Genomic DNA, 72,089 nt, shown 5'->3' with positions numbered 1-72,089 from the left:
AGTTAGGTTCAATTAGTTCTACGTCTAGGGGACTGATCACCTCAGATGTTAAGTCCCATAGTGCTTAGAGCCATTTTTTGCATCATGTTTGGTATAAACTTAGATCCTGTTCGTAATAACGGAATGAGACTGGCAACTGGAGCCAGTTACAAAGGTCCCACTGATAGACTTGTGGCGCAGTGGGTCAGAGGGTCAGAAACTTTTATTTAATTGTGTGATAATGATTACGCAGTTGCCTGTCGATCAATGCCATCTCACTCTGCCAGTCAGGAGTCTAGACTTTACACGAACCATCCTAGGAGTAGCAGACCAGCTGACATGATGCCAGTAGTGTTAAGGAATTATCTTTAGCCACCTCCACTCAGCTGCATGCACAGATCCCCCGCTTGGACTCTTCTTCAGCTCGTAGCTCACCCTCTGATACCCCTGGACCTGCTCTGTGGACCTGAAGGGAACACAGACCTTGATGTCTAAAGATAACTCTTTATGGTAGTTCTTCATGAGTGTTTCAATGAGGAAACCATCTATACAGGGGGCTATAGAAGTAATAGTAGGATTGACTATGTATTGGTGTATACTAGAACTACAAACTCTGGTCTCTGCTGTCAACGTGCTGCTTCATTTGGTACAGCCAACAATAAAAAATTGAAACTAAATAAAATGCAAAGGTCCTGTCATATTGCGACTCACTGGGCTTTCTTGAAGCTGTTAGCGAGCTCTACGGAAAGAACGCGTTTGTTGAACTCCAGCAGGTTGGGTCTACCGTGATATTGATGTGGCCACCGTGACATTTCGGAATACCGGGAACGAGCTCGCGGACCAACTTGCTGAAGAAGCAGCTACGAGTAAGTTACTAGACATTTGGATACCCGCTACTGACCTAAGATGCAACTAAATCACGTAATCTTGAAAGCGTGATATATCGCTGGGTAAGCTCTGTGTACCCCCCACTCCAATCCTCGAAGTGTGCTTCCGCCGTTACGGAACATAAAATCCAAGCTCTTCTGACTGTCTCTCGTATTTTGAAACCTAGAAAAAGCACGATCTTTTATATTGTATCTCAAAGATATCGACTCGTGCCACTACTGTGGCCAGACCATCGGCAGTATCTCGATTATCTACTTTCTTCGGTGGACTGAGGTCCTCGCACGTTGCTGGAGAAGTATTGTCGTCCTAAACGTAGGCTTCCGCCGTCATTGTCACATTCAATAAAAATTTTCTGGGTTTGTGACCGCATTGTCAATAAATATAAAACTACCGACGTTTCGGTCCCTGTTGCAAGCGACTTTCGTCAAGGTGTTTATGTTTATTGTAAACAAAAACGTCCTGAAGAAGGTGTCTTGCAACAGGGATCGAAACGTCGGTAGTTATATATATATATATATATATATATATATATATATATATATATATATATATATATATTGACAATGCGGTCACAAACACAGAGACATTTTAACGAAAGTATTGTCGTCCTCTATCATTTACCAGTGACTGGGCTCTCTTTAGGGAACCAGACTCCTCCAGTGACCTCATACTCCAGTAACCTCATAGGTGTCAGATTCCCCCAAGACTCAGAACCTAGTTTTTGGACGAAACAGTGTCGAAAAAGGAGTTAACAGCAATTATAAACCTCCGATTCTTTACGGAATCGAACCCCATGTTTCTAACTTATTTGCAAAGCAATGGGGAAATCTGGAGTTTGATGCTGTTTTAATGTGTTGAATATCTTACGTTAAGTATGTAAGCAACAAAAAAATTATGAAAGCTCCATCGTGACCAATTTGCTTGTCGTGAGCTATGCTTCCTGAAGGCATATACAGTACACAGTTAGGTCAAAGATTTAACACAGTAAAATAATATTATAAGGGTATTCCGAAATTTCCGTTATGAAATTCTAGGGTTTTTAGAGAAGAGTGAGTATTTAATATTCTGAATAAGAAACCATGTCAGGAAACATACCGTTTCCCTGGTACGACGGTTTCAATTCAGTTGTGTAACGCGTCTACGTCTGCTGAGGAAAAGAGAAAAGTCTCAGAGCTGCTTGTCTAGGTATGCAATAGGGTAGACAGGATGACGTGTACTTCTTCTTGTGATGTAGTATGCAAATTTATGAGACTCCTTTAGAGACAGAGGAAGATCTACTGGCAAGAGTACCGGCGCTGCACTAGAAACTAAAGAGACACCAAGTGCGTTGGAGGGTGTGTACCAGAACATACTTCGGAGATACAATGTCTGTAACAACGTTTGCGGTCGCCACATCCAGCCGCTGTTGTAGTGCATCAGTACTGTTCTATACATACATTATACTGGGTTCTTTTCGTCTTGGAAAAATATAAAGACGTAATGTTCCAGATTTCATACAAATAAATTTTCTTAAGGGAGGTATGACGTCAAACGGGCCGACTTGGAGCAGGAGAGGACCATAGGACATTTCAATTTCTACTGTCTATACTGTTACAAATAAATTCATAACACTTTGTCAGCATGACCAGGAAGGATTCAGGATTCACACTCGTAGCAGCGGAAGTTCAAAAACATAACAAAATAATTTTTTTTACATGTGATATTTCATCATTTTTTCTCTTGCTATTGGCTGCATTTGTTGCTATATGTACACTTTTCTTCATAAGTAAGAGAGACTGTTCGATAAATTTTGCACAGCATACAAACCATACTTACAGGTGTCTGAAACTCTAGAATCTATTTAATTTATGAGAAAATGAATGAGCTGTTACGTTTTAAACTTTATGTTTAGAAAAAAATCCAATTTTGTAGTTCATTATCTCAATTTTTACCACAGTTTTTAATAGATTTGGAAAATCCTACAGTTTCATACACGTGTAAGTATGGTTTGTATGCTGTCCAAAATTCATCAAAGAATCTTTCTTACTTGTGAAGAAAAATGTACGTATAGCAACATATGCAGCCAACAGTAAGTGAAAAAAAGATGAAATTTCATATCTAAAAAAAATTTATTTTGTAATGTTTTTGCAGTTTCACTGCTATGAATGTGAATCCTGAATCCTTCATGATCATGCTGACAAAGTTTTATGAATTTATTTGTAAAAGTATAGACAGTAGAAAATAAAATGTCCTGTGGTGCCTCTCCTGCTCCAAGTCGGCCAGTTTGACGTCCTACCCCCCTTAAATGGATCTTTCGTTATGTTTCCTTTCGAACTGTTACCTAAAAATTGTATTGCATCACGCCTAATCCATTTCCTCAAAAACAATGGGATGAATTAAACATCTGCACTTAAACCGTCGTAGAACGGGAACGATACGTTTCCGGACATGGGTTGCTATGGAAAATATTGTGTACTCATTCCTCTGTACAAGTTCTAGAAGTTTGTAACGGGAATTTCCGAACATCCTGTTGACAGAAACTAAGATCATACTTCTTAATGAGGAGATTACGACAGGAATTTAATTACTGAATGAATTTTTAAGAAAATAATATTGAAAATGAAATTTTTGTTGCTCTGGAAGTCGTTAGATAGGCAACACTCAGCTGGTGCTGGGTGGCATGAACCGGGTTAGTAATATCGATGCAGTAGTTTTTGGGGAAAAATACCTTTTGTCCTGGATGCCTCAACATAACTGATTTATGCTAATGGTCAATCAGCAGTTGCGGATGTAGAGTACAAATTTGCCGTGTTTGACAAATGTTCTTTCACAATGCTGTTGTCATCTGCAAAGACAGTCAGCAACAACATGTTATAAAAAGTCTAACTGGTTTGCTGTTAACTCACTTTCTGCCAACCTAAGCAAGATAAATTTTATGCAGTTTAGAAAAAGTCGGCCGGCCGTTGTGACCGAGCGGTTCAAAGCACTTCAGTCTGGAACCGCGCGACCGATACGGTCGCAGGTTCGAATCCTGCCTCTGGCATGGATGTGTGTGATGTCCTTAGGTTAGTTAGGTTTGAGTAGTTCTCAGTTCTAGGGGACTGATGACCTAAGATGTTAAGTCCCATAGTGCTCAGAGCCATTTGAACCATTTAGAACAAGTCGCAAGAGTCAGAGGAATACTCAGTGATGCTCAATAACCAGCAGATAAAAGAGTTGACGGCATCAAGGTCCTCGACATTCGCTTAGAATGCAAACTACACTGGGAGCGTCCTGTTTCTTGAATCCAGTCCCACTTCCAGTCAAATTAGGCGATTGCAAGCTCGATTAGATCATTATGTTGGTAGGACAGAAGTCCTGGCAGGCGTGGCGAGTGACGATGTTCAGTAATTTCAGCGACAAATAGCGGAAATTAGGCACTTGCCAAGTAAAATGACAGGATCAAATCCGATAGTAAAGGAAATTATGACAGCAGAGACGTTAGGTTCTAGACAGATGGAGAGAAACAGTATGTTTACAAAGTTTGTAAATCCCTTGAAAGAGTATGTAGAAACGTGTGGTGTTACGTCGGGTGACTCGATGGAGGAGGTTGTTGAATTTTTACTGTCGTAGTGTACGTACAAGATGAGGTACAAGTGATGGGAATGCCAGAGGGAGACAGGTCGCGAGTTTTTTGCGGTTACAATATGGGGAACATCCGAGTTGATACTAGAGATATTTGAGCAGCAAAAACAATGCGCTGATCAAATGAGGGGTGTAATCTGCTATAATATGATACCACCGAGAGTATACGAAGAGCTAGTACACTTACGATATGGACGTGAACAAGGGTTGGAAAAAACGATTGGTACCTATGTAAATAGGACCCGGATAACTGCCAGAGTGCTGTGTTTGCAGTATGATGAACAGGAGGTGGTACGACATATATTAGAAGGGATAAAACCAGCCGGCCCGTGTGGCCGAGCGGTTCTAGGCGCTACAGTCTGGAACCGCGCGACCACTACGGCCGCAGGTTCTAATCCTGCCTCGGGCATGGATGTGTGTGATGTCCTTAGGTTAGTTAGGTTTAAGTAGTTCTAAGTTCTAGGGGACTGATGAACTCGGAAGTTAAGTCCCATAGTGCTCAGAGCCATTTGAACCTGCCTCGGGCATGGATGTGTGTGATGTCCTTAGGTTAGTTAGGTTTAATTAGTTGTAAGTTCTAGGGGACTGATGACCTCAGAAGTTAAGTCCCATAGTGCTCAAAGCCATTTGAGCCATTTTTGATAAAACCAGAAGGCATGCGCATGGCGGTGCTTGCTACGGTGCCACAAACCGTCAAAGAATTTAACTGTGGGGTGGGACCAAACAAGCAGTTGCTTACTTTGATGAAAGACGAGAAAAGAATGGTAGGAGTAAAAACTTTCGAAGGCAGGTGCGATGTTCTGGATGTGGGACCTTCTCTCACGCAACACGCTTCAGTACGAAACTACGTGGTAGTCTTGGCCGCCTCGTGATATCGCAACGATGTTTTCGTCGTTGTGTCGCCGAAGCAGCAGTGCTGTACGCAGCTGTTCATGTGACAGGAATGGCTCAAATGGTTCAAATAGCTCTGAGCACTAGGCGACTTAACTTCTGAGCTCATCAGTCGTCTAGAACTTAGAACTAATTAAACCTAACTAACCTAAGGACATCACACACATCCATGCCCGAGGCAGGATTTGAACCTGCGACCGTAGCGGTCGCTCGGTTCCACACTGTAGCGCCTAGAACCCCACGGCCACTCCGGCAGGCGACAGGAATGATGTCACGACATTATGAGCGAAGTAGTGGATTTGTGTATAGTTTAGTATTCTTCTTACTAGCTACGATCAACTAAGTGCGACCGCACGGAGTAGCCGCGCGGTCTAGGGCGCCTTGCCACAGTTCGCTCGGCTGATACCGTCGGAGGTTCGAGCTCTCCCTCGGGCATAGGTATATGTGTTCTCCTTAGCGTAAGTTAGTTTAAGTTAGATTAACTTGTGTGTAAGCCTAGGGACCGATGACCTCAGCAGTTTGGTCCCATAGGAACTTACCACAAATTTCTAATGTCCATCTAAGTGTGTGTTCAATTCTCTAGTCGTGCTTCTTGACTTCCGGTGTTTGAAGTGTCCGGTCGGACGTTTATTGTATATTATGCCCGCTGTCCTAAGATTTCTTGTAGCCAACAAAGTTATGCGTTGGCGGTAAGCACGCTGCTGAAAACGGAAGTGATTTTGAATTGTTCTGTCTGCTGTCAAATTATTTGTTGCCTTACTCTGAAATTTGGAAGTACTGTTAGCTTTGGTCAGCGTTTATCACCACCAGATCACACTTGTTGCCAGTGTCTGTTAAGTCGCATGCAACTGTCGGTGCGCTTTTGTAGAAACTGTAAAATGTTTGTGTATTCCTAGTATACTTTTTGTCGTGACTTCGAGAATCGAGTATAGCTCCATGGGGAGTCGTTCCGTTGTGACGTGCCAGCAGTGTTTAGTTTCACATACCGCGTGTGCCTTGGTAGTCCAACGGTTATAATTCTTCTTAAAGTCGGCACTCACAAGTTTTTGTCAGAGCCCGTATGTAGTGTCTGTCATTGGATTGGCTTGTGCATTCTCATTTCTTCGGATCGCACGTTCGGCACTTGGTTCCACTATAATGTGTGATGGATAATCAGGCAAACGTGTCATGTGTGTTTGCTACTTCACCCACGTTAAAGATAGTGCCGTACAATTTCGCTCTTTGCTGTGTGGGGTTATCTTGTGTTAAGGTCGTGTAGCTATTGTTGGAAATCTGGCTGATTCAGTGTCTTAGTGATAGGACACGAAAACAGTTTACTGATAAGCAAATAATTTGCACGTTCTTGAGAGGATAACTGGAAACAATTTGGTGACTGGTATTGTACTTAATACACACACGAGGTAGCGAGTTGAGGTACCACTGTTCGTTAGAAAAAAGTGGCTCTGAGCACTATGGGGCTTAACATCTGAGGTCAGCAGTCCCCCAGAACTTAGAACTACTTAAACCTAACTAACCTAAGGACATCACACACATTCATGCCCGAGGCAGGATTCGAACCTGCGACCGTAGGGGTCGCGTGATTCTGTTCGTTAGAAATCCACTTAGTGGCGTAATCTGTGAAAATGTTTGTGAGAGCTGTGTCTATCACAGTATTTTATTTATTTGGTTGGACTTTAGTTTCCCTTTGATATAGTTGTTCCTACTTGTAACTACGCCGTTGTTTTTCCTTGTATTGGTTTCGCGTGTTCCCGTTGTAGACTGAGGATGACTTGTTTGTGATTGACGTACGGTCTCAGAATTCTTGCTGTGCGTTTTAACTGCTTTTAAAAATGCGAGGTTCTTGTGGCTCCTTGTATGAACACTTTTAATGCTTGTCGATGTTTTTCTTTACGGGTGTCTCCAGTTATTTAGTTGACCTCGTGTACCAAAGAACAACGAATGAGTCTTTGCTGTTGTCGTTGTCTCGTCTCGCAGTGGCGGCCCTCATGTTTCTTTTGTGAAGCCGTACACCGTGAGAAAAGGACTGAATAAACAACGAAGCCGACCGGAGTGGCCGTGCGGTTCTAGGCGCTGCAGTCTGGAACCGAGCGACCGCTACGGTCGCAGGTTCGAATCCTGCCTCGAGCATGGATGTGTGTGATGTTCTTAGGTTAGTTAGGTTTAATTAGTTCTGAGTTCTAGGCGACTGATGACCTCAGAAGTTGAGTCGCATAGTGCTCAGAGCCATTTGAACCATTTTAAACAACGAAACGATAACGTTCTACGAGACGGAGAGAGGGATGACAGAAGTTTGAACTTGGTAGGGACGTAGAAAATCTGGAAGGGGAATTGCTAAGGTTCAATCCAGGTACAGTGAGGGTCAGTGAAGTGAAATGAAAAGAAGACCAGTATTTCTGGTCAGATGAGTACAGGTCAAAATCAACAGCAGTGGAAAATGTTATAACGGAAGTAGGATTCGTTACGAATAAGAAGGTAAGGCAGAGAGCTACTATGAACAGTTCACTGATAGGTTTGTTCTCAGCTGAATCGACAGCAAACCAAGAAGGACAAAAATAGTTCAGGTATACTTGCCGACGTCGTAAGCCGAAGACGAAGAGATAGGGAAAGTATATGTGGAAGTGGAACGGGTAATTCATTACGTGCGGGAAATGAAAACCTCATAGTCGTGGGGGACTGGAATGCATATGTAGGGGAAGGAATAGAAGGAACGATTACAGGAGAATATGGGATTGGTAGCAGAAATGAGAGAGGGAAGAGACTGAGCTCTGGAATAAGTTTCAGCTAGTAATAGCGAACACCCTGTTCAACAATCGCAAGAACAGGAGGAATCCGTGGAGAAGACCAGAAGGTACAGAAAATTTCCGTTAGATTATATCATAGTTGCCGGCCGGGGTGGCTGAGCGGTTCTAGGCGCTTCAGTCTGGAACCGTGCGACCGATACGGTCGCAGGTTCGAATCCTGCCTCGGGCATGAATGTGTGTGATGGCCTTAGGTTAGTTAGGTTTAAGTAGTTCTAAGTTCTAGGGGACTGATGACCTCAGATGTTATGTCCCATAGTGCTCAGACCATACCATAGTCAGGCAGAGATACGGAAATCAAATATTGGATTGTAAGGCTTACCCAGTGGGAGACATAGATTTACATCACAATTTAGTAATGATGAAGAGTATGCTGGAGTTTAAGACACTGCTCACGAAGAATTAGAGCGCAAAGAAGTGGGATGCTGAAGTACTAAGGAATGAAGAGGAATGGGCATCTCTAAAAAGGACAGTCACAGAAGCTGGAAAGAAAGACATAGGTACAAAGAAGGTAACTGCGAAGAAACCATGGTTAACAGAAATACTTCAGCTGTTCGATGACAGAAGTAAGCACAAAAATGTTCAGGGAAATTCAGGAATACAGAAACATAAGTCACTTAGCAATGAAATAAATAGTAAATGTAGGGAAGCTAAGGCGAAATGGCTACACGAAAAATGTGAAGAAATCGAAAAAAGGAGATTGTCATGTAGAAAAGTTGAAATAACCTGGTGAAATTAAAAGCAAGGGCGGTAACATTAAGAGTGCAATAGGAATTCCACTGTTAAATGCATAGGAGACCGTATAGGTGGAAAGAGTGCATTGAAGGCCTGATAGAAGAAGAAGCAGGAGAGGGCATAGAATTGATAGGGGGATCCAGTATGAGAATCAGAACTTAAAAGAGCTTTAGAAGACTGAAGTTCTAATAAGGTAGTAGGGATAGATAACATTTCATAATAATTTCTAAATCATTAGGGGAAGTGGCAACAAAATAACTATTCACGTTGGTATGTGCTGTAGAGTGTATGAGTCTGCCAATATACCATCAGACTTACAGAGAAACATCATTCACACAATTCCGAATATTACAAATTATCGCACAATCAGCTTAAAAGCTCATGCATCCAAATTGCTGAGAGCAACAACCTACAACAGAATGGAAAAGAAAATTGAGAATGTGTTTGACGAAACAGTTTTGCTTTAGGGAAGGTGTTGGCACGACAGAGGAAGTTCTGACGTTGCAATTGATAATGGAAGCAAGACTACAGTAAAATTAAGATACGTGTATAGGATTTGTCGACCTGGAAAATGCGTTCAACAATGTCAAATGGTGCAAGATACTCGAAATTCTGACATAAATAGAGGTAAACTATGGGGGAAAGAACTAAGAGGGAACAGTAAGAGTGTAAGACCAAGACTGAAGTGAGTGGATTAAAAAAGCTACAATACACGAATGTAAGCTTTCGTCTGTACAAATCAATCGATACATCGAAGAAATAATGATGGAAATAAAAGAAAGGTTCGGAAATGGAACTACAATTCAAGGTGAAAGAACACCAACAAGATGCGCTGATGAGATTGCTATCCTCACTGAAAGTGAAGGAGAATTACATGATCTGCCGGATGGAATGAACAATCTAATGACCACACAATGTGGATTAAGAGTAAATCGAAAGAAAATGAAAGTAACGAGAATTAGCAGAAATAAGAATAGCGAGAAACTTAACATCAGAATTGTGGATCACAAAGTAGACGAAGTTACGGAATTCTGCTACCTGGGCAACAAAGTAGCCATGATGGATAAAGTAAGGAGGACATAAGAAGCAGAGAAGCACTGGCAAAAAAAGCATTCCTGGCTCTACTTTCAGGAATAAATCTCTCATAATGGATGTTTGGAACAAAACATTGTATGGTAGTGTAAAATGGACTCTGGGAAGACAGGGAAAGATGAGAATCGAAGCATGCGGTGCTACAGAGGAATGTTGAAAATTAGGTAGTTTGATAAAATAAGGAGTGGGGAGGTTCTCCGTCGAATCGGAGAGGAAAGGAATATATAGAAAACACTGACAAGAAGAAGGGGTAAGACGGTAGGATATGTTCTATGACAAACGGAATGGTACCATGGTACTAGAGGGAGCTGTGGAGGGTAAAAATTAAAGTGGAAAACAGAGATTAGAATACATCCACCGAGTATTAGGGCAACGGCCTTGCCGCAGTGGTTACACAGGTTCCCATCAGATCACCGAAGTTAAGCGCTGTCGGGCGTGGCCGGCACTTGGATGGGTGATCATCCCGGCCGCCATGCGCTGTTGCCATTTTTCTGGGTGCACTCATCCTCGTGATGCCAGTTGAGGAGCTACTCGATCGAACAGTAGCGGCTCCGGTCAAAGAAAACCATGAGAACTACTGGGACAGCGGTGTGCTGACCAGACGCCCCTCCTATCTGCATCCTCACTGAGGATGACACGGCGGTCGGATGGTCCGGATGGGCCACTTGTGTCTGAAGATGGAGTACTGTGCACCAAGTATTTGAGGACATAGGCTGCAAATGCTACTCTGAGGTGAAGAGGATGGCACAGGAGAGGTTCAAATAGTTCAAATGGCACTGAGCATTACGGAACTTAACTTCTGAGGTCATCACTCCCCTAGAACTTAGAACTACTTAAACGTAACTAACCTAAGGACATCACACACATCCATGCCCGAGGCAGGATTCGAACCTGCGACCGTACCGCACAGGAGAGGACTTCATGGTGGACCGCATCAAACCAGTCAAGAGACAGATCACAAAAATCAACCACTTGGTGGTGCTTGAGTAACCTAAAACGCATTTTGCTAGCACACTGCATTTGATTAAGTTATAACTAGTGCCTGTTTAGTTTTAAATAGATTAGGTCTGCACCTTGAACTGAAGTTTAGTTTAAATTATGGCTAGGGCCTGTAAGAGCAGACATAATCTGTTATAAGGGCCTATTGACCTAGTCGCAAATGGCGCCAACCTAATTAAGGTATTAACGATGAGTTCACTAGTTTGAGTAAGCTTGGGTGTGCCTTACAGCAGCCGCTGTTTACTCGTCATTTGTGCTACTTTGGATCATTAACTGGCCATGCAGAGAAATGTTAGCTATGTTACCGTTTCACCGTCAATGTTCTCAGTTTAAGCGATTTAACTCAGCACCTTTCAGATCAAGAATGTTCTCTCATATTACAGACGAAACAATCACAGAGGCAGATTATTTTCGTTTTGGCACTCCCTCAAGTTCAAAATGGTTCAAATGGCTCTGAGCACTATGGGACTTAACATCTATGGTCATCAGTCCCCTAGAACTTAGAACTACTTAAACCTAACTAACATAAGGACATCACACACATCCATGCCAGAGGCAGGATTCGAACCTGCGACCGTACCGGTCGCGCGGAGATGTTCACGGTGATTGTAAATTAATTAAGGAGGGGTAGGAACACAACAATCAGAGGACGAATGACTCAGCACTATATCAGGTGCTGTTTTCCATGGCAAAACATCTGGAAAAGTGGGACCAAGTATTAAAACATGTCAACTGAACTCTGAGGGCATTAGCAGAACCAAATTCCATATTTTACAAGAGCTTCTGTTTAAGCACATACTCAACATGGTTGTCCTAAATACTGGGATACGATATTGTCAGTGCAACATATCACAGTTCCTATGGATCAGTAACACATGTCCGGAATAAAAACGTGAATGTTCACCTGGTATCTATTTCCACAGATGACAGTATTCGTTAATTGTGAATCAGAATTGGAGATCTAGCCCTATGTAAGAAAACTATGTTCTCCCTGACCAATACATGTTCTTGAAATATGCTGACACCCTGCCAGTAGGTGCAATGGCATACACATTAACGAAAATAATCTCAACATCAAATAATAATTGACATAAAATATTGAAATTTCGGGAACACATTTGTCCCGGTAGCATATTTCAGTGATTAACACCGCAAGTTGACAGGTTAATACAAGCGTAAGACAAGTTATTGCAAATGTGAAATGCTGCTATATTAATTACCGGTATAACCGCCAGAATGTCGAATGCAAGCATGCAGTCGTGGATACATTGTGTTGTACAGGTGCCGGATGTCAATTTGTGGGATGGAATTCCAAGCATGCACTTGGTCGGTCAACACAGGGCCGGTTAATACTGTTTGTGGATGACGCTGGAGTTGTCCGATTATGTCCCATTTGTGCTCGATTGGAGACAGATCTGGTGATCGAGCAGGTCAAGAAAACATGTCGACACTGTGTAGCATGTTGGATTACAACAGCAGTATCTGGGTGAGCGGTATCCTGTTGGAAAACACCCACTGGATTTCTGTTCATGAATGACAGCACAACAGGTCGAATCACCAGACTGACGTACAAATTTGCCGTCAGGGTGCAACAGCAGTATCTGGGTGAGCGGTATCCTGTTGGAAAACACCCACTGGATTTCTGTTCATGAATGCCAGCACGACAGGTCGAATCACCAGACTGACGTACAAATTTGTCATCAGGGTGCAACAGCAGTATCGGGATGAGCGGTATCCTGTTGGAGAACACCCACGGGATTTCTGTTCATGAATGGCAGCACGACAGGTCGAATCACCAGATTGACGTACGAATTTGCCGTCAGGGTGCGTGGAATAACAACGAGTGCTTCTGCTATAAAGCGAAATCGCACCCCAGACCATAACTCCAGGCGTAGGTCCAGTGTGTCTAGTACGCAGACTGGTTGGTTGAAGGCCCTCAGTTGGCCTCCCCCAAATCAACACACTGCAATTTTGGCATCGAAGCAGACCCAGCTTTCATCGACAAGCTCACAAAATCTCCACCCTGCCGTCCAGTGAGCTCTCTATTGACACCACGGAAGTCATGAAAGGTGGTGGTTTGGGGTAAGTGGAGTTCCCTGTTTCTTTCAGACTCCGAGCGGTGCTGCTTTTGTTGAGTCATCAGTCTTCTGACTGGTTTAATGCAGCCCGCCACGATTTCCTCTCTTGTGCCAACCTCTTCATCTCAGAGTAGCACATGAAACCTACGTCCTCAATTGTTTATTGGATGCATTCCAATCTCTGTCTTCCTCTACAGTTTTTGCCCTCCACAGCTCCCTCTGGTACCATGGAAGTCATTCCCTGATGTCTTAACAAATGTCCTATCATCCTGTCCCATCTCCTTGTCAGTTTTTTCCACACATTCCTTTCCTCTCCAATTCTGCGCAGAGCTTCCTTATTCCTTAACTTATCAGACCACGTAATTTTCAACATTCGTCTGAAGCCCCACATCTCAATTGCTTCGATTCTTTTCTGTTCCGGTTTTCCCACAGCCTGTGCCTCACCACACAATGCTGTGCTCCAAACTTACATCCTCAGAAATTTATTCCTCAAATTAAGGCCAATGTTTGTTACTAATAGACTTCTCTTGGCCAGGAATGTCCATTATGTTAGTGCTAGTCTGCTGTTGATTTCCTCCTTACTCCATCCGTCACTGGTTATTTTGCTACTTAGGTTGTAGAATACCTTAACTTCATCTACTTTGTGACTATTAACACTGATGGTAAGTTTCTCGCTGTTCTCATTTCTGATGCTTCTCATTACTTTCGTCTTTCTTCGATTTACTCTCAGTCCTTTCACCTTGAATTTTGATTCCACTCCTGAGCCTTTCTTTTATTTCCATCACCGCTTCTTCGATGTACAGAGTGAACAGTAGGGGTGAAAGACTACATCCCTATCTTATAGTCTTTTTAATCTAAGCACTTCGTTCTTGGTCTCCACTCTTATTATTCCCTCTTGGTTCTTGCACATATTGTATATTACCCGTCTCTCCCCATTGCTTACCCCTATTTTTCTCAGAAATTCGAACATCTTGCACCATGTTACACTGTCTGACGCTTTTTCCAGGTCGACGCTTTTTCAAGATATTTAGTCATGCTTCCATTATCAACCGCAACGTCAGAATTGCTCTCTGGTCCCTTTATCTTTCCTAAAGCGAAACTGATCGTCGTCTAACACATCCTCAGTTTTCTTTCTTCTGTATATTATCCTTGTCGGCAACTAGGATGCATCAGCTGTTACCCAGATTGTGCGATGATTCTCGCACTTGTCAGCTCTTGCAGTCTCCGAAATTGTGTGGCTGATATTTTTTCCGAAAATCAGATAGTATGTCACCGGACTCATACATTCTACACACCAAAGTGAATAATCGTTTGATGCCACTTCCCCCAAGGATTATAAAAATTCTGATGGAATGTTATCTATCCCCTCTCACTTATTTGTTCTTAAGCCCTACAAAACTCTTTTAAATCCTGATTCTAATACTGGAGCCCCTATGTCCTCTAAATCGACTCTTGTTTCTTCTTCTATCGCATCAGACATATCTTCGCCCTCATAGAAGCCTTCAATGTTGTCTTTCCAGCTATCCTCTATTTCCTCTGCATTCAACAGTGGAATTACCGTGGAACTCCCCTTGCTTCAATTTCACCGAAGGTTGTTTTGACTTTCCTGTATGCTGAGTCAGTCCTTCCAACAATCATTTCTTTAGCGATTTCTTCAAGTTTTCCAAGCAGCCATTTCGTCTTATCTTCCCTGCGTTTCCTATTTATTTCATTCCTCAGCGACTTATATTTCTGTATTTCTGAATTTCCCTGAACATTTTTGTACGTCCTTCTTTTATCGATTTCTTCTGGTACCTATGGTTTCTTCGCAGTTACCTTCTTTGTGCCTATGTTTTTCTTTCCAACTTCTGTGATTGCCCTTTTTAGAGATGTCCATTCCTCTTCAACAGTACTGCCTATGAGCTATTCCTTATTGCTGTATCTATAGCCTTAGAGGACTTCAAGCGTATCTCGTGATTCCTTAGTTCTTCTGTGTCCCACTTCTTTGCTTATTGATTTTTTTCTGGCTAATCTCTTTAACTTCAGCCTACTCTTCATCACTACTACGTTGTGATCTGAGTCTATATCTGCTCCTGGGTACCCCTTACATTCCAGTATCTGACTTCGGAATCTCTGTCTGACCATGATGTAAACTACCTAAAATCTGTCCGTATCACCCGGCTTTTTCAAAGTATGCCTCCTCCTCTTGTCAGTCTTGAACAGAGTATTCTCTATTACTAGACGAAACTTATTTCAGAACTCAATTATTGTTTCTCCTCTCTCATTCCTTGTCCCAAGTCCATATCCTCCTGTAACCTTCCTGTACAACAGCATACCATTCCCCCATAACTATTAGTTTTTCATTTCCCATTTTAGATTTTCTTTACCTTTTCAATATCCTCATATACTTCATCTATCTCTTCATCTTCACCTTGTGACGTCGGCATGTAGGTATATCTGAACTACCATTGTCGATGTTGGCTTGCTGTCGATTCTGACAAGAACAACCTTATCATTGAACTGTTTACCGTAACTCACTCGCTGCCCTACCTTCCTTTTCATAACGAATCCTACTTCCATTATACGATTTCCTACAGCTGTTGATATTACCCTGTTCTCATCTGGCCAGAAATCCTTGTCTTCTTTCAATGTCACCTCACTGACCCCTATTACATCTAGACTGAGCCTTTCCATATCCCTTTTCAGATTTTCTAGCTTACCTATCACGTTCAAGCTTCTGTCATACCACGCCCCGTCTCGTAGAACGTTTTCCTTCCTTTTGTTATTCAGCCATTTTCTCATGGTAACCTCCCCCTTGGCAGTCCCCTCACAGAGGTCCGAATGGGGGACTACTCCGGAATCTTTTGCCAATGGAGAGATCATCATGACCCTTTTTCAATTACGGGCCGATACACGTTATGTGTCTTTAATGCCGTGGTTTCCCTTGCCTTCTGCATCCTCATGCCGTTGATAATTGCCTATTCTTCAGGTTTTATGGGCAGTTTCCCATCTGAAGGACAAGAGAGTGCCCCGAACCTCTGACCGCTCCTCCACCCTCTTTGACAAGGCCAGTGGCCGAGTGAGGATGACTTCTTGTGCCGGAAGTCTTCGGCCACCAATGCTGATTATTAATCAAAATTTAAGCGGTGGCGGGACGTTTTGAGTAATACTCAAAGGCTCTGCCCATAGACACGGTGCTGATAATGGTGTTTTTGTTGCTTTAAATGCATTCTTGACTAACAACTCACGACATCCAATCTCAAAGATAATTCACTCTAACAACCGCTATAGCGTGTATTTAATGTAAACCTGATTTGCATCCTCATAGTAGCGCAACTACCGCCACTCTTATGTGACTAGTGTGAAATCTGAATATACATCATGTTTGAGATGAAGAAACACGCCTATCAGCTTTCGTTTCCGTCGCACAACTCCTTCTTGGTGTTGAGATTTTTTTATATCATCAGTGCAGAATAACTAATACCAATGATGAAGTCTTAATTATCTAGGCAGTAGAAAATCCACAGTCAAACGGCAATGTGGAACGTTTTGTCAGAACCTTCAAGCATCAGATGGCCAAACTTCGCTCCGCACACATTAGTGATCAAGCATTGCAACTAGTTCTCGCCTTCTATCATTGGCATGGACGAGATGGACCATCGCCGGTGGAATTTCTTCACGGCTGCCGCAATCGGACACTGATCCACCTGCTCACCCTCCTCAGCATCAGGCCGCAAGTATCGCTTCGAGCCACATGGTATGTTTTTTCAGGGTTTTTAGTTGCAGCAGGCGGTGGGAGCGGGACAAGATCCTTCGTCGACTTGGCGCATGCATGTACAGTATCTCATTTCAGGCCCAGACGGATTGGAGCGCCGAAATCGCATTAAAATTCGCCACTGTCATGTGCACGATGATCCTTCTGTATCTCTTCGGATCCCGAGGACAGCGCGGCCTCAGCAGCCGCCGGAGGGTGTCACCAAGACACCGCGGGACGACCCCACGGAGATGGAGCCTTCACCTCCTCCGACTCTTCTCGTTCTGCCGATGTAGCTGTACCCGCCCACGCCACAGCAGAGCAGCCGACACCTTCTACATCTTCGTATGGACCTCAGGAAGTGGATGCGTACCCTTCTGGGCATTTTCAGGGGCGACGTATCCACTAGAGCGAAGGCCGGATGGTAGGGTACGGCCGGAAGTCTGACATCCCCTGCAGCCAAAGCCACAGCCACAGCTTCCGGTCCATCACAGCGTTCACGCCCCTGCCTCCCCTTCCCCCCCCCCCCCCTTCCCTTGTCGTGCTCCACATACGATGACTGTCACTGTCAGTCGCTTTAAGGCGGGGGGGGGGGGGGGGGGGGGGAGAGGAATGTTATTGCGTAAGGCGTAAGTCAGTGCCGGCACGCCAGTCGGGAACGACGAAGAAGAGGAGGCTGTGACAAGAAGTCCCCCAATAGCATGGTGACCAACCCCCTTCTAAGACGATAACGCGACAGCAGCGGCCCCTAGGTGAAGAGGACATAAGCGCCGCGCGCGACTGGTGGCGGCCCACTTGGATAGCAGCGTCAACGTTAGCGACTTCGTTAGGAATCTCTATGTAGCACAGACTTGTATTTGTCTGTTCTGAAGAAGACTGATTATTTTGTATGTCGCCCTTTGCTTGCGACACATATATCAAAGTTATGTATTGTATCTTGTCTTTTTGTAATAAAACTCATTAATACCAGATGATTAATTGTTTATCTAGTGTACCCAGGCGGATGAGTAACCACCTCTAATCACTTTTGATGACTACCCTCCTTTGATGAAAGGAACAAGAAAAGAGTGCTTGGACATACAGACAGATGGCGAGGAAAGTGGAAGAAGCACCGAAGTCCAACCCGTAATTCCTACGCAAGAAACCGGTCTATAAGTTGGTGACGCGCGATAGTTTCTCCCAAAGAATGCGACACCGAAACGAAGGCAAGTGACCGTCCCACAGCCACTGAAAATCAGAAGAGCAAGAAGCCGCATTTGGAAAAGGAAAACTCTAACTCCGAAGCAGAAGACGATGGTGGTAGTTCTTCGCAAACACCGAGGAAACAAAAATCAGATAAAGTGTTGAATTTACCAGTCGGAATTGAGACGGATGCACCTGTGGTAGTATCTGTACAAGTACCTATGTTACATCAGACACCTAAAGCACACGTTACAGACCCCCGAGTCATGCCAAGGAAATGGAAAGAAAACAACAACCAACGGACGGAGGAAAACAACAGGCAACAACAGCTGAGTGAAGCTTCAACAGCTGACAAGGCATGTAGTAAACAAGGAAACAAAGCAGGACACGCCTCCAAAACAAGTTTCACTGTCACCGACGGCTCAGCTGAGGTCACCGCAGGAGACTTCGGACTTCGAACAAGCCACCAGCAGTCCCACGTCGCTCAAACCGCAAAGTGGTCCAAAATCGTCACGGGTGAAGCTCAAACCGAACTTAAAGGTGGCGCATAACGAAACGAAGAGTGACAAAATGAAAGAACAACGAAAACAGAAAGGAAAGGTATATATGCCAATAGCTAAAACAGCAACTGACTCTGTATGAAAATATTAAAGACGTGAATTTAGTTGAGTGGAAAATATAAGAGTAGCGCGTTTCTAACGTTAAATTCTTGTGGGATAAGGAATGAAAACAAAATTCTTCGAACTAATAATATCGATAGTGCGTTTTTGCAAACAGTTGTTTGCGAAGAGAGAGGTTCCTTTCAGTCAAATAAGGCATGTAACAACGTTGGCATTAGAGGCAGGGGTTGCTGTATCTTAACCAGGGATGGTTCAAATGGCTCTGAGCACTATGCGACTCAGCTGCTGAGGTCATCAGTCCCCTAGAACTTAGAACTACTTAAACCTAACTAACCTAAGGACCTCACACACATCCATGCCCGAGGCAGGATTCGAGCCTGCGACAGTAGCGGTCGTGCGGTTCTGGACTGTAGCGCCTAGAACCCTCGGCCACTCCGGCCGGCTAACCAGGGATGGATTAGAGTTGCAGGGCGTAGAAAAAGAGTCGGGGGGACGCATAATCAAAGGAATTCTGAATAGGTTAACCCTTTTAAACCTCTACGCTCCCTCCAGTTCCAATAACACAGCTCCAAGGGTAAAGTTTTTTTACCGAAGATGTACCGTATTATCTGCGGCAGGCGAAATGTGATATCATCATCGCAGAAGATTTTAATTGCGAACTAAGGGCTATAGATTTGAAAGGCACAACACCCTGAAAAACATGATAGCAAGACTGAACATGAAAGATCTGATTGAGCGCCTTGGCATCACACGTATTCACTGTACGTATGCCTCGGCAGCAGCAGCCTCAAGGCTTGACCGAATCTATATCACAATGGGCATAACCATGCAAGATTACGACGTAATCCATGCCAGCCTTTACGACCATCACATTGTAATAGTTAAAGTAAAAGGTCTCTCACGTTCCAAAGTACCGGGTGGTTATATATAAACTTTCTCTAGTTAACATGTTGTAACACGGAAACTAATGACTTTACGAGTACCAAACTTGGTAGCATTAATGTCAGGGACATGGGGAAGAGAAATAATGCAGAATCAATTCAAGTGAAACACTTTTAATGTGCTGCTACGGTACGTCAGACCATTACATAAGGGTGCCATTGCTGCTACAAACGGGGCTCAATGTGGCGCCCATCAATGGCCAGAAGAGTCTCAAAGTGCAGGATTGCATTCTGTACAACAGAACGAAGCGTTTCCGTAGGTATGCTGTCTTCCTCTCTTGATATGCTGCGCTTCAGATCATCACATGTGTGAATGTTCCCCTGGTAAACACTGTCCTTCAGGTAGCCCCACAACCAGAAGTCACAGGGAGTGAGATCAGGTGCCGTGTCAGCCAAGCATTTGGAAACGATCGGCCGATAATTCGATCGTTGAAAAATGTGTTCCGGAGAAGCAGGTGAACTTTACGAGCGATATACGGTGGGGGCCCATCTTGCATGAAAACTGTTGAGTGCAGTTCATCTCTCTTCTTTAGGGCAGGTATGACATGCTGGCGAAGCATGTCGCAGTAATGCTGGCCAGTCACACTGCACGTCTTTCGTCCTTGAGAGCCAGCCTGGTCAAAAAAGAATGGGCCAGTGATGAACATAGCCAGAGGCCACATTATACAGAGGAACTTCATGCACAATGACTGGAAGTCCCCACACTCGGCAATTCTGCGTGTTCACCCGTCAGAGAAAAATGAGCGTCGTTTGTCCATAGGATGGCCCAGGACCAGCCCTCGTCAAGTTCAGTCCTTGCGAGAAAGTGGAGAGCGAAGTCAACAATTCGTTGTGCGCCCTGGGGTGGATCTTGTACGGATACCATTTCCGAATGGTTCGAAGCATTTTCCATACAGTGGACCACGGGATGTTCCACTGTTCGCTCACTGTCTTACGATAGCAGCGTTGTCTGCCATAGCAACAGCGATTTCATCAACCAACTGTGGTGCAGTCGGTCGTTGGCCTCTTCCCGGAGCGACGCCCAGTTCTCCAGTTGATTAGAACTTCTCCATCATGCTCTTCACAGCAGGAGGAGAAAGAAGACCCTTCCGCAATCCTTTCAGCCTGCTATATTCTCGAAGCGCAGCTGCAGCGTTACTGCCGTTTTGACAACAGAGCTTCACCAATAATGCCCTGCTCCTTTTGCCCAAGCTCATGTTGACACTTCAACAAATGCTCTGGGACTGGTCACGTGTGTGACTCCTTTGGTCCAAGCTCATGTTGACACGTCAACAAGTGCACTGCGACTGGTCATGTGTGTGAGGCTATGAATCACAATGACTAATCACAGCACTTGTTGGCCATAGTGCCGGCCGAAGTGGCCGTGCGGTTAAAGGCGCTGCAGTCTGGAACCGCAAGACCGCTACGGTCGCAGGTTCGAATCCTGCCTCGGGCATGGATGTTTGTGATGTCCTTAGGTTAGTTAGGTTTAACTAGTTCTAAGTTCTAGGGGACTAATGACCGCAGCAGTTGAGTCCCATAGTGCTCAGAGCCATTTGAACCAATTTTGGCCATAGTTGGAACTGGACGGTGGCTCTGTGACGCATGGAAATTATGCACCCCATACTCTGGACAGTCCCCAGCTCGTGGTCTCGCGGTACCGTTTATAACACTCCTGTCCGCTACTGCTATACCATAACCTTAATGTTGGAGGCAGGTTATGAGATAAAACTATCTAGTTAAAACAATTATGGTATACAGCAACAGAGCAGTGTTACCCTCTGAGAGGAATTTTGTTGAGCTGACCGTGTTGTACCAAACAGGGGTGGCTTATCGGAAATAAAAGTCAGAATTACGTAAATATTTGAACAGTAACAAACAATATTTTTGCCTAGCTATACTGTTTAACGGATAAAGAAAACGGTCGCCAGCCTAATTAGGCAAGAGAATGATTAACGTTCTCGTTTGAGAAAGTAGGTATGAATAACTTTAACGGACAAACACAACCTATACTTGGCCACACGCGAGTGCAATGAACTCTGACACATACATATGTTTACGGTAAGATTGAAGCTAACAGCTAGAGCAGCACAAACTATTTGCAAAATTATAACAGATACCGAAACACACTATTACTTTCAGGGCTTGTTCAAACTGAATGGTCTTTATAACATTACTATTAACATTCACTGCAGGATCATAAATTGGACATAGGTTAAGTCTCTCTCAGTTAAATACTTTACTGTTTGAAATGGAAGTTAATTGGAATCCACTAACAGGTTGCTTCTCACTACCTTTTGAACAAAGAAATTAATGTTTTCATAGATAGTGGTCTTCCCATTACTTGTTACCTAGCATTAACACAATAGACAAACTGTGGCTCCTGTTATACTATTGATATGCACTTCCAACACACAAGAGAGACAAACACTTAGCAAACGAGTATATAACCTTCCATAAATGCAATTCACGACTTTTACTACAGTGAGACACAATGTTGACAAATTTGCAAGATACTGACTCACCTTCTGCGATTTACAACAGGCAGCAATGTGATCATTTACTAAGCAAAACTTTATAAGCCTCAGTCTTAAGAAATTTTAATTTTGAAGTTGGCAACAACACTTTAATAAGCAGTTTTAATAGGACAATTATTTTCAGTAAGCTTCATTTACTTTAACTCACTCTCTTGCCACATTAACTTTAACTTTCTTTTTACTATGTTCAAGAGACATTAATTAGCAAAACACTGGTCTTTAATGTTCTTTCAGTAGGGACATTCGGTAATCACTTTAGTTCAAACGGAGAGGAACCTGAGAGGTGTTATGATAAGGAAAAAATTAAGGTAGGTACATAAATTCAGTTATAAGTTACCTTATATTTGTGCACACTAAATCGCCCAATAAGCTGCTCCTTCACTGTACATTATTATAGTACTCCTTTACAGTGACTGCGCAATGTGGTGGCAACTGCATGTTGGTAGGCGGATTTGCAGACATAATTGCTGGACTCTGACCCTTCTTGGTGGCGACGATGAATACCAATTCCAGAATCGTTCCAGCTATTTATCCATCCGAGGCATTGGAATAGTAGCAGAAAAAGCCTCTCTCGGAACCAGCACAATATATAACATTTACATGGCAGTGCACAGTTTGGTGGCTCGACCCCGACTGACTTATTCCACCTTTTCTACCTAGGCCGCCGGCCGGAGTGGCCGAGCGGTTCTAGGCGCTCCAGTCTGGAACCGCGTGACCGCTACGGTCGCAAGTTCGAATCCTGCCTCGGGCATGGTTTTATGTGATGTCCTTAGGTTAGTTAGGTTTAAGTAGTTCTAAGTTGTAGGGGACTGATGACCTCAGATGTTAAGTCCCATAGTGCTCAGAGCCATTTGAACCATCTACTTAGGCCAACCACAATTTGCGCGCGCTACTCAGTTCCGTTCCCGAGGGGAACCACTACACCTTTTACATACAAACTAACTAAGAATCCTAAGTGAAGGTCAGCAATTTACATAACAGTAACATTTGCACATATGGACATTTCTACAAAAAATTATTCACACAGAAATTACAATTATATATAGAAAGTTTTATTCCCTCCAAATTGGACAAAGAATTTAAATGACAGATATACTACATTGCATAGAATCAAATCATAACATCCAAAGTTTTTACAAAATAAGGAGGATACGATTTTGTGTTATCGATTCAATCAAAGACATTTACAGAAGATCAACGATGTAACATTAAATAAAACAAAAGCAAAATAAATCTGTGGAGTATTAGAGATACGGTGTTACACGTTCTCGCTTCCCAGGCACAGGGTCCCGCGTTCGATTCCCGGCGGGGTCAGGGATTTTCACCTGCGTCGAGATGACTGGGTGTTGTTGTGTCGTCTTCATCATCATCATTCATCCCCATTACGGTGGGAGGAAGGCAATGGTAAACCACCTCCACTAGGACCTTGCCTAGTACGGTGATGCAAAAATGGTTCAAATGGCTCTGACCACTATGGGACTTAACTGCTGTGGTCATCAGTCCCCTAGAACTTAGAACTACTTAAACCTAACTAACCTAAAGACATCACACACATCCATGCCCGAGGCAGGATTCGAACCTGCGACCGTAGCGGTCGCGCGCTTCCGGACTGTAGCGCCTAGAACCGCTCTGCCACTCCGCGTCGTCCCCTACACTCTGTTACAGAGTATGTGACTTCATCATCATCATCATCATCATACTCTGGACATTAATGCTACCAAGTTTGGTACTTGGAACTCGTATGGTAATTAGTTTCCATGTTATAATGTGTTAAATAGGGAAAGTTTAATTATAACCACCCTGTACTTGGTAGAGGTTACTGCAAACTAAATTGTACCCTGCTCCACAAGCCATGGGTGAAAACAAAGTCCAGAGCTCGTTAGAAAAAAACGGCTCTAAGCACCATGGAACTTAACATCTGAAGTCATCAGTCCGCTAGAACTTAGAACTACTTAAACCTAACTAACCTAAGGACATCACACACACCCATGCCCGAGGCAGGATTCGAACGACCGTAGCGGTCGTGCGGTTCCAGACTGAAGAGCTTATAGCCGCTCGGCCACACCGTCGACAGAGCTCGTTAGAGACCTTGGATTAGCCGAAAACGTTTCTTTCGTAACGCTACTGAATGGTGGATGACCCTTGTAAAATCTAGCATCCGGAAACTATTTCTAAATATCGCCCACAGGATTAATCAAAACAGGAGGAATAAAATCGAGTATTACTACCTTATCACTTGTGAACTGCAAACAAAAGTAGACAACGGGGAAGATCGAGGAAGTGATTTTAAAAAATTCAAACACAACCCGAAGGGAAAATTCTCACCTGCAAGGATTACAGGCATTTACCAGATGAGAAGTGGAGTATTTACCATCTCACAAGAGGGCGGAAAAAATGTAAACAGAAATTTCTAAATAACATACTAGCTCCAGATGTGAATGAATTTATTTGTCGTGAAGGTATCAGTGAACATTTCCAAAGAGTGTATAGTGCACAAAGATCTGAGTCTCTCAAAACGGCACATCTGCTACAAAATTCTACGTCCTGTCTCACAAACGGAAGTATCACTCTGTTGTCCTCACCAGTAGCTGAGGAAGAAATTAAGGAGTTCTGAAAGTTTTACCAAAACGTAGGAGTCCAAAAGCAGATGGTGTCCCCTATGAAATTTACAAATTTTTCTGGTCGATTATTAAGAGAGAGTTCATGGAAGTCGCGAGGGAGAAACAGCGATTCGGACGCCTATTCTCCGAAATGGAAATAGGAATTATCGTGCTCGTTCCCAAGAAACCTATTCCGCGAAGTATAACGTATTTGAGGCCGATTACATTGCTGTGCGCTAACTCGAAAATAATTTCTCGCATCTGAGCTGCAAAGCTAAAGCAAACCGTTCCAGACATTCTCGGGTCGGAACAGACGTGTAGCGTACCTAACGAAAGTATTATAGATGGCGTTTGTCCTTAAGGGATACGACTTTCTACTCATAGAAGCATCCCGAACAACCACTACGGCTTTTGAACATAGATTTAGAAAGAGCTTTCGATAACGTCAGCCATCAGCATAAAACACTTGTGCTCCAGCATTTCAGGTATCCACAAGAAAGAATAGATTGCTACCGAGTCAATGCCACCTAGTTTCCAAGGTACAAATCAATGGACATTTCACGAACGCATTTCATATCCAAGGTTCTATCCACCAGGATTGTCCCTTATCCGTGATTCTGTTCGTCGTCTTCTTAGAACCTTCACTTCATACCATCTGTGCCTCACTCCCAGCATTAGATGTAGGCGCACAACGATTTACCGTGAACGCTTAAGCTGATGATGTTACTGAGACGTGCACGGCTCATTCTCATGCCATTTATTCATTGTCATCTTCTATTACGGTACTGCCACCTCGTTATCTTGTTCCATTTACTGGCATCACTAACTTCCTGCCTTACTTGCCCGTGAGCGGCAGCAGCAGCGCGTATCGATAAGTGCACTGTCGTACCATCGCTGGAGTGACCAATAGTATGTCTGGGTCGTTGTGTGTCTGGCAGGCGGTTGGAGACGGATCAGCGGTGCAGTCGGGACGCAGCAGCAGTGAAGCCGGGGACGGAGCGCCGATGAGGCGCCGACAGCCAGTGCTCGCCGACCGCTGGCGACACACATGAACTGTCCGACGGAGGCAGATTGGAGCGAGACAACCGTTGGTTCGTCGTTCGGTTGGTAGTCTCATCAGTCGACGTATATTTGGTCCTTTCACTATTTCCGGGCCTGGGCAGTTGGTTGGTTGGCGTGGGGCAGCGAGGAAGTCTCCATGGGGCGTGTCTGGCCAGGCCCGCTGGCGGCGTCCAGCCACTAATTTTGGCCCCTTTCCACAAATTAAACTCTGTGTCCTGTCCTGTGGGTATAGCAGGGGATCTCAGTTACCATTATAGTTGTTGAACACCAAGACATAGCAGGAATATCAGCAGTAAAGGTCAATTATAGTGAAGCTGCATGAGCAAGGATGAACAACGAAGAAACACAGCTCTTGTGGCTAAATAAAGGTGCTGAACCGACCGGAGCGGCCGTGCGGTTCTAGGCGCTACAGTCTGGAGCCGAGCGACCGCTACGGTCGCAGGTTCGAATCCTGCCTCGGGCATGGATGTGTGTGATGTTATTCGGTTAGTTAGGTTTAATTAGTTCTAAGTTCTAGGCGACTGATGACCTCAGAAGCTAAGTCGCATAGTGCTCAGAGCCATTTGAACCATTTTGAAGGTGCTCATCCCATGCCAGATCCCTTCACCGAATGTGTTCAAATGAAAGTGCTAGGAGTGAAATTCAGGAAAAACATCGATGAGTTAACTGATGTCAATTGAGGTGCCCATCTGGCGAATAGTACGAAACAATTAAACATCATTCAAAGGATCGAATACGTCAACATCGGTAGCCTTATCAAAAATGTGGTATGTTGCTCAAATCATACCAATCGATAGGAAATGTATTGACCAAGTCAAAAAGTACATAGGATGATTCATTTGGAAAGGTAACTTATTTTGGGTCGCCAGGGATCAACTGACGAAGCCACTTACCGAAGGCGGTCTAGACTTAATAGATTGTGAGCGAAAATGTTCAGCGCTTATAGTGAATAATCTACTGAATACTCTCAAATTACGAGCCAGTCGGTTGGATTGTAGCGCGAAATAGAGGCTACAGGAGGATGCCAGCAAGTATAATTCGCGCCTTGCAAACTGCATCTGGTTTAGAGCAGACTCCCAATGTACGGCTCTGTACTACAAAGAAAATACTTGAAACCATTGGGAACAACATTCCATGCTCCTCAAAAAACCAGATGAAACATAAGAGACTTAAATTGGAAGACGATCTGGTCAAATTTTGCACGCAAATCCTTATGTTCACGGTTGCGCTCCGTGGTTTACATGATAATACATTATTTAATTCCAATAGCTGCACACGCCACAGAATAAAACTGAGTGGTCAACCATACTGCCCGTCCTGTGGACTGATTGACACTACCATACACCGAACTGCAGCTTGCACCAAAATTGCAGATCTGTGGAAGCGGATAAAGTTTAAATTTGCGGAATTGTTATCAACGAGTGTTAATGAAATAAACAACAAGAAATTACTGTACATGGACGTTAAAGAATTTCCACCGTCCAAGACTAGAACTCTCGCGTTGTTTGTATATTCTTTCATCCACAACATATTTAATGAAATGACTTTAAACAACACATCATTCATGAAAAACGAGAGGTTCCAGACAATTCATGGGCAAGAGAAAAATTTTACCATTTATCCATCTTATGTAAAAACAACAAGGGAAAACGGGAGAACGACCAACAGAGTTATGAGACCAAAGAAACCGTCGTCAAATGAAACGCGTGTCTCAAATATACTGCTTATAGATACAGATTTTAATCCGTAAAGAAATTAATAGACTGATACCTTAACTGCCTTGTAGCTGGGACAAGAGGAAAAAAAATTGTTTTCATTTTTATAAATTCCTGTGGTCTAACCACAAACTACAACTGTGTTCCAGTGAAATTTACTTATTTACTTTAATTATTTATATCGAAGGTTGAATTCAGTTTCATTACAGAGGGAAAAAAAGAAACTCCTCCGCTCTCTTGGAAAAGGCCGTTGGCAGGGTGAGGGTGACTTCCTATGCCGGAAGTCTTCGGCCACCATTGCTGATTATTAATCAAAATTTACGCGGTGGGGGGTTTCGAATCCGGGACAGAGGACGCTTTGATTAGCAATCAAAGACGCTATCCTTTCTTTCTCTTATTGAGTTCGATTTGTTCGTTATTGTTCGTTGCATTTTTTCAGGGCGGACGTCCCTGTGACACCCTCTGAAGTTCGTCGTTGATGCCTTCACTCAGTCTTTTTTTAATTATTATTATTACAGAGGGCAGGTAACACTCGGACTGAACACGCTGAGCTACCGTGCCGGCGACCCCGAGACGACGATGTTGATAATGGCGTGTTTGTTGCTTTAAATGCATTCTTTATTGACAACTCATGACGTCCAATCTCAAAGGTAAGTCACGCTAACACCCGTTACAGCATGTACTCGTATTTATAGCAAACCCGATTTTCATCCTCTTAGCGGCGCAGCTACCGCCACTCTTATGCGACTGGTGTGAAATTTGAATGTACATCGTGTTTCAGTTAGTTAGTTAGTTAGTTAGTTACGTGTTCCATTGAACAATCTCACGGTAACCGTATTGTAATGGAACATGTGAAGTGTATAAGAAATGCACACAAGAACCAAGGTTTTTCTCTATTTTTTTAAGCTGAAAATATTTATTACCTACCCCAGTCTCTCACATGGCACAAAATGCATATATTATATATGTAGATTTATTTATTCCCATTCAAGAACTCATCTATGATATAGAAGGAGTTGTCAAGGAGATATGGTTTAAGTTTATCCTTGCAAATATTACTGATGTCTGCCAGACATTTTATTTCATCTGTTAATTTGTCGAAAAATTTTACAGAGGCATATTTTACCCCTTTCTGTGCCAAAGATAGATTAAGTAGAGGATAGTGTAAATCTTTATTTCTTCTGGACTTATAATCATGAATGTCACTGTTGTTTTTTAAACTGTCCATGCTGTTGAGAACAAGTTTCGTTACTGATTAAATGTTCTGTGAGGCTATTGTAAGAAGTCCTAACCTTTTTAAGCAGATGCTTACAAGATGTGCGACTGAGTCCCACACACTATTCTAACCATTTTCTTTTGAGCAGTGAATACTTTTTCCCTAAGTGTTGAGCTACCCCAAAATATCATTCCATATGACATCAGAGAGTGAAAGTATGCAAAGTATGTTAGCTCACTAATTTCTGTAACCTCAGAATTGGCAATTATTCTTATTGCAAAAGTTGCTGAACCTAGTCGCTTTAGGAGATCCAAAACTGAATGTTCCTTTTTGCTATTTAAAGTCTCTTATGTGGGCAGTGGAATTGTATATTGCTGTCTCAGAGGAACAGAATTTTTGAATTCGAAACTGTGATTTACTAGTATCCTATGACTGTTGAGATGGCTAACCATTCTTGAGTACATTACTTTCTCGATGATTTTTGAATACGCTGTAAACAAGGACACTGGCCAGTAATTATTGACATCGTGGTGTCCCATTTTTTGTAGAAAGGCTTGATAATGGCATATTGTAACCTGTCTGGGAAAATACCTGAGTTAGAAATGCACTACATATGTGACTCAGAACATCAGCTGTAACTGCTCCACATTCTTTTAATATCTTGTTAGAGATGTCATCAATCAACCAGAACATTTATTTTTCAAAGATTTCATGGTTTTCCTTATTTCACAAGAGGTTGTTAGGCGAAAATGAATCTAAGATTTCTCAAAACCGACTCTTCCACTGCTTGGCTTTTTCTTTTTAACCTCTGCCACCAATTTTTTCGCCCGCATTAAGAACTGGTTGTTAACTACATTAGCTACTCTTGTCCTATTGGTTAAAATGGTCTCATTCTCTTTCATAGTAATACTACCAACCCCAGTGTTTACTTTTCCTGTCTCCCTTCTAACAACATTCCATAATGATTTGATTTTGTTGCCTGAGTTGTTAATTTCCTATCCAACATACATATTTCTTGATGTTCTGACAATAATTTTTACAGTGTAAAATTATTTCTGGGTCTTTACTAACACTTGCTGTCTCATACAGTTTTTTTTTTCTTTCTGAAGACACTTCAATATCTGTAGTAATCCAAGGTTTCTTTGAAAACTGTTTGGTGTTAGATTTAGTAATTTTTTTCTGGCAACAATGTTGAAAAAGTGATATAAATTTATCAAGAAATATGTTGCAGTTATCATTAGCATTTGGTTCATTATATAAATCTCGCCAATTAACATTTCTTAAACGTTCTCTGAAGTGCTCTATAGATACCAGGTTGAGCAACCATACACTTTTACTCAATGGTGTCTGAACTGTACATCAATTGTGCATCATGATCTGTGTGGTGTCACCGCCAGACACCACAATTGCTAGGTGGTAGCCTTTAAATCGGCCGCGGTCCGTTAGTATACGTCGCCCCCGCGTGTCGCCACTATCAGTGATTGCAGCCCGAGCGCCGCCACACGGCAGGTCTAGTCTAGAGAGACTCCCTAGCACTCGCCCAGTTGTAGAGCCGACTTTGCTAGCGATGGTTCACTGTCTGCATACGCTCTCATTTGCAGAGACGACAGTTTAGCATAGCCTTCAGCTACTTCATTTGCTACGACCTAGCAAGGCGCCATATTCAGTTACTATAATCTGAGCAGATAATATTGTGACTCATGTACCGTCAAGAGCGACGTTCATCATTAATGGATTAAAATTAAGTATCAAACTAATTATGTCCGCTTTCTGAATTCTCATTCCTTGTCATATTCCAGACCTCACGTCAGTGTAGTTCTTCCCTCCTCACGCCAGCCTGCATGAGCTAAAACGCGTGCATTTCGGCCTCCTCTGGTAACACGGTTTTGGCTCTTCTGCCAACACAACAGTCTGATAATTCATTTATCACAGGGAAGGAATTTGTTAGACCTGCCAGGGTAGCCGAGAGCGCTAATGTGCTGCTTCTTGGACTCGGGTAGGCGCGCCGGCCCTGGATAAAATCCGCCCGGCGGATTAACGACGATGGCTGGTATGCCGACCAGCCTGGATGTGGATTTTAGGCGGTTTTCCACATCCCGCTAGGTGAATACCGGGCTGGTCCCCAAGTTCCGCCTCAGTTACACGACTCACAGACATTTGAAAAGGTTCGCACTATTTCATGCTCTATACACAGCTGGGGTACACTACTCGGGGTGTCGTCAGGAAGGGCATCCGGCCACCTGCTGCCATTAACACTGCCAACTCCGTATTAACAAAGCCGACCCCGCGTTGGAGCGGGACAACAGCTCTGAGAAGGAACGAAAGAAAGAAATGGAAAGAATTTGTTAGTTTTACATCCTCTTGCTGTAAAAATACATTATCTATTAGAGAGCTACTGTCTTGAGCTATATGTGTAGGGCAGTTGATTAGTGATATCATTAATAACACTTCTAGTTCACTGTTGAAATCACCACAGATTAATAATGTCTTCTTTTAATCTGACAAGTAGCATAATAGAGGGTCAAACTTTTTTACGAAAAGCTCCCAGTCTTCTGATGTGGACCTGTACACTGTTGCTAGTATCTACACAACATTATCTAGCTGTAGTTCACATGTACAAACTTCAAGGTGCTGATCGACACAAAATTTGCTTACTTCTACAGTTTTGTATTTAAAACCCTTTTTTGCGTAAATGGCAACTCCTCACTTATCCATGCTAGATCTGTAAGTGTAAGATGCAAAATTATATCCGTTTATACTGACACTTTCCATCTCCACAGTTAAATGATGTTGAGATAGACAAAGTACATCAATCTCACTCTTATTTTTGAGATCATCAAACAGCTTATCTACTTTATTATTTATTCCCCTGATATTTTGATGAAGAAAGTTGATCCTACCCTTAGCTTTATCCCTATTTACTGTACATGAGACTTCTTTTATTCTATTTTTCTTGGTTATTGTCTTTCTGGACTTTGGCTTTAACCTAAAAAAACAGATCTAGAAACATGCCTACCAACTTTCTTTTCTGCCGCACAACTCATTCTTGGCGTTGCGACCTTTTTTACCATCAGTGTAGAATAACTAATGCCAACGGTGAAGCATTAGTTTACTAGACAGTAGAAAAGAATATCCATTTTACTTTCATTGATAAACACTACGGTTCCTTTAGTTCTGCAGTTTGGAAACTTGGATATTAGCCAGACTTTTGCACTACTGCTGGAAGTCATCGCCTGGTCGCTAGAACAGAAAAATATTCTCAGATTTCCTTCGGCGTCAGCACTGTCTCGTTCTAGAAGAAATCGGTGCAAGTATCCTATTTATTAGGTTGGTTTGTATGCGTTTTTAAGAACGTTTAATAAACATCAAATATCAACAGACTGGGGCCTCTCCACTTAAGTACGTCGAATCTTCTAGTGAGTTTTGATAAAGTTTACCCTTTCACAAAAGTAAGTCTTGCAGGTTCCTTGACGCTAATTGGACAACAGTTGGAATCGGACATCACTGCTTTGTTTCGACATGCTCTTTCCTCAACTTATTTTATGTGTAACCATGAATGTTTTGAACAGTCTAACGGTGTCGCCATGGGCAGTCCTCTGTCTCCTCTGGTGGCTAACCTTTTTATGGAGGATTTTGAGGAGAGCGCACTTGAATCAGCGGTTTGTAAACCAACTGTCTTTTTGGAGATACGTTGATGATACTTTCGTAGTCTGGCCCCACGGAGAAGAAAAGTTAACGGAGTTTTTTCATCATCTTAACTCCATCCATGAGAATATTCGATTTACTATGGAACTAGGGAAAGATGGTTGCTTTCCATTACTGGATGTTTTGGTTAAACGGAAGAGTGACGGCTCGGTGGGACATTCTGTTTATTGTAAGTCCACTCACACTGACTTTTACTTGCATTTTTCAAGTTGCCATCACCCATCCAAAACCACGAGTGTACTTAAAACCCTTTGGCACAGGTCGCATACGGTGTCGGATGCACAGAATTTGCCTAAGGACGGTGTTCAGAGACAACGGATACTCAACCTGGCAGATTAACGGGGCTTTCTCAACTAGAGCCAGGAAACGGGAAGTGGATAAAGAGGAGAACGCGCCAGCCAAGTCCCTAGCTTTTCTTCCCTTCGTTGGAAATATCTCCTTCAAAATAGCGAGGATTCTTAATAATTTTCATGTGAAAGTGGTTTTCAACACAGGCAGTAGATGCGTATTTACATCTTTATGTAGTATTTTCGGTCTCTATATACTAATCTAAGGCAATCACAGTATTATCTCCGCCAAAGCAGATGTTATTTTCGGATATGCGTTAAGTATGAGTTACCAAGCCAAATCCTTTATACAAGGTTGCCGAGACATAGGTGTATTGATTTCAGTTATTGTTACATTCGATGGGGAGAGCTGAATACTTGTAAATGATCAACTGAGTTAGTTTTGTTCACTGATTTAGTTACCAGATGTGTTCCTTTATCACTCATCATGTCAATGATTATTTACTTGTAGCAAATATTACAGGGCCTAATTCATTTATTTAATTTAAGTATACCATTTTGGAACTCAACCCATTCACTAGGCAAAGGACGACAGTTGCTTACAATAGCATTGAGAAGCAAACAAATGCTGGTGGCATTATTGTTTCGTTAAAGTGAATAAATAAGTCAGTCATTGTGAAACATAAAACCACATGACACCAAAATACATGCAGTGTTCTGTGAACTGTTTTACACCAGCAAGAATACGACGTCTATTAAGCAGAAACATAGGGAGAGTTCATGCATAGACATGTCATCTGAATTCGAAGAACTCCATCTCCAAAATCATGCGCTTATGTACGAATATGAAAAATGCCTTTGCCATGCTGGGCACCACTTCAGAAATGCACGGGGGAATTAAAATTCGGGCCTGGTATTTTCTAAGACGTCCTACAAAAATATCTTCAAATGTGTGTGAATTCCTAAGGGACCAAACTGCTTAGGTCATCGGTCCCTAGACTTACACTAACATAAGTTAACTTATGCTAAGAACAACACACACACACACACACACACACACACACACACACACACGGATGCCCGAGGGTGGACTCGAACCTCTGGCGGGAGGGGGCCACACAGTTCGTGACATGACGCCTCAAACCGCGCGCCCACTGCGCGCGTTGACGTCCTCCATTCATCGTCGGAGAACATAGCAATCCGTCCACATTCCAATGCTCAGGTTGTTGTGATTCGCAGGTTTCATAAACGTGTTTATTACCATTTCTATATACTTACGACGAGTAGTTTGCTTCACAGTATCATCAAGGCTGTCGAAGAATCAGAAATGTACCTTATAGTTGTGACATATGATAAGGGTGTAAAAAACATTAAAGTTTGTATTGATACAGATAAAACGTTTACTGAATCCAGAAGCATGTGTGTTTTCTTCAACACGTCACATCAATTAAAATTGCAAGGGAGCCATTTCATATAGGCATTATGCTATGAAATGGACTGAACAAAGACTGCGATAGAGTAACTTTTTAAGCATCATAAGACTGACCTAACAATATATACCACACTGCTGATGTGCAATTTCTTGTAACTGGATAAGCAAGTTATAATGTTAAGGAAGGCATCAGTCCATTTTCACAGCATACAGTTGAGCCCTTTAAGTATTTTCTTCACAAAGGCAAAACACCGAAAGTAATTTCATTGAAGCAATTAATTATGCCTTTGATGTGCTGACTCCAGACTTCCAAAAAGATACATGTAAATATTGAGCTCTGCGTAGTGGGTCTCATAATTCAGGAGAAGACACTGAAAGAGACTGTTGTATATGTGCAAATACGCTAGTTCATGATAATGACAGGTTGTTGTGTTTCCGAAAATGTTTCAATAGGTCAGTAAAATCTTTCCTTCGTATTTTCGAAAGCCAAAAAAGTATGATGGTCAATTAAACTTCCAGACTAAATCTAGTCTGCTTTAAATTTTCGTTCCAGCATACGAGACTTAGGTACTTTTTTATAACAAATTTTCTTAACTAATGGGTAAGAGCCTACTTTCTACCTTGACACTGCCAGCATATCTCCTGTCATATATTACTACATTACTATATCATTTGGTTGGCATACACCAACGCTGTGGGCGACAGATACCGCAACAATGTAATGCCTAACATTCCAGCCAATTTAGATAACTTTGTTGATACTGTTTGTGAGGGACCTGTGATTAATACTGCAGCGAACATTTCACAGTGAAAATATGATGATACAATTGAAACCAAAATTCTGTCCAAGACATACACATCCAAACGACAGTTGATATTAAGTAATGAAATCTTTGTCTCCGAAAATGCACTAATGACACTGATCATTGGATGCCAGCTGATAAATTTAATACTTATACAAGTATTTCGATTGCGCTCTAGTATGAGGTGTTGCACTGCAAAATAATATATTGTCACAAGCATGTAAAACTTCAGATACCTTCCCTAGCCACTCAAGAAGCAGAGGAAAGTAGGTAAAGCCGTGGAGTGGAGACTGATAACACTGCAGACTTTATGACCGCACTACTGGACCAATTGCTACATACTGCATGAGCTGGGTGAGTTTAGACACCTGTGCAGCAAAACATCATGGGGAAATGTGTGCCATAATTCTAGTAACCATGCGTGTTGTCGTAAGAAAGCAGAAGTCAGACGCAAAAGCAACTATTCAGCACACTGACCCTACAAAGTACACCAGCCAGAGCTCCTGAAATATGAAATTGGGACATAACGGAGAGGTCAGGAAAGCAGATCACAGGGGAAAGGTGGGCTAAGTTATGCCTTTATTGCATGACGGATGCTGGCCAGTCTCGCACAAATATTACTCATTTCCAGTGCAACCATCTCTGGATGGTGGAACCAGATAGGCCCCTGTGGCAGGTTTGTCAACTGCAGACTCATCTATCTGTCTATGAATTACTATGGGATGGCAAGTCCCATCCTGAAGACTTTGACCAGCGGATTATTTGGAGGGCTTTACTGTGACGGCAGCAGAGGGTCTCTGGTTCCCAAATGGGGACACAGAGCTGCTCTTCCACCATCACAAGGAAGCAAGCCGTCTCACTTGCGTGCCACCAGCTCATGAGGTCATATCCTACAGCAAAGGGCTGTCCTTCCTGTCTGCCATTTACAAGGTGACCATGTGCATCCTGTTCACCCTCTTCTGCAGCCGCTAGGTGCCTAAACAGTGTGAATGAAACCGTGAGTTGGCTGAACAGGCTGACGGCCTTGTAGTGTCACTGGGTCTTATGCTGACACTGCACCATGAGCCTCACCTTTTCAGTGTGTACCGAGTGGATACGCTAGGGGGCTGAAGATGGTGTAGTGAAATGCCAAAACTGGTCATATAAGTAAAATAAAAGTTGAAATATAGATGGCTGAAGTTGTTTTTGATTTTATACTTTATTTTGGTTCTGGAACAGGTGTTGAAGTTATGGAGGAAAGACAAAAAATTGTCCTTGCTGTGAATCCTGATTCTGAGAATGCCATCACTGTATCTGAACCAGACAAGAGGTTTTAAGTGTTGATTGGATAAGAAAGACTCCACCAGAAGGGCCAGAAATTAGGTGGCATAGGATGGTGGCATAGGATGGTGACCTCTCCGTTATGTCCCAATTTCACATTTCAGGAGCTCTGGCTGGTGTACTTTGTAGGGTCAGTGTGCTGAATAGTTGCTTTTGTGTCTGACTTCTGCTTTCTTACGTAAACACGCGTGGTTACTAGAATTATGGCACACAATTCCCCATGATGTTTTGCTGACACAGATTTGTTTGTTGATTTGGCCTTTGAAAGTGAAATAATTGTGGGTCAGGATGTGGTTGGATATGAGGAATAGGAAAGAGGGGGTTGGTTCTGTATCAGGAAGACATTGGGAAAGATATTCCATTGCTGCAAGGCCACAGACATTGGGATGTTGGTGTAAAAGAATGTTGCATTCTCAGTAACTGACATAGTGTCTGGTTGTAAACATACATTTGTGGATAGGCAGTGAAGTATGTGAACAGTGTCTTTAATGTAGGATGGGAGGTCACAGACAATAATTTGGAGGTGTGGGTCAACAGAGCAAGAGATTCATTCTGTGGGAGCATTGTACACAGCCATAATGGGCAACCACTAAGAAGAAGGGTTAGGTTTGGATTTGTGGAGTTTGGGGAGTAGGTAAAAGGTACGAGTGTGGGGGATTGCTGATGTGAGGAGAGAGGTGGGTTCATAAGTTAGGTTTTGGGATGAAGCTAAGGCCTCAAGGAGCTGCTGGAGGTCTGCTGGACTTCTAGAATGGGATCACGATTGTAAGGTTTGTATACAGAGGTTTCAAAAAGTTGGCAGAAACCCTCAACCACTGTCACTAAGATTCCTAATCGTTGGGGTGGAGCCTTTGTCTGTGGGAAGGATGATGAGATCTGGATTGGTTTTCAGGTTATCGACAACTGTGTGTTGCATGGGACTGATGTTGGACTCAGGGGGAGTGATTTAGGAAAGCAGGGATGACCAAGTTGGAAGTAAGCAATTCCTGAAAATTACCAGGTGATGCGTGGGTGGAAGTGGGGGAGGATCACAGTTGGATAGAGATTGGAACTGTTGTAAACGAGGTTCTGTGTGGTATTTTGGTTGTCTATTGTTGAAAACACACACCGCCGCCCCCCCTCCCTTCTGTTGCACAGTATGGACACCTGCTGTTGTAACGGCCCACCACAATAAACAATGTTGTGCTTCAATTCCTTGCTCTAAAAACGTCACTCCCGTTTTAACATTTAATTCCAATGCTGTTTTTGACATTTTCTCCTCTAAAGACTCATGCTACTCAACATGACCGTTAGCAGATTGCGCAACTTTATTTACAATCTCATTACACGATCGCTCATCTTCGTTTATGATCTTTGTTGCTCATGTTTCTTACTGTCATACGCATCAATTTGTGAGCAAAGTTATTTATTTGCGAGCGTGCCCACTATTTCCTCCTTCTTTAAAACGTTTTCTGAGCTTCTTACATAGCTCTCCAAGCTGTCAAATTTTCACTTTCTTTTTTTCCACCTTTTTTTAAAACAATTATCAGTTATTCATTTTGTCCCCCAACCGTACAACCGTGAATTCCTCCTTGTCGTACCTTCACCAATTCCGAAATCTCACCTTTGCCTTTGCATGACTCCGGTCACATATCCGCTTTCTAAAATCGTGTCAGGCCCATTTATCCCTCCTAATGGGCTTACCATTAAAACTGGCATCTCAAATTGTCACCTGTCTTACCATGAGAATCTTTACCTTTTCCAATCACTCTCAGTGGGACTTCCTGTAGCCAAGAAAAAGCTTACCACTCTCATGTGAACCTCTTGTAGCTTCTCAACGATGCCCTGCTGTCCTATTCTACCTTCCATATCCCCAAAACTGCCCTCCACCCTCTGTAAAACATACTCCTGAACACCCACCCTGTAACACTGTTATCAGTCTTTCTGCTGCAATTCTGACCCCTGTATAAGTCTCAGTACTTCCTAAAGGTCTCACCTAGCCCCAAAACTAACTTCAGCCATGCTGGACTTCTAAAGAACCTTGTTTCCTTCACTCATTGTTTGCCGTGGAAACATTTCTTTGCTACACATCCCCACTGACAACAGTTAACCAAAAACCCATACAGAACCTTGTTTACAGCAGTTCCATCCTCCAGCCATCTACGATCCTCCTCCTCTGCCGCCAGTCATCTCCTGATGATATTAGACGTGATCAAAAAATACGGGGAATGAAATGTTTTAGAAGCAGCTACTAATGTTACAACCATTTGATGTAATTTTTCCGATGGCCTGATCTGTGGAGACAGGCAGAGTCACTTTGAAACACGTTCTAAATTGTCAGTCAGCGTCGAGAGATGATAGAGTGGGGATGTGTTTACCATGTCTGTCTCGCATCTTGGATTTCGAACAACGTGTGAACATTAAGGTCTGTTTCAAGTTGCAAAAAAGTGCCAAAAAAGCTCATAAAATGTTGAAATTTATGTATGGTGGTAATGCTGTAACTCAGAAGACTGTCTACAAGAGATATGAGTGGTTTAACAGCGGAATGGAGGTGTAGATAATGAGCCATGATCGGGACGTCCATTAACGTCAAAAACAGAAGAAAACTTGCAGAAAGTGGCAAAAATTATTCGTTCAAACAGGCTCATAACTATTCTGGAGCATACCAAAGAACTTAGCATCTTGTACGGATCCATGCAAAGTATTTTAACTGATACTGTGCAAATGAGACTAGTGAGTGCAAAATTTGTCCCCAGATTTTTGAGTGATGAACGGAAGTTGGGAAAACGGAGTTTCCTGTTACAAAACAGCTATACCAATGATGTGCACAGTGCCATAGCTATTTAAAATCTGTGTGGAGGAAGTACTTGAGGCCTGGAGGAACAAATATGGAGGCATGGGAGTCTCTGTGGATGATGGAACCTTCTACACACTTCACTTTGTTAGTGACCATGTTGCCACAGGAGGAGACCAGCATGATGCTGAGTACATGTTTCAGAAATTAAAAGAGTAGTATGAAAAATGAAGCCTTACAATAAGCATGACAGAAACCGTATATCTGAAGGTTGGCAACAATACCAGAGAGGATCTGGAGGTTGGAGCCAGTAACATCATGTAATGTAAGTCTTTTTTAAGTCCTAGTGGTTAAGATGTCGTCAAACGGGAAAAGTAAGGGTGACACAAATATCAAAACAGTGCATGGTAGGAGGGCCATAAGACAACTGAACTCAGTCCGTTGGGAAAACAAAATAACAAAAATAATCTAACAAGTGATATATCTTTCAATTGTAGAAAACATAAGTACATATGGAGCAGAAACTTGGGTAATAAATGTCAGAGAAGCAAGTTGCTTGCACTAGAGACAGACTTTCAGACATGAAGTTTCATCACCTCCAGGCGGGACTGTGTACCAAATGCCAACGTAGGAGAGGCCACAGATGTCAATAAATCAATAACAGACACCACAGGTAAGGAACACCTATAATGGCATGGGCATCTGGAAAGAAAGGATGATAGCTGAAGGCCAAAGAAAATGTGGTAATGGACCTCTGTGGAAAGATGAAAGTGTGGACAACCTAAGCACCTGAAATTGAGAGGTTCAGGACATGGTGGATGCCAGAGGACTACAAAGAGGAGACTGGACTGGAGGGATTGGAAGAAATGGGAAATGGGAAGCAAGAAGTAGTGCCAGCTGTGGATTACATACAATGTGATGATGAAATGCCTGTGATTGTGCTGAGGTAGAAGGGTGATTGGTGTGTGTACGGGACACGTCTTGCACCTGGAATAACAAGAAAGGAATAAACTGTGGGGTGCAGAATTGAGGATAGGATTGGAAAAGGGATGGACAAGCATGTTCAGTATGTCAGGTGGGTGGCAGAACGCAAGTCTGGGGGATGAAGGTAGGATTTTTGGTAATGTATCCCTCATCACAGAGCACGATGAGAGGCAGCCAAAGCCCTGGTGGGAGATGGGGTTGAGCTTATCAAGCTCTGGATTGTATCTGTGATTGGGAGAGTACTGGTCATTGGCTGGTTAAATGTTTGCTGGTGTGAGAGGAGCATATGGAATGGTAGATCTATTAATGGGTGAGTTGGATAGGATATTGACCATCAGTGAAGGCCGTGGTAAGATTATCAATACATTCTTTCAATTTCTGCTTCCAACTGCACTTGTAACGTATGCAGGTGGCTAGGTTCTAGGGAAGAGATTTTTTGACAGGAAATGGGTGACAACTATCGAAATGGAGGTACTGTTGGTTGTTGGTATGTACAGATGTATTTATGGAGTGATAATTAAATGGACACCCTAGCTGCAAACAGGCGTTGATGTACTTCATTGGAGACATGTTGAAAATGTGTGCCCCGACCAGGACTCGAACCCGGGACCTCCTGCTTACATGGCAGACGCTCTATCCATCTGAGCCACCGCGGGCACAGACGATAGTGCGTCTGCAGGGACTTATCCCTTGCACGCTCCCCGTGAGATCCACATTCCCAACATGTCCACATCATTACATTTGTAATGCGCCTAATAGATGTTTGCCCATCATACTCATTACTCGTGGCAGATTAATCTACCAAGTCCCGTACAAGTTCAGGCATAGCGTGTGCGTTTGCACAAGAAGGTCAATGGCCGGGAAGCCATATTTTTTAACTATATATGACGGTAGTATCTGTTCCCGAAAGAACAGTTACCGTGGATGACCATGCAGCTTTGCTAGAAATGAAATGATAATTAAATGGACATCAACGCCTGTTTGCAGCTAGGGTGTCCATTTAATTGTCATTTCATTTCTAGCAAAGCTGCATGGTCATCCACGGTAACTGTTCTTTCGGGAACAGATACTACCTTCATATATAGTTAAAAAATATGGCTTTCCGGCCATTGACCTTCTTGTGCGAACGCACACGCTACGCCCCAACTTGTACGGGACTTGGTAGATTAATCTGCCACGAGTAATGAGTATGATGGGCAAACATCTATTAGGCGCATTACGAAAGTAGTGATGTGGACATGTTGGGAATGTGGGTCTCACGGGGAGCGTGCAAGGGATAAGTCCCTGCATACGCATTATCCTCTGTGCTCGCGGTGGCTCAGATGGATAGAGCATCTGCCATGTAAGCAGGAGGTCCCGGGTTCGAGTCCCGATCGGGGCACACATTTTCAACATGTCCTCAATGAAGTACATCAACGCCTGTTTGCAGCTAGGGTGTTCATTTAATTATCATTTCATTTCTAGCAAAGCTGCATGGTCATCCACAGTAACTGTTCTTTCGGGAACAGATACTACCGTCATATATAGTTATTTATGGAGTCATTTGAGGTGTGTCGATTGACATCTAGGATGAGTGTTCATTGACTTGAGAAGGACTGTGTGAGTGGATTTTGGAATATGTGTTATGGAGGAAAGAGCAAAAGTTTTCCTGGAGTCCAGTGCCTAAAAATGTCACCAATGAATCTGAACCATACAAAGGGTGTTAGGTGTTGATTGGAAAGGAATGATTTCTCCAGATGATCCAGAAATAAGCTGGCATAAGATGGTGCTACGTGAGTACATGTGGCAATACCACATAATGTTTTGTCAATTTGGACTTCGAAAGTGACATAGCTGTGCATCCACAGTAATCAGCAAGGTGTCTGGTGTAATAGGAGAGGAGATGTGGTGAAGAAAATGAGCTATGTCTTGAATGTAGGATGGGAGGTTATAGACTATAGTTTGGAGGTGTTGGTCACTGAAGGCAGGAGAGGTTCATTTTGTGGGAGCATTGTATCCAGCCACAATGGGATTACCAGTAGGGAGATCTGTGTGCCCAGACCGGGACTCGAACCCGGGACCTCCTGCTTACATGGCAGACGCTCTATCCATCTGAGCCACCGCGGGCACAGAGGATAGTGTGTCTGCAGGGACTTATCCCTTGCACGCTCCCCGTGAGATCCACATTCCCAACATGTCAACATCACTACATTTGTAATGCGCCTAATAGATGTTTGCCCATCATACTCGTTATGCGTGGCAGATTAATCTACCAAGTCCCGTACGAGTTCGGGCATATAGCGTGTGCAGAGAGTCTTAAAAGAAAGAATAGACATGGAGCCTACCATATCCAAAGAACAAAGGCATTTACTACCAAATAAAGGGCAAGGATATGTGAGAAAGCAGCCATGTTACAACGCTGTACAGTAATTGCAACATTGCTCATATACACCTGCCACTCATGTGGGTATTCTCCCTGTCCTTCTCCCCTCTGTCCCTTGGCATATCCCCCTTTTCAATTCTCCCTCTTCTCTCCCTCTCCCCATTATCCCTCTATATCTTCACATTTCTGTCCTTTCCCCTTCCCCTCAGTCCCTGCCCCCTCTGTATTCCAGCATCTCTCTTTCCTCTATCCTACTTTGAGGTTGCTTTGATGTAAATAGTTATATGCCACTATTCTTGGTTCAAATGGTTCAAATGGCTCTGAGCACTATGGGACTTAACAGCTATGGTCATCAGTCCCCTAGAACTTAGAACTACTTAAACCTAACTAACCTAAGGACAGCACACAACACCCAGCCATCACGAGGCAGAGAAAATCCCTGACCCCGCCGGGAATCGAACCCGGGAACCCGGGCGTGGGAAGCGAGAACGCTACCGCACGACCACGAGATGCGGGCCAGTATTCTTGTTTTGCAGTGCAGTACCATATGATTTCTGCAGACTGACTAAGGCTAAATGGGTCTCTAGCCCTCTGCAAATTCTCTTCAGTTTTTTAGACTCCATAATGTGGATATTCCTTCAATATGCAAGTTCCCTAGTCTAAAAATAATAAAGGCAACTCCCCTGGCTGTGAATGATATCTTGGCCCAGTTGTACGATAAGGGTTTGGAAAGGGACCAGGTACCCAAGGAATGGAAAAAGTCAATTATTACTTCAGTCTGTAAGAAGGGTAATAGGCAAATTACTGGGGTGTAAGTGTGATGCTACAAACAGTATGATTATATAAGAGAGTCTTAAAAGAAAGAATAGACATGGAGGCTACCATATCCAAAGAACAAAGGCATTTACTACCAAATAAAAGGCAAGGATATGTGACAAAGCAGCCATGTTACAATGCTGTACAGTAATTGCAACATTGCTCATATACATGTGTGCACAAGATGTATCCTACTGTCTACTTGCACGAATTGCCACTGCCAAACTGGCAAACCATAAACTCAACTGTCCAGTTGGTGAACTTTATATAAACCATGACACAAATGACTTCAACAACTGCTTCACTATGTGGACCATTTGGATATTCCCTTGCAGCACAAGTTTCTCTGAACTGCTCAGATGGGAATTCTCTCCAACATGTCCTGTGCTCTCACAATTCCCTGGTCTAAACCTCTGCTAACCAGCTCCCACTGCCTCACCTTCCCTTTTCCCTTCTGTCTTTGCCACTCTTTCTTGGTCCAGATCCTGTACTGCCTTATCCCACCACTGTTCTCCCTCCACCTGCCACTCATGTGGGTATTCTCCCTGTCCTCCTCCCCTCTGTCCCTTGGCATATCCCCCTTTTCAATTCTCCCTCTTTTCTCCCTCTCCCCATTATCGCTCTATATCTTCACATTTCTGTCCTTTCCCCTTCCCCTCAGTCCCTGCCCCCTCTGTATTCCAGCATCTCTCTTTCCTCTATCCTCTGCACTCTTTTTGTCTTGTTGTGTGGCTGTGCAGTCATCTTTCCAAAGACTATCTCTTTCCCAAAACCCCTTCCCAACCTCCATCAATTCTGACAACTGCATTCATTAATGTCCACAAGAATGTGTGTTTGGGTGTCTGAGTGGCAACATGTGTGACTGTGTATGCAGTTCTACATTCTCTTCAAAAGCTAAAAGTCACAAAATATAAATGTAACTCTGATTAAATTATATTAAATGTGAAAAAATCCAAATGTCCTGCAAAACAATATTTATTTGAACACAAATGCTCTCAGCTCATTAGACCATCATCAGATGATAACTGAATGTTGCAACCACAACCATTTGTTTTGCTGTTTATACAGAGACTACTGGATACTAATGATACACAAATGATGATATTCAGAGTGTTCGCAAAGGAAACTATTCCTCTGCTATGTTAGACAGAGATTGTTACATTAACAAAAAATCATAAATAAGGTTTTATGAGGAAATCATTGCATTCAACAATAGATGAAAATAAAACTGAATTTACCATTGAAGTCTGTCACATTGAAGTCCAACATATTTGCATTACTACAACTCAGTTTAACAGGGCGAACAAGGAAATTGTCTTCTGTGATGTACAACTAAGTTGTTATTCTGTTTCAATACCAGAGAATGAAAGTTGCCACTCACCATATAGCGGATATGCTGAGTCGCAATAGGCACAATAAAAAGATTCACATACTCATAGCTTTTGGCCATTAAGCTTTTGTCAGCAATAGACACACACACACATACATACACACACGCACACACACACACACACACACACACACACACACACACACACACACACACACACACACACACACACACACACACGCGCGCGCGCGCGCGCGTGTGCGCACGCATGCAAATGCGGCTTGGTCTGGAATGCAACTTTCACAATGAATGAAAGCAGCGTGTGAGGGCAGTAGGTTACTGTTGATTAAGAATGGGGTAATTTTAGGAGTGGAGAATGAGGTATAAGGATAATCCATATTTGTGCAGTTCAGAAAAGTTGATGGTGGAGGGGAGGATTGGGACAGCCTGGGCTGTTAAGTAGCCATTGAAATCAAACATGTTATGTTCAGCTGCATGTTGTGCCACATTGTGGTCCATTTTGCTCTTGGCTATAGGTTGGCACTGGCCATTCGGTCATTCATCCTGGTGGATAGCTGGGTGGTAGTCATACCAATATCGGAAGCCATGCAGTAACTGTGGCAGAGATGGTATATGACTTGGCTGCTTTCACAGGTGGCCCAACATTGGGTGGGGTAGGGTAAGCCTGTAACAGGACAGAAATAGATGTATGCAGGTAGGTACAAAATTGCCAACTTTGGAAATCAGAGATTTCTTCATTAGGAAATTAGCAGCCGGCTCCATTCTTGCAGCTGGTACACGATTGTGTGCCCACTCAACAGGCTGCTAGTTTGACATGAACTGCATATTGATAGCAAGGTACAACAGTCAGAAACATTTTCATCAATTAAGAAGGTGTAATGGCTTCACACCACAGCTCTGGCAATCAGGCCACCCACATTATCTGGATGAAACATTTACAAGTTTCTACAGTAATATTCCACAAGGCATGTGCACATTTGACATACAATTGTATTGGTTTTTAGGGGTTTTCTGTGAGAATATAATAAATTTTGTAGAGACTGAAAAGCTCATGTCAGCAAATCAACATAGCTTTTGAAAGCATTGCTCATGTGAAATGCAGCTCGCTCCCTTCTCACAAGATATACTGCAAACTACGAGGGCAACCCCAAAAGTAAGGTCTCCTATTTATTATAAGTACATAGACCTGTTTATTTCTACAATAGTTTACATCAGTTTACAGCTTGAACATTTAGCTATTTTTCGACATAATTACCATTCCTGTCAATGCATTTCTGTAGATTCTTTTGTATGCCCAAGTCATACTAGCTTGCCACCATGCTGTTCAGAAAATCATGAACCTCTTCTTTCACCTCGTTGTCGGAGTTGAATCGCTTTCCAGCCAAAGGGGTATGTCCAGGTTTCATCACCTGTGACAATAGAGTCCAGGAATTGTCCAGTTTGGCTGCAATGTAGTGAAGAAATGCGTGGGAAGCATCAACTCATTGCTGCATGTGGTCCTCAGTCAGCATGCATGGCACCCATCTTGCACACACCTTCCGGTAGCTCAATGTTTTTATTAAAATTCTGTGAGCGGTGCTTCAGGAAACCTCAGGAACCAACGTGTAAACATCATCCAGGGTGATCCACCAATCTTCATGCATCCTTTGCTCAACCTTCAACACTGTCTCCTCAGAAATTGATGGTCTCCCACTCCTTTTTTCGTCATGAATTTTGGTCTGACCAACTGCAAACTCCCTACACCACTTATGAACGTTTTTGACATCTATGCACGACTCACCATACACTTCCATCAACTTGTGATGGATTTCAATCTGCACAGTGCCCTTTGCATTCAAAAACCGAATAACTGCGTGTAATTCACACTTGGCGGTAACATCCAATGGGCGCTCCATTCTCAATGGCTGCCAAGCGAAGACTGACTGCCTCAGTGTGGTGTGCACATGTTTATACACAGCATGTGAAGCACTCTTCATAACAGTGTGACCAACTGCCACACAAACAGAGTTCTGCACTTATTAAAAAAAATAGGAGATCTTACTTTTGGGATTACCCTCATATGTATGAAGAACAACAGGCAGATTCCATGTTTCTAGATTTTCGAAAAGCATTCAATATTTGTAACAGCTCTGATGAATGGCAGCTGGCTTTTAATGTAGAAAAATGTAAGTTAATGTGCATGAGTAGGATAAAAAACCTACAATGTTCAGACAGAACATGAGTAGTGTCCTGCTTGACACAGTCACATCATTTAAATACCTGGGCGTAACATTGCGAAGTGATATGAAATGGAATGAGCATGTGAGGATTGTGGTGGGGAAGGTGAATGGTCTACTTGACTTCAGTTTATTGGGAGAAGTTTAGGAAAGGTTTAGAAAAGTGTAGTTAATCTGTAAAGTAGACTGCATTTAGGACACTAGTCTGACCTATCCTTGACTCCTGCTTAAGTCCTTGGGATCCACACCAGGTCAGATTGTAAGAAGACATTGAAGAAATTCATAGGTGACCTGCTAGATTTGTCACCAGTAGGTTCAATCAGCAAGCACGTGTTACAGATATACTTCGGGAGCCCAAGTGGGAATCTGTAGCCATATAGACAGTCATTTTTCACTTGCTATATCTGCAAGTAGAGTAGGAAAGGAAATGATTAGTTGTGGCACAGGGTACCCCTGGCACACACCATATGGTGGCTTGCAGAGTATGTATGTGGATGTAGCTGTATAGTGACACACACTGAAGGTGGTCACACAAGTTTTAATATTTGCAACTGTTGAGGGTATTGGAGGCCGTACCAACCATTACACCATGTCAATCATAAACTACAAGAACTAAATGTAACAGCAATAGATGCAGTGGTGTTCACAAATTTTGAGATTTAGATGAATTTGAGAGTGTGAAATTAATCAGAAACTCTAACAAGAAATGTTTTGTTTCATGAAAAGAAAGAGATCTGACTAAATAATAAGAAATATGTCACATGCATGAGTGAGAAAGATACACACATTTGCAATACAGTATATGTTTTGACAGATCATTTAAACAGGTAACAGAAAGTCCTGTGATTATTTAAGATAATACAAAGGCAATGTTGTGGGTTTGAGTCCTGGTCCTGCACACAGTTGTATTCTGCAAGGAAGTTTACAGTCAGTGAACATACCTCTGCAGGGTGTAGAATGATTCTGGAATACAAATGTTATGTGAGGAATGTAAATAATTTTAGAGTGAAAGTAACAACTCTCCAAATGGTAGAGATGCTAAGGTGTCAACAGGCACACAAACAAGAGTAAAAACTTCACAATCACACACACACACACACACGCACACACACACACACACACACACACACATACACACACACACACACACACACACACACACACACACACACACACACACACACACCTGGAACTTTCTGTTCCATATTTTTTCAAACAATGGATATATGAAACTGAAGAATGCATTTATTTGGATGGGAAAAAAGTCTTTATTTCAACTAATGTATATTCTGTATATGAAACTGTTCTTGTAAATTTGACACTTGGAGATAACTTGAAATATGTTCTCATTGCCTACTATAAGATTGCGTGTAAAGAATTATTTAACAGCAAGGTAATTTCTTTGTTTGTTAAATTAATTTGTGTGCTGAATTTGGTTACAGTATATTACTTGCATTTGAAGAGGGAAAAGAAGAATGGGAAAAATATCAGTAGCCTCAGATGATATGAGCTGCTTACTTAATAACCTTTATTGCATTGTGGAATGAGAAATAATTTTTACCTGAGAACCTTCTACCAGCTGGACAGAGCCATTTATGTCTACAGTTATGACACACACCCACACACACCCACACACACACACACACACACACACACACACACACACACACACACACAGTGCTCAGTTACCATATTGAGTACATTCATTTTCCATTTTTGAGAAACTTTTCACTTGCTTTCAATATTCAAACTTTATTTGGAGATGGTGGAAAAGTGTGTGTGAGTGCAGGATGAGCAAAGGTAGGATCACAGGCAGATGTAGAGGCTAGTGTGGTGTAGGGGCTAGCAGAGATTGAGGCCAGGAAGATTAGAGGGTTGAAGGAAGCATGTCTTGCAAGAACAAATCCCATTGTATATTTCAGGAAAGCTGGTGTTGGGAGAAGGATTGACATGTCATGGATTATGCAAAGCCATTGAAACTCAGCTTGTGTTGTTCAGCAGTGTGTTCTGCCACAGGGTGGTTAACCCTTCCCTTGGTCACAATTTGTCTCTGGCCATTCATTTGGGTGGACAGCTGGTTGGTGGTCATACCCACTTAAAATACTGTACAGAAACTACAGCAGAGCTGGTATATTATGTTACTCCTTTGACAGCTGTCTCTACCTCTGATGTGATAGGATAAGCTTGTGACAGGACTGAGTAGGCTATGCTGGCAGGTATATTAGACAGGTCTGGCACCTCAGTCTTTAACAAGTTGTACCCATGCAAGACCTGTACTGCACATGCACCCAGCATGTCCTTTTTGATTTCCATCACAAGCTTATCTTACCCCACAAGAGACAGGGCCACCTGTGAAATCACTCATCATATTCCAGCTCAGCTATAATTTTGCACAGCATTTTATGTGGATGTGACCATCAATCAGTTGTCTACGATCAAATTGTGACCAAGAATAGTGATTACTACCTAGTGGGAGAACACATAGCTGAACAAAACATGTTCAGTTTTAATGGCTATTCCTCAACCTGCATCATCTGGATGATACTAATTCTGAACACCATCTTTTCTGAATTATGAAGATAGGAGCTGTCCTCACAACACACTCTACAATCCAGCAGTTGCCCTGTCTTCAGTCTCCACTAGCCTTCCCACATCCACCTCTAGCCCTGCACAATGATCCTCACCTTGTCTGTCCTACACTCCCATAATCTTCTTCACAGTCTTCTTCTTCTTCTTCTGTTCTGTCTTCCCTGCCCAGTGCACTCCCTGTCTGCCTCAGTAGCTGCAGGGCCATCATGCCAGATTGCCAACAGAAGGGGACCAGGTTCAATTCCTCGCCGAGCCAGAGATTTCCTCTGCTCAGATACTGGGTGTTCTGTTATCATCATTTGATCACTGACATGCAAGTTGCCTAAATGGTGTTGCATAAAAAGACTTACATCTCGTGAAGGAGCCCATTTGATTGAGAGAGAGAATGAGAGGCTGCACTCGCCATTATAACTCCTCCTTCCTGCAGCCAGAACAAACTCATCAGTAGAACACTCCTATCCCATTTGCCTGCTGCTCTCTATCCTTGCTGTCAGGCTCCTTTCCCTCCCACTCCTCACATCTTTCTCCACTTGCCCATTAACATGACACAAACTCTCGTCCCACTCAACCCGCAGTGCTTCCACACTGTAGTCAGCTGGGTCAAAGTAGCTACACAAGTGTATTTGTGTCTATTTATGTCTGTGCATGTAGCTATATCTATGTAAAAGGAGTTGTCCAAAAGCTATCAATATTGTGTTTGTACCTATTGATTACTCAGCACCTCAACTATTTGATTGGTTGTTGATTTTACTCCTTAAATTATAGACATACATTAGAATATTTTATACTTAATATCACACTCCTAGTAGTTTCTTTATTAACTACTTTACGAAACCTAAATCAGTGGCTATCTTTTCAAACCATCTTATTCCATTTTGCTCAAAATGCATGTATGTGCTTTTGTGCTAGTGTTAGGAGCATTGTGGTTTTGGTTTCTTAACTTCCAATTTACTCTTTGGAGTAGAAAAGATCTCAGTACCTCAATTATCTTATAAAATAATAAATTAAAATTGAAAAATATATCTTTACATTAAGAACAACTGATATTATATTTGAAAAGGAATTACACACACCAGAGGCACATGAGCATGCACATGCTCTCATTTATTCTGTTTATACATTTATTCAACAATCCAACAGTGTAACCCATTAATTTGACAGGAGTCTCTCTGTACTGTCCAACCTCTAATCCAGGAGTGGTGTGTGTAAGTTGGTCATTTTATTGTTCGTATTCTTTTGTGCTCATCTGAGGTCCAATAAAGTTCACCTTCTCTGCTATGATTCCTAAATCCACTACATAGTCTTTTGGAAAGCCTAATTTGCATAGACTATGATCATCTCTATGACCTCTACTTTGCATATCTTTAAAGATTATATACATAATGGTGACTATCAGGTCTCCTTCAAATTTAAACTATTAGTAGTACATCCTAACTTATGTCTCACCACATGCATCCTTGGATCTTTTCATTAAAGAGTGGAAATCACACTTCCAGTTCTTAATACTGCTATTCCTGCTATTTTGCCCACATTTGCACCAATGTTTGTCAAATAGGCAGTTGACTCAGATGATCTACTTTTACTACAGGAAATTCTTCTTCTGATAAACTAAGTGTGATAGAAGTGCTAAACCCATTTCCTCTGCTTATCTTAATTAATGACATTTTAAATCAAATTGGGTATGGCAATAGAACCTCATTTCATACAAATATGTGAAATATTGTTTACCATTGATTGATTCATAGCTAGACTGACTAACTGCTATGGCACCAGGCCTTTATTTGGGGTATAAAGACTATTCCACTTCAGTTTCAAAATTTTCATCAGTTTGTCTTCTCAATACGATACTGCCTGCATTATTTTGTAAATGTATTACCCTTTTGATTCAGCCTATTGATTCACATACATCATCAGATTTCTTTCCTGCCTCATTTTCTGCTTGTCCCAGATTCGTATTCAGGTTTCTCTTTATCCATTTACCTCTTCTGCTCATTCATGGTAGTTTGTGATTTCTGAAGGTTATTCTTCAGAACTTCCATTTGCCATGTAAGATTCTTGAGTGTGTTCTTGTTTTGCAGTGCAGTGTTTTCTACCTGTTTCCAGGAGCAATTGACTCAAGAAGAAATAACATCTAATTTTTACTTATGTCAAGGGGGAAGTAGAGCAGAAACAAATTTATTTTAAGTGAAACAAAAGATTACATAATAGGGAATATTGTGTATTAAAAGAATGGGACATAATAGTGAAAGCTATATTATTCAAAACATTTCTGTATATCTATGATTTTTCAAAGTTTCTTGATTACTAAAATTGTACCTACAGTCATTTGAACCACAAAGAAGTGCCATACCCTTCTTTTACTATGATTATCATAGAAGTTACTCAAATAGAGTCTCACAGTTTTGATGAATGTTCTTGCTCCTAATTCGTGGCTTTTCTTATATTTTTTTACATTAACTCTTTTTATCATTATTTTTTACACACAAATGAAAGCCATGTTATTGGTTCATTTTATAACTAAGTCATATACAAGACACTAGTTGCACTCACTTCTGACATAATGTAACAAACAAGCAGTAGTGCCCCCCCCCCCCCTAAAAAAATAATTTATTATTCCACAGTCAAGTACACACAAGCATAGGAACAGTACAATAAGCAGTAGAACTCATCTGCGGGCCAACACCTGCCACATTGTCATTATATAAGGAATAGCTGTGGTAGATGGTGCAGTAGGTGCTGTGCTGTGTGCACAAGTGGTGACACCCTCTGGTGGCCATCATTTGATGCAGGTGTCAGTACAACTGTTGACACATCCATGGTGTCTGCAGTGGGCAACATAAGTGATGACAGCAGTGGCAGAAAGAGATTCTAGACCAGAATTAGTGAGTAGGGACAGAAGTGATGTGGCTGTGGACACCCACAGTGGCTGGCCCTCCTTGAAGTACCAGAATAGAGGAAGGGTGACAAGGGTGCAGGAAGGATCCTGACATCCCAAATCTTGATGTATTGGAAGTGCACTGATGTCAAAGGTGCTGGCTGCAAGGTCAGGGGTGCCAGGGACACAACACTGAGGGACCAGATGGCTCTGGCCTAGCCAGTGGAAGAAGCATAGATGGCAGCAGAGTCTCATGGGAAGGGTTGGCAGCAGGTGTCAAGGTATCAGGCTCCAGAGGAGATACTGGAGGTAGTGACATTCACAAGGAGAGCAGGTCTGCTCTCACAGCAGGCTCACTCCATGAGAACTGGACTGGCACTGAGGGAGGAGGCGGAGGTGGAGACAGCAGGAGTCTAGGACTCACAGACCTTGTCCTGGCACAAAGACGCAGCTGATCATGATGGCATGCCACCAGCCCATCACTAGTGCACATCATACAGAGGCCACAGCCATGGCAACTGTGGACCATGGCCTGAAACTATTTCAGTCGGTGGCCAAAGCCCACCCTCAGATCATGGTGTTAGGAACAAACCGTGACAACGGCCCCATTGATGGACACTGGTGGTGTGGCATGAGAAGGTGGAGAAGGGTGAGGTGTTGACAACTATGGAGCATCTCAGTTGAACTCTGATCCACCCCATTGGTGAAAACCTGCGGTCACTCAAGAAGTGCATCAGACACCATCTGTGGAAGAGTCCATGATGTACTTCTTCATTTGAACCTTGAAGTTGTAGACGGGATGATCTGCCTCAATATTAGATTGAGGGTGTAAAGGAGAAGCAATCATATGGCAAATGGCCTGATGGGCACAGAAATCGTGGAAGGTCTGAGACACAAACTGAGAACAGTTACCCATCACAAGTGTATACTGCAATAACTCAATAGCAAAACTTTTGAAAAAGGCCTGAACCATAGCTGTGGTTGACATCAAAGGACAGTGGACAATGTATGGAAATTTAGAGAAGGCATCAACAACTGACAACCAATAAGGAGTGACGTAGGATCCCAAGAAATCATCATGGACACTTTCCGATGGCACTGTTGTGCGAGCCACGGAGAGAGTGATGACAATGGCACCACATGTTGTGTAGCACACTGAGAACAAGCAGCTACAAGATGGATAAGTCACTATCAATGCTGGGCCAAAACACATGCTGACAGGCCAATAACATGGTACGCAAGATCCCCAATCCCCCTGATGTAGGAGCTGAAGCACATATCTTCAGAGGATGCCTGGGACCACAACCCTGGGAGACAACTCATCAGCAGCTAACAGAATAACACCCTCAAACACTGGAAGGTGGTGACAAAGGGCACAGTAGTTACCTAAATGATCAGGATCCCTGCCAGGAGGCTTGTCCAGCCACCCATACTGAACAAGATGAACAACCAACACAAAACCAGGTCAGCAGCAATAGCAGCTGTGATCCAGGAGCCTGTAATAGCAAATCCTTCCACTGTGCATTGCATCTCAACATCTAAGTTAAGAAACAAAGAGCCCATCCTGATCAAAAGTAGAATCCGCCCCAGCAGAAGCCAGAACAGCATATTGACACTGACATGCTGTAGGGTGGGCCAAAAACATGTTTCATAGTTGTAGTGATACAGAAACACTGCCAAGCATTGGAGACAATGTGCAAGAAAGCAGAAGTATTAAACAACAAAATCAAAGGCTTTTCGTCAGTAGTGAAGTGGAACTTAGACCCATACAAGAATACATGAAACTTTTTGAGACTGTAGACAATAGCCAGTGGTTTCCTTTCAACTTGCTAGTAGCTGTGCTGAGCACAATTAACTGTTTTCGGTTCATAAAATTTCAGACATTCAGAATCATCCTCATAGTGAGGTGTAAGAATGGTCCTGAGCCCATACTGAGATGTGCCATAAGCAAGACTAGGCGGTGGCCAGAATGGAAGTTAGCCAAAAAGGGAGCAAATTGCAATTTATATATATGAAGATGGTATTTGTTCTTTCAGACATGTTTGAAAGAACAGATACCATCAGTGACTATGCAGCTCGTTAGAATGAAATTACAATGAAATTAATACCCTTAGCTGCATACAGGCGTTGATATAAGTGAAAGGGGACAGTTGAAAATGTGTGCCCCAACCAAGACTCAAACCTGGGATCTCCTGCTTACATGGCAGATGCTCTATACATCTGAGCCACCAAGGACACAGAGGATAGTGCCACTGCAGGGACTTATCTCTGGCACGCCTCCCATGGGACCCATATTCCCAATTTAATGTCCACACACTACATTCGTAGTGCTCCTGCCCATTACACTCATTACTCATGGCAGACAATCTTACCGAGTCCCATAAGAGTTCGGGCAATGCATGTGCATCTGCACAGAAGAAGGTCAATAGCTGGTTAGCCTTAACTATTTATGTATGAAGATGGCATCTGTTCTTTTGGATATGTCCAAAAGAACAGACACCATATCCATATAAGTATATAGTTCTGGCAATACCGGCCATGACCTTCTTCCTCTGTGCGGATGCACACATATTACCTGAACTCTTACGGAACTTGGTAAGAATGTCTTCCACAAGTAATGAGTGTGTTGGGTAGGGACACAACGAATGTAGTGTGTGGATGTACAAGGTGAGAATGTGGGTCTCGCAGGAGGCATGCGTGAGATAGTCCCTGCAGTTGCACTATCCTCTGTATCCTCAGTGGCTCAGATGGATAGAGCGTCTGCCATGCAAGAGGGGATCCCGGGTTTGAGTGCCGGTCTGTGCACAGATTTTCACCTGTCCCCGTCAGCAGCCCGTCAGCAGCTGAAGGTATTAATATATAACGCTCATTTCATTCTAAACAGCTGCAGGTCATCAATGGTGTCTGTCCTTTTGGACATGTCCAAATGAACAGACACCATATCCATATAAGTATCTGATGACAGAAAGACTTTACACCTTCCTGAGAAACCTCAACCCTAAATAGACAATTGATGGCTGCAAAATGTGAGATTTTGCCAAGTTGTACTTCAACTCAACAGTCTGTAAGACAGTGAACAATGAGCATAGTTTGGAAAGTATTTGTCTGTGGATGCAAGTGTCACAACAATGTTATCAAGATGGTTGATGCACACCAGAATGGACATCAATTCATCCAAAAAACGCTGAAAACTGACAGGGGTGCTAGCCACGCTGAATGGGAGGTGCTGTTGTTGGTACAATGTGAAGGGTGTGTTAATCACATGGAGCCATTTCAAGTCCTCATCCAACAGAACCTGTTAACAGGCATCAGATAAATCAGTCTTAGAAAAAAAAAATTGGGCAGTAACTCACCCTAATGGGTCAAAGGGTATGTGATAATTATGTAGTTGTTGTTGTGGTCTTCAGTCCTGAGACTGGTTTGATGCAGCTCTCCATGCTGCTCTATCCTGTGCAAGCTTTTTCATCTCCCAGTACCTACTGCAACCTACATCCTTCTGAATCTGCTTAGTGTATTCATCTCTTGGTCTCCCTCTACGATTTTTACCCTCCACGCTGCCCTCCAATACTAAATTGGTGATCCCTTGATGCCGCAGAACATGATAATGATAGATTGAGCATTAATGGACACTTTAAAGTTACCACAAAGTTGAAGCTGACCATTCAGTTTCTTAACAGGCTGAATGACCCCCAACAATATCAGTCTATCACATTTGGACTGTGTTTGATCACACAAGGCCACTGGAATAGAGATTGCATATTGCATGGAAGAAACATCGCTATGCTGTAGGTTTCAAAGTAATTTGGGCCATAAAATTAGTGGCACAACCTAACCCACCAAAGAAGAGAGAGAGAGAGAGAGAGAGAGAGAGAGAGAGAGAGAGAGAGAGAGAGAACACAAGGACTATAACTGCTGGCAAGTTGCATTTTTTTCTCCTTGAAGCTGCTGTATGACTACTAGGGTCTGCGATCTTATTACTTTATGCAGGTCTTAGTGCTTCACACAGCAGCACCTATAACCACCACTGCAAAGGAAGTTTGTGCTATGCGGTTGAGACCATAGGCACTGTTACCCATGCAGCACCATGTGGACTTGGAGCTGCATGGAGTTCTTTTGCCCGCTTTTTGGCATTATTTTTTATTTACATTCAGCAATTAAAGTTATTTTTAAAGGAAAATACATTAATTTGGAAGTAGGGAATTCTAAATTTATGGTGTAATTCAAGAAGAGAATATAAAGAAGACAGGGAAGAGTAGATGTAGATGTCCCTTCATCAGCGGTACCATTGGGCCTTCATGGCCTGTTCGGGAGGAGTTTAGTTTTAGTTCATCAGCATCACCAAGGGAAGGTACTTGGTATTGAATTTCAAGTCCAGTGTCTCCATGTGGTACTACACATTTTAGTATTATTTGAATGAACATCACTCCTCATGAATATTTGATTTGTTCAGTCCATGGATTTCTAATCTAATATATGTTGGTGTTGTTTGTTAGCATGCTGTGTGACTTAATGTTTGTTAGGTTACATAAAAACAACTACTACTAGGTTAGTTAATAAACAAATTTTGTATGGCTTTGTAACAATATCCTGCCTCATTGTTATCTAATTAAATTATGTACAGATGTTATGTGGCCATAGAAAGAAATAACAACCCACAACTAGCCAAATTATTAATCTTGTAAAAATATTCCAAGCACCACATACAGTGAATCAACTGATGTGGTGCCGAACACCCCAGATAGTCTGCCGGTAAAGGACCTGGTCATAAATGAGGTATACTGCATCTGCAATAGAAAAACCACAAGCATCGAAAGCATTCAGTCCAAACAAATTGTTAGCACCAGCATAATCTGCTACCAAAAAAGTCATGGAATGAACCACCTATTTATACACAATGAGAGCAAAAAATTGCCTCAAAATTGGAATATGCTGCGTATAGTAACTCACCAATTGTTGAGTAACAAGAGACAACACCAGAGATGTTAAGTCTTCATAAATTGGGGAGTTCAGCAGTATCACAGTTGCACCTGTGTCCGCTCACACTTCAATAAATAGTTTGTTAGTATGAGTTAGCACTGGAAATACACAATTAACATCCCTGCCGATATCCACAGGATAAGGCTGGAAATGACACCCAGATGCTATATGTACTTCATTTTTACAGTTGTTGCAGGTCACCCCGTGTTTGGGGCATGAGGCTCTGTCATGTTGCATGATGCAGTATGGGTAAGATTGGAGCACTGAGCACTGCTGTTGTTGCGGTTTTTGTTGTTGTTTATCGTGTTGCTGGCCAGTGCAGCGTGGAGGCAGTGGTTGTACTATTGCTGCGTCATCTACCTCCTGAGAACTAACAGATGCCCAATGATCAGGAACAGCAGCTACCATCGTGATGTCACACCCAGCCTAAATATGACTGCCAGCAGCACACACAACACCTTGAAAGATTGAGCAACATTTAATACTTCATCAAAAGACAGATTTTAGCACTGCAGCATGTGTTGATGAACCTCCTCATTGGGAGGCAACCAAATGGTGGCATAATGGACCATAGAATCAACATGCAAATTATGATGGGCATCAGCAACAAAATGACATTTGCAACTGAAGCCATGGAGTTTGGCACCCAAGCCCAGTAGGACTGGTGAGGCTGTTTATGACAATGATAGAACTTCACACATGCCCCAGTGTCACTGGTGCATTCACAGCAATAATTAGAAATTCATCGAATAAAAGTGATGCCAGTTCCTGGAGCAGGAACAACTGGTAAATAGAAGAGGACAGCCTAGAAAGAAACATAGCCTCTCACACACTAGTATCAGTCACACCAAAAGCGAGGAAGTGTTGCTGAAGCACTTCTTGTAAACTTCCTAGTCTTCAGCCACATTGTTGTAAATGGTAACAGACAGTGGGTACATGAGTGATGTGGAAGACTGCACAGTCAATGTAGTTAACAAATTTGTAATAGCGATCGTAAGGGGCTGTGGCAACTTGAGGAGAGAAGCAGTGAAAGTAGGTGGATTACACCATGAACAAAAATTACTAGTGCCAGAAGAAAGGAATTCTACAATGAGTTAAAATCAAACAGAAAGTATGATTTTGTTATGTACATCAAATGATATCAAGCTGTACTCAGGAAAGTTGTTGTAGAATCTAAAAAAATGACCAGTAATGTTTCAGCCACAAACATATTAATAAGACAAAATCAGTGTAGTCAGCTGTTTAGTCAGAATGAGATACCAAAGTTACGAGATTTCGAAAATTATATTTAAAAACAATATTGTAACAGAAACTTCCTGGCAGATTAAAACTGTGTGCCCGACCGAGACTCGAACTCGGGACCTTTGCATTTCGCGGGCATGTGCTCTACCAACTGAGCTACCGAAGCACGACTCTTGCCCGGTACTCACAGCTTTACTTCTGCCAGTACCTCGTCTCCTACCTTCCAAACTTTACAGAAGCTCTCCTGCGAACCTTGCAGAACTAGCACTCCTGAAAGAAAGGATATTGTGGAGACATGGCTTAGCCATAGCCTGGGGGATGTTTCCAGAATGAGATTTTCACTCTGCAGCGGAGTGTGCGCTGATATGAAACTTCCTGGCAGATTAAAACTGTGTGCCCGACCGAGACTCGAACTCGGGACCTTTGCTTTAGTTCTGCAAGGTTCGCAGGAGAGCTTCTGTAAAGTTTGGAAGGTAGGAGACGAGGTACTGGCAGAAGTAAAGCTGTGAGGGTGGGGGTGAGTCGTGCTTTGGTAGCTCAGTTGGTAGAGCACTTGCCCGCGAAAGGCAAAGGTCCCGAGTTCGAGTCTCGGTCGGGCACACAGTTTTAATCTGCCAGGAAGTTTCATATCAGTGCACACTCCGCTGCAGAGTGAAAATCTCATTCTGGAAACATCCCCCAGGCTGTGGCTAAGCCATGTCTCCACAATATCCTTTCTTTCAGGAGTGCTAGTTCTGCAAGGTTCGCAGGAGAGCTTCTGTAAAGTTTGGAAGGTAGGAGACGAGGTACTGGCAGAAGTAAAGCTGTGAGTACCGGGCGTGAGTCGTGCTTTGGTAGCTCAGTTGGTAGAGCACTTGCCCGCGAAAGGCAAAGGTCCCGAGTTCGAGTCTCGGTCGGGCACACAGTTATAATCTGCCAGGAAGTTTCATATCAGCGCACACTCCGCTGCAGAGTGAAAATCTCATTCTGGAATATTGTAACAAACACTGTTCAGATGTCAAATTGTTTTAATAAGTTCTTATTAAATGTAGTAAGGTTGGATGTAGATACTGCATATCAAGACAATGTAAATTTCATAAGCTTAGAAAATACCCCAAACACATCTTTTAAACATTTTGAAAGAATCACCCAAATGAATGTGGAAAATGATATTTTATCTCTAAAACACAAGACCTCGTGTGCTTGGGATGAAATACTGGCATTTGGAATAAAAAGAGTGTATGATATCATTTCATAACAACTGTCAGTTAACATAAACCAATCCTCTGAGTAAAGTTGTTATCCAAATGTATTAAAGTATGCTGACATAAAACCACTATTCAAAAAGGGATTGATAGAAGATGTGGGGAATTACCACCCTATCTCTCTTGTGCTGGTGCCCTCTGAAGTGTTTGAAAAGAATGCAGTGAAACAGATTCCAAAATTTCTTACTGTAAATGACATAGTTTTTAAAACTAGTTCAGATTCCTACAAGGAAAAAGCACTGTGTATACGATCAGTGAGTTTGCTCTGAAGTTATGCTCCTCATTAGATACAAGTAGAAAGGGTCCCAGGAATATTCTGTGATCTGATAAAAGCTTTTGATTCAGTGAACCAATCCTTACTTCGACAAAAATTACATATATACGGCATCAGAGACACCACTTCACAGTGATTCACCTCTTACCTAACAGATACAAAACAAAGAGTAATCACAACATATAATTAAAGAAATTACTTCTCAAAATAGAAAGCAACTGCCAAGGAGTCCTGCAGGGTCTGATATCCGGTTCCTACCTGCTCTGTTTCTACGTGAATGACTGCCACTTGCTACTGATGCTCATTCAGTTTTATTTGCTGATGATACATCAACTATAATTAAAAATAAGGTGACTGAAAGAATTCTGGATAGTGTCATAATTACCTTAGAGGAACCTGAATCTTGGTTCCACCAAAATGAACTGAAACTAAATGTAACTAAAACCAAAATTATGCAATCAGTGGAATCAGCTAAATCAGTAGAATGAAGGGAAATAAAGGTAACTTGCAATGATCAGGATATCACAGAAGCAAACCACATGAAGTTCTTAGGTGTAAATCTTCATAAAAATTTAAAATGGAAGGTACACATTGACTGCTTAACAAACAAACTTAATAGCCTGGTTTTTGCAAAGTATATTTTGTCAGCCGCCACAAGCATAGACATCAGAAAGGTAATCTATCACTCTTGCTTTGAGTCAGTTATTCGTTATGGAATAATGTTCTAGGGAAATTGAGCAAACATCATGACACTCCCAGTAATTTTTTTAAAGAAGAAACATCTGTGTTGCCAAACAATAATTATCATGTCAGCTACTGCTAAAAAATCTAAAAATACTGTCTATTCTTTCCCTTTACATATATGAGGCATTATTGTTCTTATATAAAAATGAACATACTCTTAACTCTTTCCATTTTGACCACCACAGCACTCATAATAGGGATAATTTTAAACTCCCAACACACTGTTAAACACTCTGTGCCCAAACATAAGAGTATATGGAGTTAAAACTTTACAATCAAATAAAAGGCAGTACTATATTTAACATGGAGTTAGGTTCATTGAAAAGATTACTCTATACCTGTCTGGTGGACAAGTGTTACTATTCTACCAAAGAATTCTTTGAGGACAGTTTTACACTTTGAACAAGGAAATTATACATTTACTTTTGTATACTGGGAACTGTAGTATGTAATTGTGCAGCAATATCTCAGAAAAGTATATAAAATATTGTAAAAATCCTGACATGTCCCCAATACCTCAAATCAACACTGATTTGAGACTGTATGTTAGGAGACGAATATATCTATCTATTTATCTATCTTTCTATCAGTCATATGAGAACTGAGGAAACAGCCAAAGAACCTGAGCACATGGAAGTGAACACCACACTCATCGCCAGTTATGTTGTAATGGAAGATGCAGGAAATAGTGTGGTCACAAAGAACAAGAGTTTATTAATCCATATTCTAGTACACACAAGCATAAAAACAGTACAATAAGAAGCAGAACATGTATAAGGACAAGCACCTGTCATACTGTCCTTATATAGGGAAGAGCTCTGGAAGAGGCCACAGCAGATGCCATGCCATCTGCACAAGATGTGGGCAGCCTTTTGTGGTCAACCCATGCAGATATTGATGGCAGTGTGTATGAATGTGGTGCACTGACAGCCATACCTGCAGTATGTATCCCAAGTATTATATACAGGGTTATAGCAATTTCCTCAGACTCTACTAGTTTTTATTCCTTATTCCGTTTTCAACAATTGTGTACATGTATTAATCAGTGTCTTATGATTTGCTTAGTGACTGATGGTACTCCTACTGCTTCTGTGATAATATGCAGATACTTTGGCTGAATTCATAATAATTAGTGCTGTATTCATTACTGTATGATGTGATGATCCAGATGATTTTGTTGAGACAGATATTTATATACAATTTTTTACTGCTGACTTTTCCTGTAACCCAAGATGGGCACTGGTTTATTCTGTGCAATGACTGCTGTATATTTTTCCTTCTATTATCATTTTCTCAGGTGGCACTTTAAATTCCTTATCATATGACTGAAACTGTCAAAGAATTCCACATTGTTTTTCAATTCCTGACTGAAATTACCACATCCTAAAACTTACAACATTATGAAGAATGCAGAACAGAAAAGTGCTTGGGAGGAAATGAACATTTTCATTAGAGAGTAAATGACTGGTTTGGTAACAGGATGTGGGATCCTGACTACTCATGTAATATAGGGTGCCTTGGAAGCTGCTTTTTTGGACAGCTTAACAACAATTTAATCAAATCTTATTAATGGAGTTTATTACAAAAGTGTTAAATTGACAATCAAATAATCAGTGTCCTTCAATACATACAATTTCCACGGAAGCAAATCACACAAGTTCATAAGTCACTGCTATACAGTTTATATCACAGCTGGTCTTCTAGCACCGATCTTCTAGTGTGGCTCTTAAAGTGTGACTGAGGCTAGCTCGAGCAGCACTTATATTCTCTTTGCATAGGTGCTGCTTATGGCGTGGTGTCAACCTAGTCAGCATTCTATTGGCTGACGTTGTCTCACAGCCTTCTTTGCTGTTACATTTCGGGCCAACGTTGTTACACTTGATGTTACACTGGAACACATTACATGTGAACTATTTATAGCTCATGTCGGTTAAGATTTATGAAGCATATTCATGAACTCCATTCCAAGTCAGACATATTAAGAACTATAGTTGTAGAATAAAAATGCACAATTTATAGGCACAGGAAATGTGTAAGAAAGTAGCCATTGAATTCGATTAACTGCTCTAAAACTAAACTCTGTCCAAACAGGCCATGGAAGGCCAAATAGTACTGACTGACCATGATGTCATCATGAGCCTATAGGTGTCACTGGTTGCAGATATGTAGTAGCATGCGGTCAGCTCACTGCTCTCCTGGCTGTTGTCAATTTTCATGACCAGAGATACTACTTCTAAATTTGCCTCACAAGTACTGAGTGCACCCTGCTTGCCAACAGCGCTCGGCAGACTGGACGGTCACCCATCCTAGTGGTATCCAAGCCTGACAGCATTTAACTTTGGTGATCTGACAGGAACCGGTGTGACCGCCGTGGCAGAAGCCATTGGCTAACTGCTGTAAATTTTAGTCATAAAATGATTATGTCCCTTGATTACTTAATGTTATCTCCTCTCATTTAGTGTTAGAACTTAGTGCTGGCAACAGTATTCTCATTTAATCTGAAATCTCTTCTTATGTACAAATTTCATGTTAATGCAAGGTACGTTTTGTATTCTTTCTGTAGCATTGTGCATAAGATTATGCTAGACTTGAAGTAAACTATGGTACTCATTTTACCTTTCATTATTCGTCCCAATATCTTAAATTCCAGATCCCATGACTCCCAGAGTTGGTAATTTGATAAAAGGGAATTTACATCAGTGTCATTGGCTGTTATATCATGGAACGGTGGCAGGTGTCCAAAAATATCAGTTATGGTATAATAAAAGCTAAAGAAAGAAAACACATGGACACTTCTCTCAAATAATGTCAAAGTGGAGAAAGCAAAATCTGTTATGTTGGGCTTTATACCAGATACCTGGTACTAGTTACACATCACTGCTCACAATAGTATAGGCTCAACACTGTGTAGTTAAATCACATTACCTGCTTTGGTGCTCTCAGTAGTTGATATCTCTTCTTTTTTTAGATGTGGCTGGCTTTTGGCAACAGCAGGATAGTCTCAATAATGTAGCTCACACACTATTTAAAGTTGGAGATAAATCTCATTCACTTCCAATTTGGTCATATTCATGTGTGACCATTTCAGGTTTCACAAGTCTCTTTTGTAAGTAGGTAAGGTAGAATTACTTACTGTACTTTACAGTTCTGGTTATAGAGCTTTTGTGCAGTAAATCTACAAAATACTAACTGTAATTCATTGTGGCAAAGGAGAAACAACCTAAATCTCACAAGTGCAGTCACAATGCTGAGTCACAGAATAATTTCCCCAGATCAACAAGATTAGGCAGAATAGCATCATCTCATGATAAACATGGTGCACACATTTTAGTTATTGTAGAACGTCTGCTTCATAATTAAATTATACTTTGAAGAACATTGGCAAATTGATGTGGTGTGTTTGCTTCCTGATTACAGACTTTAAGACACAAATATTTTTTCATACATAGTTGTTACACCATTGACATCACACCAAGGACTTTTTCATACCAAAGGGGATGTATTAGCATCATGTTAAGACAGGTACAGACTGTAAAACAGTCTGACATAATTATATTAATGACTGCTCATTGGTTGCAGACTTTTTGATACTGTATTGTTACTCAAGTTAGCTCTAAGGCCTGACTTTAAAGATTAGTTATACACAGATATATAGTGTTTACTTTTTGATAGCAGATTTCTACATAGATAGATGTTGTTCAATGTAATTCTCATGGCAGACATTCCAGACTATTTGCACATAGATGTTTAGCATTTACTTTCAAACAACAGACTGGTAAATTTGGGGGTAGGGTGGCTACTGAAAGACAGGCATAAGAAAATGATGTGGCTTCATGTTTTAAAAACTGGTGAATTTAGATTTTGCTGTTATGTGTGAACTATAAGACTTCAGTGTTATCTGCTTCATGAAAAATTTTGAAGGTTAGTCAATTATGGAAGTATACTGAACAAAATCATGCTCATATTGTTTGAAATCCTCTACTTATGAGTATGGCATGCATCTTGAAAATAATCTTTTATGATTGTAAATCTGGAAGCATCTGGAAGTTCAGCCAACAGTGACAAAGGCTACAGAATGTAAATGCTGTTTTCCACTTGCAGTTAGCAGAAGCATGATATCATTTAGCACTGTGGTACACAGGCACCATAAATGTCCTCTAGGTACAACATGACCGGCCACATTGATATCATTCACTGATCATTATCAGAGTGAGTAAAAGAAGAATTCTTTCCAATGCGTTATGGTGGAATGCTTATTAGTAGAGGCTCATCTTTCTGCAGATGAGACTCAGTTCAGTTTCCATACTGTCAGCATACATTTTGGTTCAGGTACAAACCATAACATGTCATGATCCATCAGATATCCATAAAAGTGGTGTCTCTGATGGGACATATCAGTGTATGGAGTATTTATTAACATATATAAGTGGGTAGATCAGAACGTACTAAACCAAGAATTTGCTAAACTACAGACAGGTGTGTAAAAATGGCAGGAAATCCTTAGCATTCAGGCAAAGTCTTTCATCAGGGCTAACAAATGCACTAAACACTTCCATGTCTTTAATATGAAACAGTGGGTACACAGGACTGTAAAGGAGACATTCTAGATCCACACCTGCAACATTATGATGATACAGTCGCTAAGCACTTCATCATGCAAGATGACAAGAACAATTCAGCACTTAGATCAGTCAGCTGTCTTTTAATGTAAATTCCTTTAAAAACCTCCAGTGGACATGTTAATGCTGCAGTCCTCGAGACCACACCTTCACTGTGTTGACAGCAGGTCTGCAACAACAGTGGCATTTGCTTTGTATGGATCTTCTAGATACTGTCACTAACAGCATTCCTCAACTCTCTATGCAATATTGCTGTTTAGGCTAATCACACTATCCAGATAGATAAAAGACTTACCATCATGCAGCCATGGATCATGCAGCCACGTCTCGATCCCTGAGTCAACAGATGGGGCTGTTTGCAAGATAATAACCAACTGCATGAACAGTTCGACAATGTTTACAGCAGCATGGACTATCAACTCGAAGACCATGGCTGCGGTTACCCTTGACACTGCATTACAGAAAGGAGCACTTGTGATGGTGTACTCAAAGATGAACCTGTGTGCACGAATGGCAAAACATAATTTTGTCAGATGAATCCAGGTTCTGTTTACAGCATCGTGATAGTCACATCTGTGTTTGGCGACATCACGGTGAACGCACATTGGAAGCGTGTATTTGTCATCGCCATACTGGCGTATCACCCAGCGTGATGGGTGTTTGGCGACATCACGGTGAACGCACATTGGAAGCGTGTATTTGTCATCGCCATACTGGCGTATCACCCAGCGTGATGGTATGGGATGCCATTGGTTACACGTCTTGGTCACCTCTTGTTCGCATTGACGGCACTTTGAACAGTGGACATTACATTTCAGATGTGTTACGACCCATGGCTCTACCCTTCATTTGATCCCTATGAAACCCTACATTTCAGCAGGATAATGCACGAGCCCATTTTGCAGGTCCCGAACGGGCCTTTCTGGATACAGAAAATGTTCGACTGCTGCCGTGGCCAGCACATTCTCCAGATCTCTCACCAATTGAAAACATCTGGTCAATGGTGGCCAAGCAACTGGCTCGTCACAATATGCCAGTCACTGCTCTTGATGAACTGTGGTATTGTGTTGAAGCTGCATCTGCAGCTGTACCTGTACAGCTCTGCTTGACTCAATGCCCATTGTAATTCGGTCAGAGACAGCAAAGGACCTGGAAGAGCAGTTCATTGGAATGGACAGTGTCTTGGAAGGAGGGTGAGTACACACCAACGAAAGCAAAACGAGGAAAATGGAATGTATTCTAATTAAATCATGTGATTCTGAGGGAATTAGATTAGGAAATGAGACACTCAAAGTAGTAAATGAATTTTGCTATTTGGGGAGCAAAATAACTGAAGATGGTCGAAGTAGAGAGGATATAAAATGTAGACTGGCAATTGCAAGGAAAGCATTTATGAAGAAGAGAAATTTGTTAACATCGAGTATAGATTTAAATGTCAGGAAGTCGTTTCTGAAAGTATTTGTGTGGAGTGTAGGCGTGTATGGAAGTGAAACATGGACGATAAATAGTTTAGACAAGAAGAGAATAGAAGCCTTCCAAATGTGGTGCTACAGAAGAATGGTGAAGATTAGATGGGTGGACCACATAACTACTGAGGAGGTATTGAAAAGAATTGGGGAGAAGAGAAATTTGTGGCACAACTTGACTACGAGAAGGGATCGCTTGGTAGCACCTATTCTGAGGCATCAAGGAATCACCAATTTAGTATTGGAGGGCCGCGTGGAGGGTAAAAATCGTAGAGGAAGATCAAGAGATGAATACACTAAACAGATTCAGAAGGATGTAGGTTGCAGTAGGTTCTGGGAGATGAAGAAGCCTGCACAGGATAGAGCAGCGTGGAGAGCTGCATCAAACCAGTCTCTGGACTGAAGACCACAACAACAACAACGACATATACTCTCAGACGCACTCCCATGTCTTATTCCTGCGTAGATACCTTTGTGTAATTCCATTCTCACGAAATACTGCGTAGCATATTCGATCCTACAACATTCAAATCCCATCATAAACCCAGGAAGATCCTGTCATATTACGACAACCCTCGCAAATGCTCGCTCTTCTGTACCGATACCCATACCCCTAAAATTATTTCTCTTTTCACACTCAGCTTACGCCATCTTTGTCACATTCTCATTCCACACACTTAATTTACACAGATATGCTTGACGAACAACAGTACCAATGTCAATACTGTCAACATCAACAACATGTACATCACGACGGACACAAATGAAGTCTTCCTCACCACATCATGATCATCAGGTCATAATTATTTAAGCCAGTGTTTACTCTATTTTAGTGTTTTAATGCACGATTTTTAGTTAGTGTAACGTGTGTGGATCAAGAACTGGCACTAAACGAGTGGCGGCCGTCACATAATCGCAAGAATTATAATAATGGGGTAAAAAGGAGACGCATAATGGACTGGAGCTAGTCCCTTTCGTAAGTATTGTTAGATGCGTTTTTTAGGTGACACAGCTTGCACATGACTTTAATGACGTATTGTTCATTCAAGTCCGCGCGGAGTGGCTCGCGGTTAGAGGCGCCAAGTCACGGATTGCACGGCCCCTCCCACCAGAAGTTCGAGTCCTTCCTCGGGCATGACTGTGTGTGTTGTTCATAGCATAAGTTAGTTTAAATAGTGTGTAAGTCTAGGGAGCGATGGCCTCAGCAGTTTGGTCCCTTAGTAATTCAGACATATTTGAACATTCATTCAGGGTCTGTAAACAATATATTCATGTAAAAATATAAAAAAAACACAATTTTGCACAAAACTTCGTTTTCAAGAGGAGTTCGGAAAATTAAAATCGCCAAGAAGCCCTTTTTTTTAACTCACAAACACACACACACACACACATGTGATTCACAAACAGAATTCAAAAGTAACTAAAATTGGGAACGTTCCTTGTCAGGTAAGTCTAACCTGTATGTTAATTGTAAAGTCGGCTGTTTTTCCTGAAAGAATGCTGTAAACAGGGGTTCGACAAAAAAATGCAAACACCAAAAGAAATGCACCCTTGAACGTACTCAAGCCTGCGGATGGTGCTGTTGCATTTGACGACGAACGTCACGTTTGCAATACCCTCAGCGTGTTCCAAGTGTCAGTCGTGGTCACAACTGTGTTCTGCACGGCTGTGAGAGCGTTATGTCGGAGCTAAGTGTATTCTAATGCAGGAAAATTGTTGGTACTCGTATGATAGGCGCATCTGTAGCCAAGAGTAGTCGAATTGTTCGGTGTTCCAACAGGCACCGTATCAAAGATCTATACCACGTCAGGGAAAGCGGGAAAACGTCATCCGCTAAATCACAATGCTAACGAAAGTGTGGGTTGGGTGATCGTGACAGTCAGTGAAAAGTGTTTTCACAAAAAATAAGGAGACGACAGCTGCAAAAGTCACGGCAGAACTGAACGTCGCACTCGCAAATCCTGTCAGCACTAAACCAACGAGAAGGGAGCTTCATAATCAGGGGATTGCAGGGTGAGCTGGAATTTCAAAGTCACACAGCAGTGAAGCAAGTGCACGTAACGGGAAAACTTGGTGCTGAAGGTACGAAATGATTGTGTGGCATTGATGGGCGGCAGGCCCCATCCAAGGAAGTTGGACCGCCGAGTTTTAAGTCTTATTTCAGGGACGACTTACGTATCGGTAATGATGAAGATAACACAACAGCCCACGAGCGGAGAAAATCTCCAACCCCGTCGGGAATCGAACCCGGGCCAGCAGCATGGGAGGCAAAAACTTTACCACTCAGTTTTTTTTATAACCATATATATATATTTAAATATATTAACAACGATACATTTAAAAAACAGTATTTTATTCTAGTAACCTATTATATTGCTAGTGTTGGTTAACATTACTGTCATTTTATAGGTTTTCTTTTTCGTTTTTCTCTTGTTGTTGTTCCTTGAACCCCTTTACACGGCCATTTGTCATTTTTTTTTTAGTAAAACATTTCAGGTTGCAGGACAGGCATAAGAATTTATATGTAGCATCGACACATTGATTTTGAGTTCATGTTTTTGTATGTCATGCACTTGTGATGCCACAGGCACATTGTGCATTCTGGTTTGATCTCTTCTTCTAGTTTGCACTGTTAGGTGGGACAGTATGAGGGAAACATCAGCATAATAGATGGAGCAGAAGTGGAATAAACTTTTTTACATATACTACAGATTATACATAAATTGAAGAAGAGAGAAAATTATGTCATATTATATACTGGAAGCAGAGAGGAAAGTGTGAGTAAACAATATAAATATTATAGACCACATAGTAAAGGAAATATTTTAAAAAATTAAAAAAATTTAAATAATTATGAGTAGTTGGCACTTTCCACTAAGTAATGCTTGTATCCTAGACAATATATTACAAATAATGAAAAAAACTGGTAGTACTACTGGGCATACTTTTGACACTGATTTGGCTGCGAGCACGACAGATGTATTGTGAGAAGCACTTTGTATCACTGAATTCACTAAGAAGCAATACTTATACCACTATACTTCACTATTTGAAGCGAGACGAGAAACCACTTTATCTTTTCTGTTGCACTTACTCACTATCACTGCACACGCTCTTCTTGTGGTGAAGTGGCTGGTGGTCGTGCTGAGGGTCACAGGCTGGGGAGGACTCTGGCGATCGCTGTCTGCAGTGGAATCTGCAGGAAGTTTCTGAAGTTCTCGCGGTAGCGCCTGTGCTGCTGGGCTATCTTGTTCTCCTCCCAGAGGTCCATCAGGAAGGCCAGCTGGTCGGTCTGCCTCCTCGCTACGATGGAGTGTGCCATCATGGCGAGGATCCAGAGAGTCGTCAGTCGCTTGGGTCGTGGGAATGGGTTGCAGTCTGGGGCGGTGATTCCTACCACTGTGATGCTTCCCGGCGCCGTTCTGTTGATGTGGGCCACCATCTGCTTGCACGCTTCCCATATGTTGGTGGCATTCCCGCAAGTGAATCGGTGCTCGAGGGTGTCGGTCACGGCACATACGTCGTCGCACTTGTCACTTGCGACGAATTTTATCTCCGCCAGTCTTTGGGTGGTTGGTACCGTTCTGTTAACTATTTTGTACCATGTCTCCTTCGCATGTTTAGACAACACGTTTTCCGAGACGTTTTTCCATATTTGTTTCCAACTGTATTTCGGGAGTTTGTGTTCAATTTTGTTTTTTGCAGGCTTCCCCCTGAGGGCCCAGTATATTTTCTTGGCTGTTCTGTGGCTGGGGTTCGCCACGGTGTCCAGAGCTTAACTTTTGTTGGCGTAGTGCAGCCTGACGTGTCGCATTCTGGAGGGAATGTGCCTCGTGTCGACCGGCGCTTCTTCTGATGCGGGCTTGTATCCTCCAATTATCTTGGCTGTGACGCTGTCAGCGTTTTTGTCCTGGATGGCGAGCGTTCGTTTTAGTAGAATGGCTGCACATTTGGTCTTTATATCAACCAGACCTATTCCCCCTTCTTTCGTTGGCAGCGAGCACGTTGCTTACGCCACTTTGAATATATTTCTACGCCACAACAGGTAGTACACTGCGCTCGTAAGTGCTCGCGCAATTTCGGTCGGGATGCTTAGGATTTGCGCCAGGTACCATGCTATCAACAGGATCGTTGTGTTTATCAGGTCTATTTTCTGGTGGATTGTTAGTTTCCGGTTCGCGTGCTGTCTGGAGAGACCTCTTATGGTGTGTAGCACGTCTCTCCAGTTGTATGAGGCCATTCTAAGTGGACAAGACTGTATAAATATTCCAAGACCTTTATGGCTTTCTGCTATTTTGTACCACTGCCTGTCTGGTTTCAGTCGCTGATTCCCTATCGGCAGTAGCACTGTTTTAGGTGGACTATGGAGCCGCAGGAGAAAGTCATTTGGCCGGATGAGTCTCGTTTCACACTGTTCCCAACTTCCGTCCATGTTTACGTCTGGCACCTGCCGTCCCAAGACTACGATGTACATTGCTTGCTGCCAAGAGTGAAATATGGTGAGGGTTCGGTGATGATTGAGGCAAAGTATCAGGGTATTCCACGGACCCGTGGTTACTCTATAAGGTCGCATTACGGACAAGGTTTATGTGACCGTACTGGGTCCATCCGATGGTACAGTGTTTGTTCCCCAATGGTGATGCCGTATTCCAAGAAGACAGGGCCCCCGTTCACACAGCTCGAATGGTCCAGTAGTGGTTTTGTGAGCACGAGGACGGATTGTCACATCTCCCTCGGCAACAACAGTCACCATATCTCAATATTATTGAGCCATTGTGGTCTACTTTTGAGGAAAGTAGTTGTAACCGCTATCAACTTCTATCATCGTTCCCTGAACTTAGCACTATTTTGCAGGGAAAATGGTATAATATTCTCTTGGAAACCATACAGGGCCTGTATTTATCCGCTCAGAGAGTACTGGAGGTTGTTTTGAACGCCAACGGTTGTCTTATACCGTAATATGTTGGTTGGTAGATTTCGGGGAGGGGACCAAACAGCGAGGTCATCGTCCCATCGGATTAGGGAAGGATGGGGAAAAAAGTCAGCTGTGCCCTCTCAAAGGAACTCTCCCAGCGTTTGTCTGAAGCGATTTAGGGAAATCGCGGAAAATCTAAACCAGGATGGTCGGACACAGGTTTGAACCGTCGTCCTCCCGAATGCGTGTCCACTATGATAACCACTGCGCCACCTCGCTCGGTGCCGTATTGGGCATGCTAATGTAGTGTATTTTGCGTGCATTCACATTTTTGGCCACGCCCTGTATTTCTAACTCTAACTCTGTACATTAGCAACCAAAGCACATTAACACTAGAGCCGCGCAGAATTAGCCGAGCGGTCTCAGGCGCTGCAGTCATGGACTGTG

At 42.4% G+C, this 72,089-nt stretch overlaps 2 non-coding genes and 1 pseudogene across 2 annotated transcripts; 1 reads left to right on the top strand and 2 right to left on the bottom strand.

Moving 5' to 3' along the window:
- The first annotated feature begins 10,354 nt into the window (after window positions 1-10,354).
- LOC124723282 lies at window positions 10,355-10,472 on the top strand (annotated as a pseudogene).
- Window positions 10,473-40,534: 30,062 nt separating this feature from the next.
- On the bottom strand, window positions 40,535-40,609 carry Trnat-ugu. The gene has a single exon. It is a non-coding gene; the product is annotated as a tRNA-Thr (tRNA).
- Window positions 40,610-41,984: 1,375 nt separating this feature from the next.
- Window positions 41,985-42,059, bottom strand: Trnat-ugu. Its single transcript has one exon. It is a non-coding gene; the product is annotated as a tRNA-Thr (tRNA).
- Between the last annotated feature and the right edge of the window lie 30,030 nt (window positions 42,060-72,089).

Source organism: Schistocerca piceifrons, chromosome X (genome assembly GCF_021461385.2).
Source record: "Schistocerca piceifrons isolate TAMUIC-IGC-003096 chromosome X, iqSchPice1.1, whole genome shotgun sequence".
In the NCBI taxonomy this organism is placed as follows: domain Eukaryota; kingdom Metazoa; phylum Arthropoda; class Insecta; order Orthoptera; family Acrididae; genus Schistocerca; species Schistocerca piceifrons.
The sequence above is the reverse complement of the archived record's forward strand: the minus strand, read 5'-3'. Positions and strand labels throughout refer to the sequence as shown.